Source organism: Mytilus trossulus, chromosome 4, assembly GCF_036588685.1.
Source record: "Mytilus trossulus isolate FHL-02 chromosome 4, PNRI_Mtr1.1.1.hap1, whole genome shotgun sequence".
Classification (NCBI taxonomy): domain Eukaryota; kingdom Metazoa; phylum Mollusca; class Bivalvia; order Mytilida; family Mytilidae; genus Mytilus; species Mytilus trossulus.
In genome coordinates, this window is record NC_086376.1 from 19721428 (window position 1) to 19782375 (window position 60948).

Genomic DNA, 60948 nt, shown 5'->3' on the forward strand with positions numbered 1-60948 from the left:
AGAGACACAGTTTAAATTCGGAATCTTTTATTTTGTTTCCTTGCTTGGTTTCTAAAGGAATAGATCCTGATGGTTGACTGCACTGACAGAACCTAATTACTTCTTGATAGGACACAGCATTAGATCACATCCATCAGTCTGCCTAATGACTCGTGCATTGGAAAGTTGGACACTGACCACAATAGAAATTGAACGGAAGGATGTTATTACGTAAAATTACTTAATCATGTATTGAATTCTTCCTTAGGATAAGTTCAATACACGCAAAATGTAAACAATCATGTAAGCCAAGACTCATACCGTTTGTCAAATAGTCAGAAGAAAATCTGACGAGGCAAGATAATGCCCTGGTCTTCTTAACATTTAATTATTTAATAGAAAAACATGTATATAATAGATTTGATGCATGCTATAATAAGGGTTATATAGGTATTAAGGGGTAACATTTATTAAGGTTGGAACAATAAACACTACACACAAGCGATTAACAATTCATTACTCCATTTAAAGTAAAATATTTACATGAACACAATGCTGAAAATATTCATAACCAAGATAAAATTTGAAAGCCAGATACCTTGATTTTTCAATTTGACCGGCTTTGTACGGGTATTCAAAGCTCAAAATTAATTATAAACAAGATAGTGATATTTCTTAAATTAAGGGGAATAGTAAAGCTTATCATAGCAGTAGTTTTGTTGAAATGTTGGATAAAGAAGTCAAATCAATCGTTTTATATATAAAATAGTTGAAGTAATAATTTCAAGCTTTGTGTAACAATATAAAGAAGATTTGGCATTTAGCCCTAATCAATAAAGGCGACTTTGCTCGATGATACGGGGCGCCGAATGGGACTCTTGTGGTTTTGTACAAAATTCAATTCTGTCATAACAAAATCATTTTTGTCTTACAAAACTATGTGCTACAGACTTGTTTTGTGAGAACTTCAATTTTGTGATGACAAATTCATTTGTGTAGACAAAATTCATTTTTGTCATGACAAAATTCATTTTTGTCATGACAAAATTCATTTTTGTAGACAAAATTCATATTTGTCATGACAAAAGTCAATTTTGTCTGAAAGGTATGCAAATATAAACATATTTGCATACAAAATTGACTTTTGTTACCTGATATGGAAATTAATAAATCACAAAAGTCAATTGTGTACGGTAAGATTCAATTTTGTGAGACAAAATTGACTTTTGTGAAACAAAATTAACTTTTGTGAGACAAAATTGACTTTTGTGAGACAAAATTGACTTTTGTGAGACAAAATTGACTTTTGTGAGACAAAATTGACTTTTGTGAGACAAAATTGACTTTTGTGAGACAAAATTCAATTTTGTCATTTTTGTTGAGACAAAATTCAATTTTGTCATTTTTGTTGAGACAAAATTCAATTTTGTCATTTTTGTTGAGACAAAAGTCAATTTTGTTAATTTTGTTGAGACAAAAGTAAATTTTGTAAATTTTGTTGAGACAAAAGTCAATTTCGTCAATTTTGTTGAGACAAAAGTCAATTTTGTCAATTTTGTTGAGACAAAAGTCAATTTTGTGACGACAAAATTCATTTTTGTGATGACAAAATTCAATTTTGTAACAACAAAATTGACTTTTATGAGACAAAATTGACTTTCGTGAGACAAAAATCAATTTTGTTGAGACAAAATTAAATTTTGTTAATTTTGTTGAGACAAAATTCAATTTTGTTAATTTTGTTGAGACAAAATTCAATTTTGTCAATTTTGTTGAGACAAAATTCAATTTTGTCAATTTTGTTGAGACGAAATTCAATTTTGTTAATTTTGTTGAGACAAAATTCAATTTTGTCAATTTTGTTCTATTTTGTTGAGACAAAAGTCAATTTTGTCAATTTGGTCTCACAAAAGTCAATTTTGTGTAACAAAAGTCAATTTTGTGTAACAAAAGTCAATTTTGTGTAACAAAAGTCAATTTTGTGTAACAAAAGTCATTTTTGTGTAACAAAAGTCAATTTTGTCATTTTTGTTGAGACAAAATTCAATTTTGTCATTTTTGTTGAGACAAAATTCAATTTTGTCATTTTTGTTGAGACAAAAGTCAATTTTGTTAATTTTGTTGAGACAAAAGTAAATTTTGTAAATTTTGTTGAGACAAAAGTCAATTTCGTCAATTTTGTTGAGACAAAAGTCAATTTTGTCAATTTTGTTGAGACAAAAGTCAATTTTGTGACGACAAAATTCATTTTTGTGATGACAAAATTCAATTTTGTAACAACAAAATTGACTTTTATGAGACAAAATTGACTTTCGTGAGACAAAAATCAATTTTGTTGAGACAAAATTAAATTTTGTTAATTTTGTTGAGACAAAATTCAATTTTGTTAATTTTGTTGAGACAAAATTCAATTTTGTCAATTTTGTTGAGACAAAATTCAATTTTGTCAATTTTGTTGAGACGAAATTCAATTTTGTTAATTTTGTTGAGACAAAATTCAATTTTGTCAATTTTGTTCTATTTTGTTGAGACAAAAGTCAATTTTGTCAATTTGGTCTCACAAAAGTCAATTTTGTGTAACAAAAGTCAATTTTGTGTAACAAAAGTCAATTTTGTGTAACAAAAGTCATTTTTGTGTAACAAAAGTCAATTTTGTGTAACAAAAGTCGATTTTGTATGCAAATTAGTTCACAGAAACCAAACTAAACTAATTTAAATACAAAATTGACTTTTGTCGCTCAATTTTCAAATTAGGTAACAAAAGTCAAGTCTTTGTAACAAAAATGAATTTTGTCATGACAATTTCAAATTTGTAGTATGATACAAATTTTGTTAAACTGAACTCATTTTTGTTGAACAAAAGTCACTTTTGTCCGTACAAAATTGAATTTTGAGTACAAAACCACAAGAGTCCCATTCGGCGCCCCGTAGATGAAGTAACGAAAAAAAGATTTGTTGAGATGATTACGTACTTGTAAAAAAAACAAAAAAAAAACACCCAGTTTTTTTTTAAAATAAATGTTTTATTCATTAATTTGATGTTAGCATCAACTTATTTCAGAAGATAGACTTCCACTCTCTCCATGAAAAATAATAACTATGACCTTATCACTGTGACAGTAATTTAATATCCTGTTTGTTTGAATAGAAACTAATCTTCATCTGTCCATCAATATAGTATGGGTTTTGCAAAGAACACACTAAATTGAATGTATATTGATAAGTTAAACATTTTGAATAAGAATGTGTCAGTGTCAGAGTGACAACAACCCGACTAACGACAGAAATAGCCAAAGACATCAGTGGGTCATGAAGGCATCGAAAAAAGATCGCACCTGATGTTGGGCTACTTCTATCCCCTAAAGTGAATTAGAAAAAAGGCTAAAATAATTTCCAAAAGTGAAAACTATATCTGAATCAGACAGACATAAGTTTTAGTTAAACGTGGCATCGGTAGCCGAGTGGTCAAAATAGTTTTCGACAGTGATCAATAACATGTGAACTCTGAGGCTGTGAGTTTGAACCCCTCTCATAGCGATGTATGTTTCACCGCAAAGGGTTCTCGGTTTTTTCGCTAAAGGTCGGTATTCAGGCTTTTTCTACGCCATAATAAAGTAAAAAGGTCAACACAAGTGACATTAAACAGAAAAAGCAAAACAACTATCAAATAAGCAAAATATTTGAGTTGAAATACAAAAACAAAAATAATACAAAAGTATAAGCATATCTATGAATCATATTCAAATAGTTGTATTAAAAGTAATTGTACTTGACAACACATCTCAAAATTACATGTCACTGCTCAGTTTATACGATTTCAAGGAAGTAATAGAAGTTCAGTTAAATGGTACTGTAAGGCAATTAAAATGCACTAAGTTAATCTTGCATGAATGTAAATAGATATATCGTCACATTCCGCTGGGATAACCTTTAAAGATTTCTCACGTATCTCCGCATTTTGTTGTACGGCTTGTATCTTACCAACAAGGGAGAACAAGTACATACTATATTATACATATATATTAACTTATAAACTACAATATTTGACAAGACTATTGATAAGTGAGGTAAATACGGAACCCAAAGGAATGGATAAAAATAAAATACTTCTATTAAGCTTCACCACCTATCTTCACATAATCTATTTTCCATATACTTGTAAATTATTTTTGACGCCGTGGAAACATTGTTTTGTGTTGTATTAATCGCATTATTACCCATCAATTCAAACCACTAGCTCACGAGATCAACATCATGCTAAAAATTTTAAAATAACAAATGGAAATACAGTCTTTTATATAATTAGTTGTTTCAACACAAAATTTGTATGGCTTCCAATATTAGTTGATATATTTATAATACAATTTATATACTTTCTTAACAGAATATATTAACAAAGCTAAGATGAATAATTAAATAGGTTGCGTTTATATCGTTTTCCCTTTAATTATTATAAATTGTTTCTGCTAAAACAATATTCTACAAATTGCCAAGCTTCCTGGTAGATGACCAATGATATCTCCCCTACTAACAAATATGTATTGATACTTTTGTTTGATTATTGTATCTTTCTATTATCATTCTGTCCAGACAACTGTAATTCTAGGCAGGAATTTATTGTAGGTTATTTATTAAACCTCATTATTTGACGGACATTTCAGAAAGGAAGCAGACAAATATAGTTTGGTTAATGGCAAAGTATATCCTTCCGTCTGATATTGCTCCAATTCAGACGCTGACTGACTTGTTTTTGTCTCTTGCTTATGAATTAAGACACTTATTTTGGTTCCTTTTATGTCTATTGGTGGGTTAGGGTCGTGTCCATTGTTTTCATTGCGTTTTTATTCTTGTATCTGTAAATTATGTAGAAAGCATTTGTTAACTAAGTTACATTTATGACAATGTTTTCCATTTAGATATAATCATAATAATATAAACACTGGAATATATAAATGCATATTTATAAAGAAACTAGGCAATTGATCAATTTAAGTCACGTTAATACAAGGTAGTTGAATAATTCTATGCAAAAAGATAACAGGCAAAAAGAACAAAATAGCAATGCAGGCTTTCAAATAATGATATCCCTTTCATCCAGGCCAAGATAAAAATAAATTTTGCATTCAGTGATAAACATTATAAATGAAATTTAAGGCCCTTAATGCTCTCCAACTTCGTTCATTTATTTGATCTTTTCAAATGATTAGATTCCGCTGTTACTGATGAGTCTTTTGTTGACGAAACGCGCAATTAGCATACACTATAAAAATCCTTCAAGTGGTGTCTATATGTATTTTTTTGTGCATACTAGAAAAAAATATGCATTTTGAACTTAATGAAAAATCTAACGCGTGAATAGTGCCAAGGATATTAGATCAGATATGCCTATACTGTGTTTAATTTGAAATGACAATTTTTTTTCCATATATATAATGAACATAACGTGATCATTTTAATTCTAAACTTGAAATCGGAATAAAAATAATACTACTGAATACTGAACATGGCATTAAATTATATTTGTAAAGCGAAACATAACAAAGAATAAATAAATGTTTGTATTGGTTTAACCTGAAAATAAGATCAGGAGAAATTGTATTTAGAAAATAAAAATGATTTTACATACTAAACTTGACGTCTAATCGGACTTGATTATATCGGATAGGATATTAAATATGATTAGTAAACAGTTTCAATGCATATTAAACTTAACCAGAAGTTTGATTGTCTGAAGAAATAAAAGATAACTTAATTTAAAATCAAGTTGGATGTTAGCTTTCTCCGGCGAATAACAAATCAAAATTCGTGTATGTTGAGCAACCAAAAAGTTACAATTTGAAGGCATTGGGGGTACTTAACTGATGAAACATCGAATTTTAGTCAATGTGAAGGCATGATTTAATAGTTATGATACATACCTTTTAATTAGTAAGATTTTGAACACAAATATATACCCTGTGACTAGGTAAATGAGTTGTGTTAACTAGATTGTCATGGAGCCAATTTGTGTATATTGAACAAGATGAATTCAAGAATGCATACAGAATTTAAATAGAAATCTGATGTACTTAAAATCGGATTGTAAATACTGCACTTGACTGAAAATTTGATGTGTATGTACTTTTGACATCACATTTAATAAGAGCTGAAGCCCGCCTTCATGTGGAAGGTGTTATCGCTATGTTGAAGACACATAGTTGGTCTTCGGTTGTTTTATGCTCTTTGATCGGGTTATTGTCTCTTTGTCACACTCCCCATTTCCATTCTCAATTTTTTTTTACATGTCTTTTGACCGGTCTTAAGCTTGGGTCACACACTCACGATTTTTACTACCGTCCTCGACAGGACCATTCCCGATTAAAATTTATCAAAAGTCTGATCAAGATCCTGTGAATCGTGGATGGAAATTCAAACTTAAATCAAAATTTGTAAAAACAAATAATTTGATCACGACAACATTCAGATAGTGTTCGGGAAGCGACGGTATTCAACCGTTTCTAAGCGAATTAGTACCGATAATCCCGTTCTGAAGCCGCTTCTTACCCGATTTGTATTTTTCGCCAGGTAAAATTGGACCAAGTATGTCACGACCTCGTCCCGACTCTACCGAACGTAATCCGACAGAGATCAGACAGTGACCAGACAGTGAACAGACGCTGATTGAAGATATCCGTTAGAAAACTGTTGGCATATTCGGGATGATCAGGTACTGACGGAACGTAATCCTATCACGGTCCGCTCTATCGCATTGCAAACGTCTTTGTCTGGTCTCAGTCGTATTGTATTCTGTAATTATCGGGACTCTGACGTGGGTATCATTGATTAATTTCGTATTAATAACGGGACTGTTTAGGAACGGTTTCGGCAAAAAACGGTTCGCAATCGACAAGATCTGGATGCAATCTGGACTCAATCGGCAGAAAAACAACTATGAAAAATTACTCCAGATCATTCTCGTTCCACAAGACACCGTCCAGAATACACAAGACATTGTTCGGAATTCGATCCGATACAGCAGAATCTGTCACGACATAGCCATGGTTGTAATCCGACTAGACAAAATCGGCTGAGTTGTCCCGAATGTTACGGGACGCACCTAACTGTCGGGGTGCTTTGCCGAACTATTCGGACCCTTCCCGACCCGTAAGAATCTGTTACGAACTTAAACGACTATGTTCAGACAATGATAGGACATTCCAGATAATTGAGGATACTCTACCGACTTTTTCACTTTTTGTGTCGTATTGCTGTCTGATCTTAAACGGGGGCAATAATCGGCAATGTGTGAACCCCGCATTAGACAATATGCGTATGATATACTAGATATGGAATAAAATTGAGAATGGACATGGGGAATGTGTCAAAGAGCAGACAACAGCCAAATGCCACCAATAGGTCTCGAACGCAGCGAGCAACTGCCGCACCGGAAGTATAATTTTAGCATTCTAGACCAGACATTAAACTTAAATTTGTACAAAAGCCTTAAAAGGACATTCAAGACTCGAATTATGATGGCTTGTAATACGAGATTCGAAATTCAACATCTAAAGTTGAAAATCCAACAGAAGAATGCTAGCAAGTTATGTTTTTACTACGGCCAATGAAATATATTTTATCTAATAAAAAACTGAAAAGAAATGATGAAAGAATGTACTGAAATATCAAAGACTGCATTCGAATCGAGCAGACGCGCAACCAACCAAGAAAGATGTATAGATGCAAAAGAAACTTATTAAGAGAATCTGAAATAAATTAAATTTAACGGTTATAGATCTTCTATATTTGTCTTTCCTTAATAAATGAAATGCTATTTATATATTCATACAAAAAAAAAATGTGAAGATTTACAGGAGTTCCATCAATAATAGTAAATAAGGATAGCGAATTGTATTTTGTAATTTACCTCTTGTTTTCACATGTCAATGTGACAGAGTGTTTTTAAAATAAAGCATATTGTATTGAATAAACGTTTGTTCTTTGCTTAGACAGTTTCTGAAAGAGTCTTTAATCTCAGGTTTAAAGTTGAAATATGTTACGTAAATGCAACTTATATTTGCTTAATATTAAGTGTAGTGTTACATTGTATCGAAATATACGAACCTTGCATGAGAGATTTAACGGACATCAGTTATGAACTATTATGCATTCAAATCCTTGACAATACAGCAAGGCAGATATCATTCGATTTTCAAACGGACAAGGTTTCTGTTTCAAATGAGACAATAAAAAGGCTATGAACGACGAAAGTATCAAAAATCTACATTACAGTTATGTTGGAGAAGAAATTCGACTTCAACACTAGCATAGCCTGTTTTAAAAATATAACCATCAAACTTGTAACTTTGAACCTAAATTTTGTTTTATAAGAATTCCACTCCCGGGCTTTCGTAGATTTGACCATACAAATTTAAGATTAAATTAGAAATACACATACTGGAACTCATCAAACAATTATTATGAAATTGCATATATGCTTACTTCTTTCTTTTATACACGAAAAAGCAGTAGGATTGATTGTCAAGTTTTAAACAGTTGGTTTACCATTTGTTTATGCTAAATTGTCGCTATTTATGTTTCCAGTGTCATTCCGATTTGTAGGAATTGTTTTTCCATCTTTATGTTCAAAGTGTCATGACGAACAAGTAAATACAAGTAGAAATGTTAATGGTTTGTTCAACTTACCAAAAAGATGCAATCAGCCTACACAGATAGGAGACCTGTTGAACGTTGTGAAACAGATAAGGATAATAAAAGGTTTGAATTTACTGAGCTATTAAATTGGTAGCACCTACATAATTCTAAAAACAAAATCTATAGATAAGTATTTATATTGATAAGAAAGTGTTCTTCTTCAAACTTATCAATTAAGACTAGATAAATAATAGTGGGATGTTAGAGTTATATAAATGTCAAAAATACCATTTAACGAACCTGAAATCAAATTTTCATGAAGCAATTTTATTTTATGCATGTATACGCAGCATTACAGTTGCATTCCTGATTTGAGTTTGAATGTTAAAATCCTATTTCCTCTTTTTTAATAAATTTAATACGATTCGTTTTCTTCGAATGGGTATTGGTTATTTCTAAACGTATATAGTTTTCTGATTGTCAATTACATAAAACGGAACATAGTAAAATTAGAGCAATTACTTTGTTAAGAGTGAATAGTTTAAATGAGAAAATTTTATGAAGATATTAACGGTCTTACATCTTAAGTAGACTTGGAATTGCCCATAAAAATGGTAATTGTATTGTAATCTGTTCTTATGCAAATATTTTGAGGATAGAGAAAGAGACAAAACCGAATGTCTAATGTGATAAATATAACAATGAACTTGTTTTTTTACATAAGATGACATGATCAGAAGATATTGCTGACAACTCTCGTGCTATAAGAAGATTCAAATAAACGAGATAGTAGTTGCTATGTCGAATATGTACTGATAATAAAATCTGAAGAGTTCATATAAAGAAACTGAAATCTCAATTGCTTTTTGTTTAATTAATTAAAACAAAACTGTATTTGCATTGCATAGTAATTGCACTGTTGAATTAGTAGAAGATGCAGTATAATGAAGAGTACCCACGAGACTGAAGAAAGCCAGCATACCAGTTATATGAAATTGAGCAAATTATAATGAAAGAAAACTAAGCAATTTGAGTGCGTTTCTAAATTAAATACTGAAACAATTGTTTGAGGCATTGAATACAAAAATTATATATTGAAGAATAATAATTATAGAGATAATTGTATAACCTAACCTTAAATATAGATGTTCATGAAATATTTACATCTGGATAAGAGTGCCATTGTTCAAGAGTATCCAAGAACTATTCCTTTTTATTTAAACTGTAAAATTGTGAATTTCAAATAGCCGCATTAATCTTCCGAAAATCAATAAAAATCTGCCAAATGTTGAGCATGCTATGCATGTACTGCCATAAATTAAGATGTAGGTTTATACTTTAATTATGAGATTTTAAACACTTATACTCATACATTTTGTCGATACGTAATATTTTAGACTTCACATTAAATCTGTTGGATTTGTACAGATAACTATTTAAGTCTTGAAAACATAATTCAATTGTGTGTTGAAATTGGATTTGATTTAGCTGTCAGTTATTGCAATTATTCTCAGATCGGTACTGGTCTTTTTTGTCTGTTTTGTTATGCATCGTTGCAATCTAATGAATCAAGCCCTTTCAACCCGATTTGTTTACAGTCTGATCCATACCCAGAAATAAGTAGTGGTTTTGCTAATTAATATTCATAATATGTAAATGAGAATTGTACCACGTGATAGTAGTTTGAACTGGACTGGCTTGATATCATTAAAATCATTAAAATCTTTAAACACGGATATTATAAGTTGCCCGTCACAGAGTCCTTATTTACAATCACTTTGATATTTCCGTAAAGTTGTCAGGCGGTCAAAATCAAAACAATGAACGCGAAATTAGTGAATTTTTCGTGCTTTCGTGAGTTTATTCTTCTTGAAATAGTGACATTATAACTTTACGTGGGAAACTAGAGTTCAACGACTACACATACAAGGTTTTGACTTGCGTATTCTTCGGAAATTAAAGTTTCAAATTTCACCCCGGCAACCTGTTTTTGTAATGACCTTAGTAGCAAATTTTCAACACGAAGTTTGCAAATTTGACGTTTCAGCCATTTTAGCCTGTATTTTACACTGCAATGTTAAAAGCCTCTCGCTTCGATTTTTAAAATAGGTCAGGAACCTGGGGCCTGTTTATCGAAACTATCCTAAATTCCGTCCTAAGAATTTCTTAGGACAGCATTTAGGATAAAGTTAGGACCGACTTACGACACGTCTCAGCATGCACATGGAAGCTATCTTAGGAATATCTCAGCTAGGACGTCCTAACCGATGTCCTAAGTATTGGCGGAAAAGAAAATACAAATAAGATATCAAAAAATAAAATATGATATCATATTTTATCTATAATATTGTTTTTTTTTAAAATATAGTTATTTAGAAACGTGAATGTTACTTTGAAGATAATAAAAGATTATTGTATAATATATGTACATTTGAACTGTATAAAACTAAACATTAGACAAAAATAATAACTACGTACATATAAAAAATTAAAAAACTAATTGTAAACAAGATAAATAATCGGTAAAAATCATCACATGTTTTTAAGTGAGTTGAATTCGAAGTGTCAATATTTCAATATTTAACAGTTCAAAGGCAAATCTCGTGCATTTACAAATAAATACGATGAATTTCAACTATTTTACTACTGCCAAAAACAATAATACGTGTGAAAACGAATAAAAGACGAAATTTAATATATCCTAAAGTTAGGACCATGCTAATACCATCTTAAGACACCTAAATTGGTATCCTAAAGTTATGACAATTCCTAGGATTTTCCTAACATGACACATGTTTGATAAACCCACTTACGACTAAGATGTGTCCTAAGTTGGTCTTAGGACACGTCCTAATCCTAAGAGAGCTTCGATAAACAGGCCCCTGTAATTTTGCAACAGTCATTATGTTTCGTTTAAATGGTTTATATTGTTGTGTATATTCATTTGCTGCCCCGGCAACCTGTCTATCACTTAAATTAAAATTAAAACAGACATTTTTTCAAAATTCCCTATCATTTTAATGTAATTTCCGTGACCCGTATCCGATTTCTTTAGTATATATATATATTATATATATAATTTTCAAATAAGCAAAGTGGCGTTGATTTCTGGATATGCTTAATTTTTGCTGTTAGAGTGCTGTTAATTTCTTCCAAATATTTGAAAAAAGGTTTTTAAAGGTTTTATGACCAATATTCTAACATACGAAAAATGTGAAGATTCATTTATAAATTGAAATTTTTACGATAATAGTGTGATTGTGATACATAGTTGTAACCATTTTGTAATCGGTAGATGCTTTGATTCAGTCGCAGTTCATCAAAATGTACGGTTGGATAAAATGAAATCTAATAGTCTTCCAAGTGTAAAGACTTATATAGTTTAAAAAAAATACATTTAAAGTATAATAAAATGTTGCTTCAATGAATACTGTACATAATCGTGAAACAGAGGTGACAAATGCAATACAGTATTTGTCCCGTCGTGTCTTGTCGTGTGAAAAAGTTTGATAAACAACTGTGCCTAAAACACGTGTGTTCAAATCATTGTCACAGACTTCTTTGTTTTCTGACATAAACTTGAATTAGAGAACACATTTTTCACTTAAAGAAATAAAAAAAATAAAAAATGATGGCAATAAAAACAATTATATAGCTTGATAAGAGTTTTTGCACTTTGTATTTTCTCACGTTTCCACAGGTTATGTATGTGGCTGTCAAATATTTTGTTTTTGATATTTAGTAATTTTCATAATATATTTTCTTTCGTGATTAAAGTAACTTGTATATAATCTAAAACATCTCATAATAGACTTACACAAGATGTTTTATCTGAGCTAGTTTATCTTTAAAAAAACCCACCTTATATAATGCGATTTTAAGGATCGTTTATAAGGATCGTTGTTTTCCTCTTATAGTTGATGCGTTTACCTTAGTTTAATTTGTAACCCGTATTTGTTTTCTCTCAATCGATTTATGACTTTCGAACAGCGGTATTCTACTGTTGCCTTTATTTAAGAATTAAAGCTTATACTACATACATCTGAAATGATAATGTAAAATTTCAGAATTTTCCAAACACCATTATTTTCTATTATGATTAGATTCTGTTTATACATTTACACAGAGGGTTTTTCAGTGTGTTGTTTCATTGTCAGATTTTAGTTTAATGAAAACAGCCGAGGGCTTACAATTATTAACAACATCTTTAACTGAGACATATCTGTCTTTTTCACAAACAAGTTGTTCATTACTCCATACTAGATGGTGCTGTATAATTCTTGAATATGTTATTCTTTGTATCAATAATTTAATTATTTCAATCTTTTCTTTGCTGAAAAATCTTGGCTAACAAAGTTATTATCATAAAAAAATAACCATGAACTAAATAAGCCGTAACATAAACTATTTACATTAAAGACGACGACGGTCCTAATAATGATTACGGAAAGTCATTTAAGGATACAATAACATCATGTAAATGTGAATGGACGCTCTGCACATCAGTGTGAATATAAATCACAGGGAACAGGCAATAACTCAGATTTGATAAAACTCACTATTGATTGTCAGAACGGTCAGAAACATTACATCCTTTGACATTGCATCAAATTATTCGTTTCAGATGAAGTTTTTTGTCTTTGTATCTGATAAATCAAACGAATCCTGTCACTTTTGATTAAGAGTAGGAACTTTTCTTAGGAAATTGCTGTACAGAGATATTATACAACGAGTATGTTTAAGTGAAGACTTCTTGGTAATAAGGAAGTTGGAGATGGAAAAACAAATCAATTATAGTTATGTTGTTTGTGTTGTTTCTGTATTGTGTTTATGCAATGCAATCCAATTTGTAGTACTAAAGACTATTTCTGTTTAAATTATATAACTTTTAGATGAAAACGGTCGAATGAATAAACGACTACTCACGAATACATAATTCTGTTAAGATAGAGAGTTTTACAATAGTCCGTCTATTGCAAGCAAACAAATTTAATAATAATAACAACATGTTTCATATAAAATTCATATACCATCACGAATATGACAGCTATTTCCAAATGATTGCATCTATTGATAAGTTACAGTTTTCCCGATGAGTAAGCAATTATTTGTCTTTCATGATGCTATTGAAATAGAATGATCTTTATATTTCATTAAAAAAAAGCTTATCTAAATTTTTATTATTTTATAATTAAATATATTCTCATCTGTAGATACAGCTATCAACAAAATCGTTCGCTCACTTGGATTGGAATTACATGTACGTAAATAATATATAATGTTACATTGCACTCTACTGATAACATAGGAAGAATATTTTTTCCAAAAATTCTTATATAATTCGACTGAGGACATTGAACAGAATACCATGAATCAAAACATCCCGAAATAACGAAATAAAACGAAGCGAGTACAAAAATTGCATTCAACAGCAATACATGTTTATAGTTACGGAAAAAAGTAAAATCACAAAAATACTGAACTCAGAGGAAAATAAATTTGGAAAGTCCATAATCACATGGCAAAATCAAAAAACAAAACGCATCAAAAACGAATGGACAAGAACTGTCATATTCCTGACTTGGTACAGGCATTTTCAAATGTAGAAAATGGTGGATTAAACCTGGTTCTATAGCGCTAATCCTCTCACTTTAATAACAGTCTCATCAAATTCCGCTACATTTACATAATGCGTTAAATAAACAGTCACAATTAATAAAATAGTCAAAATATGGGTACATCAGTCATCATCGTATAACAATTTTAAAAGGAACAATTTAACAGGACACAAAAACATCTACTATCTACGAACACATGGATTGATTTGAGTGTCTGACTTCAGAAAAAATATATATGTCACATAAATTTGTCGTTCAATGTGCATACAATAGTTATCAAAAGTACCAGGATTATAAACAATTTTAAAATTTACATAGGCAATGAACGCATGCAGGGTTAAAAAATCAAAAGTATGTAAGAAATTCTTATATAATTCGACTGAGGACATTGAGCAGAATACCGTGAATCAAAACATCCCGAAATAACGCAATAAAACGAAGCGAGTACAAAAATTGCATTCAACAGCAATACATGTGGAGATCTTTAAAATTATATTGATATATGGCAAATTCTTTAAACATAAAATCAAAGCAGAGGTGGTATTTTTATGACTAAGACACAATTCACCAAGAGAAAAGTGTAGAAAAGCATAAAAAAAACATCGGTGCACCAATACTAACAAGAATTTACCACCAGTCAAGGAACACAGGCCAAATTAAAGAGGACTGGTAAAATGCATTCGTACAGATGATTAATCAAAGTTTTGTTCGTTCAAAACCATTTAAATACAAGCCAGTACTATTAACCTCAGCGGCATCAAAGTACTAGAACACATCATATTATCACAAATTATGGAAAAAATTTTGGACGACAAATATATCCTCAATGAAAATCAACATGTTTTAGAGCATAAAAGGTCACGAACATCAGATGACAAACGACGGCATCACTAAATGGATGAACAACGATATCTTAATCGACATACCAATGCTAGACTTTGCAAAAAGTGTCAACAAAGTTGCTTACAAAAGCTATAAGAGAAGTTACAATATAATGGCATTGGAAGAACAGAACAACCAGAAAATGGATTTACACATTCCTCAATAACAGGATCCAAAAAGTAGTTATTGGAAAATTCCATGTGTTTCTTTGTAAGGGTTGCCAATGGAACTATACTTTGACCCACATAATTCCATGTGTTTAGAAATGGCATCGCAGACAATCTTCAATCCACGAACAATCATCAAACTAAACCAAATACCACCACCTTTGATAGCCGTCACTGAACTGGACGCATTTAAGGTGGTAGTCAATATAATATACTGAATTTCCACACTACTGTACAGTGTAAATACGTTTATTTTGTTTTTAGGCTCTGCTATGTGCGTTTTTATACAGTACTTAGTGATACGTCTGCTTGTAGATGTTACTAAGTAACCAAATTGAATTTGAAGCTGAAGAACAAAAGACGAAGATCTAGATAACTAAACTTGTTCAGCGTTTAGTAGTTAGCAAATAAAGGCAAAAGTTGTATACTGCTGTTCACAAGTCATAAATCGATTGAGAGAAAACAAATCTATGGTACAAAATAAAACCGAGGAAACACATTAAAGCATATACCATAAGCTATAAATGGACAAGAATTGTAGATTCAGAAAGAGAAATATCTCATTGGCAAACACATTACATCTCCAAGAACATTAAAATTTTGAAAATGCGAGTAAATCAAATACATTGAACATCGATCATATCTGTGTCTACTTTTATTGAACATTTAATGACATAAATCTTTGTCTTGAAAGAGTTTTCACAGGACACTACATTGTAAGAAACGTAATGAAATAATTAATCTGTAGTGCTAGTTTTACGACATTTGAAAGTTCCCCTTAAAAGTATCAAACCTTTGATAACTTGTCATCGTGTAATAATAGACACTGAATTTTGTCCTTGAAATTTCTTTCCGATGAAAAACACCGTCATAAAATGTTTCATAACATTTTTAATTGATAGCCCATCTATTATTACTTTATTCAAAAAATCATTCCATAATACGTTATGTTACCGAAATTAATTATTAGGATAACGAACTGTCTGAAAGAAGTTTTTACCCAGTTCCAAGAATTTGCTTTTAAACATTAGAAATGGGGATATATTATAATCAAACAAATTTGAGTACACCAAATCAAGTGATTATTATTTTCAAATTTGGTATCATTTTATATTTTTCCTTGAAGTATATTTATTCCAGATATTTCACCTCACAGAGCACAAAATTTATTTGATACATTCGAGGCTAAATCATACGATAACATGACACAACGACGATTGTAACCAGAATCAATTAGGCATATAATGGTCTCCGAAATATCAGAAACCTTTGTATCACTTTACATCATTACAACACCAGTGTATCTAAACAATTGCTATGACGACTTTACCGTTCCCACGACAGCAATGTCTCGTTTCTCCTTTCTTGTAGACATCATACTTCATTTAAATTTTTGTACATGCCTATTTTTAGTTCTTTTACTCGAATTTTGAAACATCTAGAAAACCAATGCTAAATAAAACGATTTATATACATAACATAATTTTGGAAGTCTACTTACGTTGGCATCACTTTTAACATGCTTGTCTGTTTCTATGGACATTAAAGTGAAAAAAAATCATTACTTTTTCGGGCGTTCTGAAGGTGAATTCCCAAATCTACACAGTTTACAAAAATGGACTGCAAATTCGAATAAAAACTACTAATATATTTGGCATCAATGGAATAAAGCTTAGCGTTGTCTTATATATTTGATCAATTCATTGATTAATATATAGTGTTTTCCTTTGAATAACCGAAATATAGTTTTTGATTCATTGATCACTAATGTTCTTCCTAATGCAAAAGTCAGTTCAATTTGCTTCCACATTTTTGTGTCTATTATGTTTGACAAATGGTTACACCTATGTTGAGTTTATCCCAATAATGAGGGGGTTTCATTGTAATCATATGGCCAAACGACTTTTACCATCATCATAATCAATCTTCAGAAGACGTACAAGGCCAACTCGACTGCTAATGATCTTATTAAGGTTAATGAAGTTGACAAGACCCTATATTGAATACTGATGTTCATATCAAGCTTGGTATAAAATAATAATCAGACGAAATGAGACATTGTGATGCCATCACAACTTGTTAAACTCTTGTAAAATTATTGATCTTAGTCTTTGATTAATGCAAAGATTGTTGCATGTTATAATATTATTAATGGACTGGTTGCATGAGTACTTTAAACAAGGCATAGGTCAATTTTCCATCTTCGACATGTCCATTATTACCTTTGCAAAACCTAACTTTACAATTAATAGAGTTGTCTTGCTCACATAGTGGTAAAGTATATAACATATAAACATGCAAAGACGGCACTAAATTTAGACGAATTTTGCTTTATTGTAGAGGAAGGATATTAACTTCAAGCTAGAACAGTTGTTTGTAAAGCAAAAATCATTAAAGGTAAGTACGATATTTAAGTCGATTATGTAAATGTCTATTACATATTTTTCTATTTATGAGCTCACTGAATAAATTAATTTGACCGACTTTTATTTGTTATGGAATGTGATCTTCCATAATTTATCAGCTTTTGAATATCTTTTAAAGATCTTTTTTTGTTTTAGAAGGTCTTCTTCGTTTTAAAAAGCTTTAAACTTCCAATCCTGATATTGTGGCCTCAATTACTTTTATTGTCGAAATGCCCATCTTGTGTAAAAAATTGGTACCATTAATGTAATCATAAGATAATACATACAGTTTGATGAAGACATACTCTTTCAATCGGTTTAATTGAGCTGGTATGTCAGTAACTGCTAGAAGCCCTTTGATAATGTTATGCACCAATGTCGTTTTGCATAGTTTTTCTGTGACCTATTCTGATCGGACTTAAACTTCTCTTAAACTTAGTTTTAATGTGAGTATTGCTGTGTGATTGTTTATTCTACATTGAATTCATGGTCCTGGATACTCTTCAAATTTATACCTGTTTGGCTTTCTAAATATTTTAATCTGAGCGTCACTGATGAGTCTTATGAAGACGAAACGCGCATCTGACGTATCAAATTACACCACTGGGTCGATGTTGTGTCAATGCCATTACTAAGGGTAATACCAGCCCCGTAGTGAGCGCATTGTTGTGGCATGAATATAAGGACATCTTTTATAAATTACTGTTTGCCAAAGTATGAATTAATATAAAATTCTAAGGAATTGCTTTTTACAGACATCGATTATCTTAGCCCTTTTTAGCAAAACTTTATATATGTTTGGCTTTCTAAATATTTTGATCTGAGCGTCACATATGAGCCTTATGGTAGACGAAACGCTCGCCTGGCGTATCAAATTATAAGCTTGGTACCTTTCAACTATTTACCCCGCTGCATGTTTCCGCCTGCCCCTTAGGGAGGAGTCTCTGCCCTTTGTTAGACTATGTTTTTTTTTTTTATATAAGTTCTTTTATATATTTCGGAGTTAAGTGTTACTTTAATTTTCACTGATAATTTTTAATTAGGGGCAAGTTAAAGTCCGCCTTCTGGTGCTGGGCTTTCTTGCTGTGTTTAAGACCCGTTGGTGACATAGGACTGATTTTTGTTCTTTTTTGTCTTTTGTTTTTACAAATTTTTCATTCCCATTCATAATGTTATCTAGAATGTTTTTTTACAGTTTAAAAAAACCTTAACATCATTACGGAGTACATGGCAAACTTTAAAAAGATTCATTTAAAATAACGAAATGTTGCCCCTAATTTCCACATATTAAAACATGAAGCACTGAAATAATACCTTGTATGAAAAGAGGATATTAGTGAAGATTTAAAATTTTGGCTTTGAAAGTTAAATGGACGATTGTTGACCTTTGACCTTCACAAGTGAATCAAAGACAGGAACGGTAAAACATCGACAAGAACTAAATTATAGTTAATTCTAAAAGTAACCGTAGATGTATCTGTTATTGTTACATGTTTAACAAAAACTTACAAGTACGGATGATTTCATTTCAATATTTTCCTTAAACTCAAAGACTGCACTATAGAACTACTCGCATATTTTGTAAAAAAACATTTTCTACGTTACTTTATTTTGGTACAAATGCCCGAACTTCTAAAGGTTAGGCATTGAAAAATCTAAATTCAAATCGACTCACTTATATACCTAATACGAATCTAAATATTACTAAAACAAAATATCTTAGATTTACAACCCTAAACAAATATTACACTGATATATATTTTCTTAATGTATTTCAATGTTAAATTTCCAAATATGTGGTTGTTAAATGTTTTTTTCTTTCAATTATGAAAAGAGTGAAACAATAATACCTTTTTGAAAGCTATTTAATCGATCAGCTGTTATATTTAAAATAACCGAAGTCTTCGTTTCCGATTGAACTCTCGTGTTTCTGTTGATTCATTTTAATTTGTGGGTATCATGTTTCCTTAAGATGTTCTTGTATCGATTACACAAGAATTTAAATGTACAATGAATTTGTAATGTCCTACAGATTTCTCAGAAAATTTGTTAAAACCACGGTATAAGATATCTACAAATTAACAAGGCTTTTAAATTCAATTTTTTTTTACCCATGTGTAACAATGAATTTACGAAAGATTTTGGAAGCGTATTTGTGAATTTTAATATAATGGAAGCCATAGAATTGCATTCAAATAATGTACCGGTCAAGAATGATGTCTTTATTCTCCTTATTGACAAGTCAACTGAAGTTCAAGAAACAATCAATAGAATTAAAAGTGAATAGGCCCAACAACTCCAAAAGTGTTGTTTAATGTCGGTGGGTAGTTGCATACACTAACATAAAAAATGATTTGGATTATACAATAAAACAAGCCACATTATTTGTATACCTTCCAAAATCGACTATATATATCTTCATCAGGTAACGACAACGAAGATTAATGTAAGTAATCGTTATAAATAGAAATATGATCAGAAAGTATATGAATATTTCAAGTGAAACATCTTGTACTCGCGACAATTATTTTCTTGTTTTGTTCGCAGAGCTTTTTTAATTAAATTAAATTTTAAATTTAAATCGATTCGAAAGAAACGAAAGCTTTCTAGTTATTTATCTGTTTAAATGACGAGCTTCTAGCTTCCTTTGTGAAATCAGGAAATGAAACAACTTTATTTCAGCCTAAGGTTTCATTTAAAAATGTTTTGCGTCTATTGATAAGGACGGTAAATGTCTACAATTTCTTTTAATTATGACCTTGAATATTCTTCAATAACATATCAGTTGCTTTATATTTTAATTCTGTATTTGGCGAAAATACAGCTATATTTTAGTTTTCCAGCTGGCGGTCAGATGAGGTTTTCTAAATGATTTGGATACATTTTGTATCCAGAACACAGAATTCTAAATTAAATGCAGCTGGTTATTTATAAAAATTATCTGCATCAATGTGAATTGAAGGGGATCGCTCTGAACACCTCAATAAGCGGTACTATATGTAGCAAATATATCAACCATTGCCTTCAACTACATTCTCGTTTGAATTTGAATGTGAATTTGTAATGTTATACCTGAATGATTTTACCTTTGATACAATCCCTCCATTCCACAGATAAACCATGAATCCCACAATATGTGTCGAGAATTATCATTATACAGGTTATTTATGGAATTCAGAATTTTCGTCGACGACGGAAGATACAATTAACTCATTATAGATACCAGGATTAAATTTTGTATTTACGCCAGACGCGTTTTTTGTTTACAAAAGACTCATCAATGACGCTCGAATCCAAAAAAGGTAAAAAGGCCAAATAAAGTACTAAGTTGAAGAGCATGAGGACCAAAATTCCTAAAAAAATTGCAAAATACAGCTATTAAGGTATTCTATTCATGAATCTGATGTACATTAGTTGTCGTTTGTTTATGTAATATATACGTGTTTCTCGTTTCTCGTTTTGTTTATATAGATTAGACCGTTGGTTTTCCCGTTTGAAGGGTTTTACACTAGTAATTTTGGGGCTCTTTATAGCTTGTTGTTCGATGTGAGCCAAGGCTCCGTGTTGAAGGCCGTACTTTAACCTATAATGGTTTACTTTTTAAATTGTTATTTGGATGGAGAGTTGTCTCATTGGCACTCACACCACATCTTCCTATATCTATTCTATTCATGAGGAAGAAAGGCCTTAGTATTTCAAGAAAATCAAAGGTTTTGTAAACAGTTAATTTATGAATGTGAACTTATCAATGATAATTCTGACTACTGGGCTGGTGATACCCTCGGGGAATAAAAACTCCACCAGCAGTGGCATCAACCCATTGGTTGTAAATACACACATTATAGATACCAGGATTAAAATTTGTATTTACGCCAGACGCGCGTTTCGGCTATAAAAGACTCATCAGTGACGTTTGACAAATCGAAAAATAAATCAGGAATGTGTCAAAGAGACAACAACCCGACCGTGCAGAAAACATACCGTTTGTGTTATCACCAAATTCGTGTCGAAAACATTTTTTTTTCATGATTCGTATTGTATAAAAGGATTTATGCGAATTGAACATCGGTAAACTACTGTTGCATTTTATTTTTAGCGGAAATGAAGGAAGGATATCAAGAGTAAACTTATTCAAGAATACCATAAACCTATTTCTTGTTCAATTGAAATTCAAAAGACTATTCTGATTAATATTAAAAGACCTTCGTATCATATTACGCCTTTTTACTGTTTTGATTTGAACACAATTAATGATTTTTTAGACTTTAGCGCACGTCTAGCTAACAATATTATAAGCCCGGTATATTTCTTTACAACCATTTGGACTAAAGCTGCTGTTCTCTTAGAAGCCAAGAGGAGTACCTACCTCGTTGTTGGAATATTATTTGTGTTGGAATGAAATATAATTAATACGTTCGTTTTCTCTAAATTAACTGTTTATCTATATTTTTATGAGTTTAAATATATAAATGTGCGGAACAAGCGTCTGTTCGTACTACAAATATTGACACCCTTCTTCTAAATGTTTAAAAGGAGAAAAATGGGTTATTTATATTGGTTAAATCTATTGGCGTCATCATCTATGATGCATGCTATTCTTTCAATATTTTTCAATCGTCAATTTCTTAAAACTTTTATTATTCGATGGTTGGTGAACAAAAGTTTGTTTCTATTGAAAATTAGTCACAAATATTTAGTAACAAATCGTCTTTATATATTTGAAAATTATGGATTCTACTGAAGGAAAAAAAATGTCCTTCACAACAGTTGAATGACCGTTGCATATTAGAATTGTCGTGAATTAAAAAAGAAATATGTATAAAGTACTGGGTATATTATTAAAATATTCGTGATTAACAGACATCGTAGAGACGTGTTACGTCTTAGTAAATAGAAGACAAGGCAGCAGACATTTTTCAAGGACTCTGCTAGTTATCTATTAATTCAATCGTTACTGTATTTGAGACGACAACGCATATGGTACATGTCGGTGTCGTTTTTAGCCATATATGTAGACAGCTATTGTAAATGTCTATTAGTAAATGCTTGGCACGTTTCTTGAAGGATGCTATATATTCACAAGAAAAACTATCTATTCAATGACGAAAAAAATAAAAAGAAGTTATATACTGACTGCCTTGTTAATGTTATAATCTCCTTCCGTGTGTGAAGAGAAGGTTATATGTAAGTCTTGTCACACTCTTCTATAAAATCAGATAAAAAATTCTAAAAGGCAAACCAAGTTTATAGTACCACCCTATTTTTTTTTTAAATTGATTTTGACTGACTGTCTTTATCTTTTGCCGTATTTGAAAGAAGCCACAACAGAAAATAATAATAATAAGTAAACTTACTTAAATAGAATGATGTGCAGAAATGTTTTTCTAAAGTCCTTAAAGTTTACGAAAATAGATTGTTTTGAAGAAAACTAGTTTTTGTTTCGATAATTTTTGTTTTGTTAGAAACCTTAATCTACAGTTTACTTTCCAAATCGGGTCTATTTCAGTTACTTCAATCATGATTTTGCCCTTACATGACTATAGTGTTTTGGCGTTGTAAATAAAGTATAATGATGTTGTCAGTTTATTTTCGATCTATGAGTTTGAATGTCCCTCTGTCACCTTTCATACCTCCTTTTGGTAAGTTCAATTGTACCAAAACTAACTGTGCAACATTTATAGTTATCAGAGAAACAAACGATACAAAAACAAATAATAAAAAAAATAACATCATTACAAGAAACAACAGTTTTAATATCAGATCAATGTCAATACAACATGACAAGGTCTGTCACAAGTTTAACCGAAACTTCTTCAACACCTGATTACCCAAAGGAAAATATAAACAGTTTGATACAACTTATTCAATTACAGATACCAACTAGTATAACTATAAATTTACTAGCAAGACTAATAACAATAATAAAAAAAGATATGGAGGGAAAGTTCTTCACATTAACAAATTAAATAAACGGATTATGATATCAATATTACAGAATGTATTCGAGACGTTGCATACTGAAGACCAAAATGTCAATGGATAAATGAAGGCAACAGTAGTATACCTCTGTTCGAAATTTCTAAATCGATTGAGGGAAAAAAATCCGGGTTACCAACTAGAAATGTTATCAAATATAGAAAGAGAACTGCGACACAACAGAAACACAACACTAAAATGTAACACACACAGAAACGAACTATCATATAAAAATTGCCATTTTTCTGACTTGATACAAGACATTTAAAGAAAAAAATGATGCGTTGATTCTGGTTTTGTGTCGAGCCAAACTTCTCGCTTTGATGGAAATGTTAAATATAACATTAAAATGACAACTTACATGACATGACTACAATTCAATTAAAATAAACAAGTGAGTGACTGATTGATTGATATTTTTGCTTCACGCCGACAGAAGGTTATATAGCGGCTATCAACGGATCACCTTAGACGAATTTTGGAATTGTCTTTAGATTCCTTTTGATTATATAGCATTCAAGTTTCTACGCACTTACACATCTTTTGCTTTCAAAGGTTGAAGTTGGATAATTCCTGTTGTAGATAATTCCAGGAATAAAAAAGATACCAGAGGGGCAGTCAAACTCATTAATCGAAAATAAACTGACATCACCTGGCTAAAATGAAAGAAGACAAACAGACAAACAATAGAACACATGACATAACATAGAAAACTACAGAATAAGCAACACATTAACTAGATTTTTTTTTAACTTAATCTGTTTTCGTCATTTGCTTCTTATTACGTTGAAGTATATAAACCTGTGAGTAAAACATCAAGCTTGTCAATTATTGATGACATATTTGTAACAGATATCAAAAAAAATGCTGGCGTCAAAATATCAATACAAAAAAAATATTTACCAAACTAAATCCTGTAAACAACATAAATGATATAAACATAATATTCGGTACCTATATTGGTTATAATTCAGAGATAAGATATTAAATTCAATATTTAATTTGAGAACAAAAATTGACAGATACCTTTTTAAAGATTAAAATAAGGGCTTTTATTTTACCGTGTGACACGTGTGCTCCGTTGCAGAGGAATTTACCTAGAGAAGAAGAAGATTGAATTAAGTGTTTGGTAAACAATCATGATCATCAACGAGTTTTAATAAATAAGCCTTCCATGCTATCAATGAAAGTTCGTTTATACCATGAAAACTCATGATAATAATGGATACTTTAATTTATAAATGCAACATTGTCTTTACCTTGACGTTATTGATAAATCGGAAGCACCTTAACTTAAAAGTAATTATTCTTTGCAAAAGTTTTGTTGTGCAATCAATTTATTACACGACGTTTAATCACTTTTTGTCGTTAATTGTTCTTTTCCGGAAGTCCATTACCGGCCATTTGCAAAGGGGCAAAGCCAAAAGATTGGAATACTTTAAAGTTGGCTCCATTATAGTTGTTTATTAATTAGTGGAGCGTGATAAAGGCCAATTTTCCGTTGAGTATGGAAAGTATAAATGAAGAAATCTATAATGAAAATGCTGACAATAACTTGTGTCAAAAAAAGAAAAAAAATATGACATGTAAAATAGGTAGTGGGTGGTAAATTGAAATCTGACGACAAAAAATAGAAATTAAAGTGATTAATTTGAAAAAAGTATTAATTATGTGTGGAAAATCTGTTTAACCATTATATTTGACTATACAAGAGTGTTAACCATCGATATAAAAGTAAATATATATAGAGAAATCATTAATAAAGAGTGACACACGTTTGTTTTTGTATTACTACCATACTTGAGTGTCATGTCATGTATTTATTTAATTTTTGACTAAAAGTTTTACTTATGAAAAAATAAGTCACTGTCTTTTTTGAACCCCTATTTTTGAAAGTTTTATCTTGCATGTCTGTTTGTTTTGTTCATGTATCGTTGTCAATAAAATAAAATTTGATGCGACTGTCATAAAAGTGAGAGTTTTAGCTAGCTATAAAACCATGTTCAATCCACTTATTTCTACATGAGAAAATGTCTGCATCAAGTCCGGAATATGGCAGTTGTTATTCATTCGTTTGATGTGTTTGAGCTTTTGATTTTGTCATTTGACTAGGGTATTTCCTTTTTGAATTTTGATCGGAGTTCAGTAATTTTTGTGATTTTACTTTTTACCCTCAAAAATTTTTCAAGAAGTCACTCAATTCTTGAATATTGAAAACGGAAATTGTGATATAAGAAATTTCAATCAAACAAGGACATCTAATGTTATAGCCAAAATTAAAATCACAAAAATACTGAACTTAGAGGAATATCAATTCGGAAAGTCCATAATCACATGGCAAAATCAAATAACAAGGAATGGACAAGAACTGTCATATTCCTGACTTGGTACAGGCATTTTCAAGTGTAGAAAATGGTGGATTAAACCTGGTTTTATAGCAAAAGAAATTAAGTATAATATATTGTCCATTAAACACATTAAACTGTTATAAGTCAACATAAACACACTACCAACCTGACATAAGAAGGTTGCGAGTGAGAGTGAACAGTTTATAGCTCGACATACGACACTCCACCGTTTATTCATTGACTTTAGCAATCAAGTAGTAACCCCAGAATAAGAACCGACCCGTGCGAAACAATTATCTGTAATCAATGTCGTTTAACAATCCATTCTAGTAGTATAAATGAGATAAAAGGAGGGGGATTGTAAGACAAGAAACGAAACTCATTCAGTGGGCAGTCCATGGCACAGCGTTTCATTAGTGTCAACATAACATGTTATATAAGAATGCAACCCCTTATCATTTTCTCGGTTATAACATAACAGACTTTTTACTTATCATGTGTAGCAAGGTGTCCGTTTTTATGTTTTCTCATAGTTCGGTATTTTTCTAATATCACCTTTTCGCTAGTGAAGCATGAACAGCATAATGGCATAGAGCACATGATTTCACGCACCCCCGCATTTAAGATGGCCTCATGATGCTCATAGTTTCGTATTCTTTTTAGTGTTTTGTGAATTTAAATTTATTACAATGTCCTGTACCAAGTCAGGAATATGACAGTTGTTATCAAAAAGTCCGTTTTAATGCATGTTGGCATTTGTTTTTGAAGCAGTTGTTCCGTTAATTTTGTTTTATGGTGTTTTTCTTCAGATTTGGTTTGTGACCCTGATTTGTTTCAATTAAATCGATTTGTAACTTTTAAACTTCTTTTGCCTTCTTTTCCCAACTACTGTTATGTCGTCTTAGCTTATATGTGCTTTAACAACGGATATAACTACATGTTAGTTTTTTATGCCTTTGTCTTGTTTTTTTTTAATTTGATTTTTTTTTCATCACAGAAAGATGCTGTTTACTCATTTCATTCAATCATAACACATCCTTCTGCCTTTATTATTATATGCAAGTTTTAATTTTATAGATCCTTCTGCTTGTCTAAATCAAAATAATACATGGCGCTTTTTTGTTATTCGCTGTTTTATTTGTAGCCTTGTATCTTCTTGTACAAGTGCCCTGCTTTTGACAGTCTTAATCAACACCAGTTGCTATGAGGACACCGGAAAAATCTTTATTTCCGTTAATTTCTCCATAGAAATTTCTCCTGAAACAATTTAATTATTTAGAATTCAAAATTAGACAGTCTTTCAAATCTCAGAGTATTAGCTTTAAGACATTTATGGAAATTTACAATTGAGGATACGATTATAAAATCCGATTCATTTCTCAGTGATTTTAATGTTTTGTTTTCAAATTGTACAGGAAACATATCAATTCTCAAGGTTTACAAAAAGTCATTTCAAAAAGTCACATATCAAAGTTTCTTTATCGACGACTTTTGTCATGGCCAAATTAAAAAAATACGAGCTAAGAAGCTTAGACAACATCAGTGTAAACAAAGATTATAAATGACTTCTTCTTAAAAACTGTATTCATTCAGAATTTATTGCAGTTGAATAAATGAATTAAGAGAAAGAAAATTCCAGTAAAATTGAATTTACTGCTACGTAAATGACGCTTTATCTTCCAGAGCGACGTTAAGACAAAATTACTTTAAATTACATCAAATTGTAACAATAAGGAATTAAATCCTCGAATGATTGACAGTCCGACTTCAGATGATGTATTATTATGTAAAGTAGAATTTTATTGCTTTTGAAAGTTTTATGGTGCGTTGGAGACTGGAATCCTATTTACTACACAGTACGTTCATTGAGTAGGAGTAAGTGTACAGTCATGGTCCAAATATATATTGTAGACTGGGTTTATTCTCCATTTCCCCCCGTCTCTACATCTAAACTAAAACCAAAGGGAGGTTAAAACTTGTTTATCCTGAAGTCATCTAACTATTGTACTACAAATATCAGGTACTCAAATACTTTTATGTATAAATAAAGTCTCCTGTACCCGCTTCCATGTTGAGGAAGCAGTTATATAGTTATTTTTTTCGGGATAACAGTTCATTTTGGGGTCCTCTTCGATGTACGCGTTTCACAGCTGTCTCAACTATGCCGATTTCTTTGAAAAAATCAGAGGCAATGATTTTAATTTAAACAACTAACGTTCAAGTACAGGGCTTCAATTATAGAATGAAAACATTATTTGTACATTGTCGGAAATGTAAAATGATTTTGTTCTTGATACAAAACACGTCGGAAATGTAAAATGTTTTGTACTTGGCACGAAACATGTCGGAAATGTAAATGTATACTTCCACGCCAAAATCAAAACACCTACTAAACCGCTATCACAATATTAAAAGATGGTTTTGGAATTCGTCCAACCTGGCTGAAATGCATACACAAGGCATGAGATCAACAGTATTCCTTGAACTTTAATACACTTAACCAGCGTAATTATATCTTCCTAATGCCGATATCATCTATAATGTACAGTGGACTAATTGGTGTCAGTCATTCTTTTTCCAACGAGCTTTTTAATCTATTGGGGATTATCATGTATGTTGTCTTTTATCAAGTGACCGGTGTTTGACACAACTCCTACTCATTGAATCTTACAATATCATTTATTTTCAAATGTAATTTGCCGTATACCACAGAAGACTTACAATTATCCAAATGCAAACAAGAATTGACACTATATACATGCAGTGTTTCCAAATTAAATCATTCCGTATAGAAGAAAAACAAGGATATGGGGTGTGACACAAAATCATAACACATGCACAGCCAAAAAAAAACCCAACACATAAAAAGCAAAGGAACAGAGCTTATATTGCTGTTTATCGTCTTAAAGTCACAGGGAGGCTTTTATCATGCAGCATAACAAAAACTACAAGGTCGAGACGGACCCTACTACCGACTTGAGGGGAAAGCTTTGCAACGACCATTTGGATATATTTTGAAAGATGTAACACCACCAAACCGGGATCGGTCAAAAAGAGTTTTTTTCTGTTAGAAGTCATACATTTACATTAGTTTCAAATATGTAACGGCGAAAGCACATACATACAAACAGACAAATTAGAGCTGCCTATATCATCATTTTATCCCTTCTGTATTTCTTTTGACCTTGACTCTACTGTTAATCTATAATACTAAAATTACGAGGTCCAATTTGTCAGCCGTCATCACGTAAAAACGACGAATCACAGAATTCAACTTTATATATAACTAATATAGTACAAAGGTGTAGATTAAAAAGTGTATCTTATAATCGGCATGACTTTATCAGATGACAATACTAAAACTAAAATAAGGCTTGCGCATAGTTATATACTTTAATTCAGTCACGGACCCGTGAGATCACGGGTGTGTTCTAGTATAGATTAAATATGTAACCTCTAGACGTTAAACGAAATTGCCATATTTGCACTACAAAGACTGAACGACGATTGCCAACAAAACAAATGATAGCTGAATCGTACTTGAATTGAAGCGTATTTGTTTAAAGTGCTTGTTTAACCTACATGTCAAGACTGGAATTTAGAATTTTTCTCTTGTCTTTTTAATTATTTACATTACGGAAACAAATACGACATAATTAAATGAACATTTCATCTTTTCTTGTCTTCACGACTGTAATTCCTGACAAATTGTTCTTGTACAATTATGTAACAGTCTACATCGTTATTAAATTCAGTAACGTCTAAAATACATGGAATATTGATGCTGAACATTCAGCCAATATTTTTTCAAAGTTCAGAATCTGTCAAGAAATTGACTCCTGGTCTTCATTTTCTGCGACAATTAACAAATAAAACAAGCAATATTTTGCATAAAGTTGTATTTTCCTGTTGTTTTACAGAACACATACTTATATGTTTATAATATCAGCTGTACTAGTGGCCATTTCCCCAGTGAAGGTATTTCATGTACATTAAGGATGAGAACACATAAACAATTAGTTCAGCACTTATTTTTGTAATGTTCTAAATAAAAGGAAACACTTTATCTATAGTAAGGAACATTGGAAATGTAACGTATGTTGTAATTTTCAACAGAATAATAAATGAGTGTTTGCAGCAGTGATCACTTGCCCGTATCAAAGGTCTAAAAAACAAAGAATAAGATAAAAATTGTACGAAAAAAATAAATTATTATCGAATCTTATAAAGAGCATGATTAATCACAATCATCTTTCTGATACAGCACAATTTTTTTTAGAAACATATTTTTGTTTGAATTTATTAAAATGTATTATATCTCAACATCTATCTTGTTGGAGTTTAGTGCGACTTCCACTTTCACTGAACTGGTACACAATTTTACTTAAGGGTGCAGGAATTTCGCGCTGCGTTGAAGACCCATTGATGGCCTTCGGTTGTTTTCTGCTTTTTGGTCGGGTTGTTGTCTCTCTAATATATTCCCCATTTTATCTAGGTAACCATTTTGCAGCGAAGACCAACTACTTAAATTGAGCAAACAATTCTTAAAGGAGCAGTTTATTATGCATGGCCTCAATAATATGTATCAGCATGTCGTATGTACTTTGGTCTAGACACCATCCAACAAACACATCGAGGTTAGGTGACATCCGAAGACCATCGAAAGTCATATTACCCGATATAAAATTATTTATAGATATATAGATATATAGAGAATAATATATGGCAAAATCTGTATCATATATCGTATCATCCCGAGACATTAATATCAGCCCAAGGGCCTTTAGGCCCGAGGGATGACATTGGTCGAGGGTGATACAGCATGTGATTTGGATTTTGCCATGTATAATACGCTTTATCATTTATTTCAACAGAAGAGTATTTTATTAAATGAACTGTTTTCTGATCCATAGCACTGGGTTACCTTCAGTTTTACTTTTGTCTTGTTTCAAAGGCCTTAAAATAATTGCTCAATTACTAATCCGAAGCACCTGGGTTACCTTACAATTTGCGTGCTGTTGTTTTAAAAATATTTTGTTTATCATTGTATTTATTTATGTGTTTTGTATTTTTTATAGTTGCATTTAGTGTGCCAAAAAATATGAAAACTTGACGTTTGTGACGTCAAACAGTAGGGGTGTGATAAAGGGTATGCGATAAAGGGTGCACATCAAAGTCGCGCGATATTGATTAAACAGCAGGCTATTTATCAAATATGCAAAACTACTGTATTTACTTCTAAACATATGATAAAACAAAATATCAAACACGTGCAATTGATTTTTTCTAGGTCTGTTTGAATTCATAGAGTAGGTTAACAAAGTCGTTTTTCATCGATGGAACACAAATTTTATATTAATATATCATTTAAAGTATCTCATAGTATATGCCCCTTTAAACCAGTAATGGATGAAGTAGTTTTAATGTTTGTCTTTAAGTCTATGATGGGGTTCAGTTACGTTGAGACAGTAAGTTCAAGATCGGTAATGTGTCATTTTGTAGAAGTAGAATATCATTGGTCGTTTAACTCTCGAGTCTTTTGTAGAAGAAACGCGCGTCTGGATTACAATTTTGTCCCTGGTACCTATGATAAGCTTATTTCATATAATATATTCTGACAATCAAAATAATGATTGTCATTTTGAACATGTGTTCTTTAGATGTACAGGTTCAATAAACCTCCAGAAATCGTCTTACACAATAATTTATACTTTAATGAATTTGTTCCGGGCAAATAAGAAAGTATATAGACATATAGGGATATACTTATCCATCAAATTAGGACTCTTGATAAATCATTCGTACCATCATTAAAATAAAAACACTGCATATACCTTTTATATCGGTACAGTTACGTCTCAAGAGCTGTGATGTAAGTAAATTACGTAAAAACAACACTTTAATACTGGTCTTCAAAGGAATGATCAAACTGTTTACAACACCAATAAGGCACCACTTCCGTGAGGTAAATACCTTCATGACTTACACTAATATCCTTTTACATGAAGATGTCGAGTCTTCAATAAAACCACAACTGATTATTACAATGAATGATGTAGAAAATTAAAGACATCAGTAGACGATCTTCGATTAACCAAGTGTCATAACAATATACATGTATTAAATTTAGGTTGACATTTTGAGCCTACGCTAGTTATCTCCCTTGAAACAAACGGGTATCTGTGTCCCTCTTGGTGGCAGAGCCAAATCATGAGATAAAGGACAGAGAACCAGTCTACATAAGCGCCCACATTTCAAAATATAACAGACACCTCATCGGTCCTAAATAATAATTTAAAAAAAATGTCAAACAAGAACGATAATCGCCGTTGTATGTATCTCCTAGGAGTATTTACCTTGATATGTGTAAATGCACTCTGTAACCTTGAGGTGTCGCCTTTTTTCTATTCTTTAGTTTAAAGTTGGAAAAAAATGTGTCTGAGATTGATAAAAAAAGAGGGATTGATGTTTGACGATACATACATGTATATAATAAATGAAAATAACATAAATAGCATTTGACTTTGACCTGATATAATTGCTTACTTTTACACATTGTGACTTGGATGGAGAGTTGTCTCATTGACACTTTAACCAATCTTATTACTATTTGAAGCGTTATACTGTATTTACACCCACAAATACACGCTGACCGACAAAACTTTAAAAGCAAAGCATGTATAAATGATGGTGAGCGTCCGCAGCTACTTTCGGAATAACAATTTATAGATAGTTATTTCTATTCCACTTAAGTACAAAAAGGTTAAGGGCGGGGTGGCGTCCGCAGTTTCTTTAGGTTAACAAGTTATAGATAGTTATAACTATTCCACTTAAGTACAAAAAGGTTGGGGGATGGTAAGTGTCCATAGTTACATCCGGAATAACAATTTATAGATAGTTATTTCTATTCCACTTAAGAACAAAAAGGTTGGGGATGGTGGGCGTCAATAGTTATAATTAGAATAACAAGTTATAAATAGTTACATCTATTCCACTTAAGTACAAAAAGGTTGGGGATGGTGAGTGTCAGCAGTTACTTTAAGTATAACAAGTTATAGATAGTTAAATTATGAGAACAAAAATAAACACTTTAATTGTTGATATTTTAACGTTCCTTTAAAAAGTATAAAAGAAATTTAGAATGCATTTTTTTCTCGAAAAGAAACAAACAAAGATATCAAATAACGATTAATAGAATTAACAACACCGAATTAATATATTATAGCTTTCAATAAGCATTTTCTCATTAAAATATCAATACTAGTACACGTTTACAGTTTCCCCGTTTCCTTCGGGTGGACAATGGCTTTATTGTGTTAATTGTTTAAAGTTCACCTACGTTTGCCCGCTTCCGTCAATGAACACCAAAAATAAATCTACGTTTTGATTCGCCAAAACTAAAACAGCGTGATGGAAATTACGTCGAAAGCCTACACACACACATATATATACAATGATAGTTTTGATACAATACTAAACGTTCACTGATATCCATCGATATTTTGATATTTTCCACAGAGTTTAAGATGTTCTATGACAGTATAGTGCCTGTAGACGATTCTACTCCGTAAATCTAAGGAAACAATTACATCATTTTCAAACAATTAAAGAAGACAAAGACATATGCAGCGTAGTAACTCGTGACCGACCAACGACTTGTGTTGCTCAGTAATAATTCATCAAGCTAATAACATTTAGCAATAACAAGTTAAATGATGACCAAATGACTCTACAAGTCAAATCAGGACTTCTTAAATATTGACAATCTGATTAACTTGGATCAATTATAATATAGCAATTATTACATAGGATTACCGTTGCTTCTGAATAGAAGGTTTGTGACAATGATAACTGTAAGAATCGTCAATATTACATATTATATGTAATTTAGGGTTTATATTTTCTACAAGTGTTGACAGTTTCGCTGATCGATTCCTGTCAGAGAATTATTGATACGAAATATAATTGTATTCTTCACATACCATGCTTGTTCATTATGTTGATAATTGGCTGCTGGTTTCTGATTGGGTGTTTCCTATGAAGTAATTCACGCTGTCAATCTCCTTTATAATTCCAACTTAAATTATTTGTTACAGAACGTCGGACGCATCTGAGGTCCAATTTCAGGAGCACCTATATCGATATGATACCACACTGATCATTGTCAACAAATAAAGGTAAATAACTTTGCTCATTTATTCTTAGTTTTTAATTTGTAAAAGACATTGTGCTAGTTTGAAATGACTGTGAGAACTCTTGTGATGTTTCATGGCATGTTTTATTATTCTTGATCACGCTAACTCAATCATCTTTTTTTTCTCTGGAGAAAACTAATATTAGTTCATCTTACAAATAATGCTTCATACATTTTCCAAGCATTTCTTGTCCTGGTCGCTTTATTTTGTTCTGTTCTTCGACAAGAATATGTACCATACATTTTAGTACGAGTTCTACATTTTAAACGTTAACAATTGGAACTAAAATCATACACCAGAGGCTCTTGTCAAACAAAGTCTTAAACAAGATTTCTCGAAATGTTTAGATTTTAACAGTATATTTGTTTAATAAATATTTTTTGAAAACAAAAACAGTGTTATAAAAGTATTATTAAAAATTTGTTTACCCTTACAAGAAAACAAAAGTTTGAATTCAACCATTCTTGAAACATAAATTATGCATTAAAATCCGAGAATTTACCTATACAGTTTGAATTTGTGGTGGCTTATGAAAAAGTTTACCAACCATCATAATTCTAACAATGTGTTCATGTATTATTTCTTTCATCCAAATAATAATTTGGGTAATATGTAAGACGAATCATCTCCTCTAATGTTAGCTTTATTGAGCATTCTAAAGAAAAATGGACAGTGATGTAAATTATGGAACAAAATACAAATACTGTTTTTTTTCTTCTGCCCTTCAGCACTCAAAGTATTCTAGATCTACATTGTAATGAAGGCTGAAGTCATTTGTATGGTTCTAGTACACCTCTTCTTCCCTTAACCAACTTGAATTTCTCAGTTGTTTTCTGTTGTTGTTGTACCATTTTTCTTATTTATTGTAGCTCACAATGTACTTTTGTTGTTAAATTAAACCACCTTTTGGATTTTTTTTTTAGGATTGTATCTACTGTGGGTCTGTGTCATGACATTTTAATGATAAAATGAATCCCCCTTTATATCCCCAATGAAATCAAACGGTTGTTCGCTAAGAGATATGTAATACAAATGTAAGTGTTAGATGCGCTAATGCAGTGCATTATATAGAGACACTGATTATCTTTTTATTACTCAATTTTGCTATTTTATATTAACAATTAAACCACTAATCTACTTCTAATTGTGCAACTTGATGAAATTTTGATGCAAATGTAGAAAAACAATATTCATAATGCAAGTGTCTGATTGAAATATGATAGCTTTTAAACGTTCAGCTTTGAGTGACATTATATGATCTTTTTTCATTTGTAATATGGGGATTCCATTTACAAGGTTTTCTCTTTTCCATAATTTGTGTTAAATTGTTGCTCGCTTTAATATCTATTGGTTTCATGTTTCGTTTTATCTGTACAGAAGTAAAATAAATGAACTTTTTTTTAAAATCACTTCGTATGTATTACTTTATGTATCTGTCTTCTCTCAAAACTTTGGGACTCAGGTCTTAGGACTAACAGATGAATGTTTATATTCCGGAGCACCTGAGATCATCCCTAGTTATTGGTGGGTTCGTGTTGTTTATTCTTTAGTTTTCTATGTGGTGTCATGTGTACTATTGTTTGTCTTTTTCATTTTTAGTCATGGCGTTGTCAGTTTGTTTTAGATTTATCAGTTTGACTGTCCCTTTGGTGTCTTTCGTCCGTCTTTTATGCCGAAACACGAGTTGTGCATATTGGACTCTTCAGCATGCGTTTGACTTCCTTTTCCTATAATTTTAAATCTTTTTTTTAAACCAATGGGTCAGCAGGAATACAATGTGGCCACAGCAATTCATACGATATCAGTTCTTAATGCCATTCAACGTTTTCGTAAGTTAAAGAAGCAGCTGGTGAAATAAGACAAAAGGAATCTATGGGTTTAAAAGCTTTTGATAACTTGGGAGTTCCATTTTGTTTGAACTTCAGCCCTTGGACTTGTTTCTTCCGTTCTAGTGCCCTTTTAAATTTCTTTGAATTCGATTCTTTATATTCTTAAAAAGTCGCGGATAAACAGTGTTCCTTTGAATACTTCAGCCCTTGGACTGAGAAAGATTTGTTTCTTCCGTTCTAGTGCCCTTTTAAATTTCTTTGAATTCGAGCGTCACTGATGAGTCTTTTGAAAACGAAACACGCGTCTGGCGTATATACAAAATTTAGTCCTGGTATCTATGATGAGTTTATCTACACAGAGTGTATTCGTTATCGGATATTATACTGTATTACTTACAAAGGATTTGCAAGTTCGGAAACTAAAAGACTTTCAGCAATTTCATTACGTAACCAACATAATGAAAATAACGTAATGTGATTTGTCGATTTCCAATTGTTTAGGAGGATATGAATCAATGTCAAAGCTTTAGTGTATGCGTTTGAAATATAACACCTATTGCATTAGATTCTGAAAAGGTAAACTTGCAACACACCGAACAATCTATGTTGATTATGGAAATCGAGAGAACAAGATATCAAACAGTAAAATTGTGAAAAATGTATGGACCCCCACCCCTCAAATAAAAAAGAATTGTTTTTAATTACGCACATTCTAAATGGTTATATTCTTAAAAAGTCACGGATAAACAGTGTTCCTTTGAAAAATATTTGTTATTATTTTTTTTTATTTACTCCAATACTTTGTTACATAATCTTACAGATCCGAAATAGTCCTTTTTCAGAAATTCTATTTCTTTATCGCGGATCTGTTTTGCTACTTTTATAAATACCAATTATAAATTATTATTATATGTATAGCTTATTTACATACGAAACACAACTGGACAGATGTTTTCTGAATTACCTGTAGATATATAGATGAAAACATTATTAATAATTAATATTTCATTTTTCTTTTATTGTTGTTATGCTCGTGCCTTTGATTATTGCGATGTATATTTGTCGATATAATAGAAGATAGTGTTCTTAATTACTCTACTTAAACATCTTTTATTATTCAACTACCTACTAAGAATAGAGGGAAAATATAAGATTAAGAATCAGGCTTTTCACCGGATCAAAATCTGTTCTCTTCCGGACCACATGTTATTGTGTGTTTTTGTTGCTCAATCTTTAGTATTCGATGTTGTATGTTTGGTTGTTCGGGATTTGCAAGTAGACAACTACTTCGGGCCAGAACTGGGAAGTTAAATCCAATGCCTCGTGAAGTGAGTGCGACGCTTTGTAAACGTAATATCAAGTGTATCAACTTTAATAAGAGTCTGTTTGTGAATCAGACTTTTCCTTCCGGTGCACACGATTTCACCTCGATTTAAGTGGTTTTTGTTGTTGGTGCTCAATCTTTCGTTTTCTATATCGTCGGTTTGGCTGAGCGGGATGTACAAGTACGCAGGCACTTCCGGCCAGAATGGGGAAGTTAAATCTCATGCCTTATGTAGAAATAGTGTCACGCACTGTGCACATTAATATCATTTGTAACAACTCTTTGAGGAGTCTGTATTTTAACCTAAACAAGTCAAATGTTCTGTCCCTATCCAATTTATTCTCATTTTCCGTTGCAGTTTAACTTTTCATTGAAACTGTAGTTTTATATTGTATTGTATTTCGGTTGGAGGATTGCAGTTTATTTGACGCTTTATTCACACCACTTCTCCTTTTGTTCATATGACTAGCATTAAAGAGATAATTCTGTGTGTAATTTCAGTAGTTACAAACTATATTGTCTAAGTTCTATAAGCGTTGTCTTCTTCTTATTGTAGTTGTTATATTCAAATAGTGAAGTATGGTATGTTTGATGAGACAAGTTTTCGCCAGTTGTGCCTTCATTACTTTTCAACTTAAGTAAAAAGTTGAAAACTTTGTGTTTTTTCCTAAATGGTGACATTGCATTTCGGATCTTAAATATTGACAGATAGAGATTAAACGAGTTGCTTATTTGTTCAAATATGTAATTATGAGCCTTCTATGACTAGGTTTGAATCCACACCCTTATCCATTTATTTTTCAAACGTTGGGTTAGAAAAGGTAGCAACGGATGAATGTAAATTATTGCAAATTTTAATTCATTTTCCTTGCTAAATGTTCTTTTTTCAGTTTTAGTATTAAATCATCAATGTTATTCTTGAAGCAGCAATACACTAAACGGGGTTCTGCAATGAGGGCTTCCTAATTACTAATAAACGAGCGTCACCGATAAGTCTTTTGTAAACGAAACGCGCGCCTGGCGTAAATAATTTTTTTTTCCTGGTATCTATGATGAGTTTATTTACAACCACTGGGTCGATGCCACTGCTGGTGTACATTTATTTCCACGAGGTTGTTCCCAGCCCAGTAGCCAGCACTTCTGTGTTGACTTGAGTTATCATATAATAAATTAACTGTTAACAAAACTTGAAAAGTTTAGATATACTGCCATACAACAGCAACCCAAACGTCTTGATTAAGGTTGAATAGCTGCATGTTCATCATAATTGATAGTTTTTATATCACACAACCAAAATTAAGCTATTCTCTTGAGGTATTTCTCTGTATTCGTCTTTTGTTACAACGTCTGAATGCTCAGTAGTATTTCGTCATATAAAAACTAGAGGCAAAAAGTAACCGGAACCCTAAATTGGGGATTACAACCATCTTGACATTACAGGGGTTGTGATTGTTTTTGCTACATTGTTAAATCCTCAATGTCACCTTGATATGCATATTAGCAATAACAGGACTGTTTCTTTGCTTGTGTTTTTTTTCCTAAACAATCTTTTTCATTACACACTTCATTTGATTTTAACGGTATGTAATTGATTTGATTCTGAAATTTTCTGCCTTTTTAGGTATAAGGTATTGAATATATTCAACTTCATAACTTTTGAACATGTCTATATTTGTGTTTATGCTTTATAAAGCAGTCTTAATTTGAGGACATTTACTTTTTTTATTAACATAATTTATAATAACAAGGTTCAAACTTTAGACCGATTTCCATTCTCAATTTAATTTAAATCATAATCGCATTGCTATTTTCTATACTGTTAAGTTCTTACATGAATCGCCCTTCTTCAATACCTTGAAATTAAAACAGTCATAATATATAAACACAAAAACACACTTTCAATCAGTGAAGCAAGTAACAAAATGTTCATCAACATTCTGCATAAATTATTGTCTCAGTTTTAACAGTTGATTTCAATTTTAAATGTTTTGAACGGGGACATAGAACTACTAATTGTAATAGTATGTGCAGTATAGTCGTGTTAGAACTTTTATAATTGCACAATAATTTAATTTTGGATGTAACGCGTCTTCTGATTGGCAGACGTTATTTTGTTATCAGCCCATAGACATAATTCAGTCATGTGACCTTGACGTCATCATCGTTTTTTCATGGTTTTCTACGGTTTGAAATGGAATTTACTATTATATTATAAGAAATGACTGTAATAATTTTTCTGTCTATTCGAAATAACATAAAAAAATTGGTGCACACTGTTAAATAACCCGCTACGCGCGTTATTCAGTGAGCACCACATTTTTTATTTTATTTCTTCATAGACAGAAAAAATATTACAGTCATTCCTTAATTAAACATGAATTCCTGATGTAGACTTTTTATTTTAAACAAATCATCAAATATACCATTAGATTAGGTAAACCGTTATGTTATCGCCAGCAGCCGACAATTGTAAATATTGTTCTATCCTTTGGTGCTAGTCCAATGCATATAATATCGAACATCTTGTTTATCTTAGATGATTTTTTCCATGCTCATTTTCTCATTGTTTTGATATATTGTTACATCAAGTTTTGTGTAAATGTATATTTTATTCATAAATATAAAGTGTCAAATGTAACGCCATAACATCATCGTATACAGTTAAAGCAAGAATAAATATATATAACGAAAAATAAAAAAAATTAGCCAAGATGTTGATGTAACTGTAGAAACATTCGTGATCTTGCATATAAATACAATTAATGTCATGCTTTAATCAACATAACACTTAAATAACAGAAAATCACAACTATTTGCCACATTACTTTGTTTGATTGTAACGTTTCTTCACGCTCTGAAAGAATTTAAATTAATTATGCATGCAAGTTATATCAATTTGATCTTAACAGTATGGGAATTTGAAATACCCGTCAGGTATCTAATTTCAATGAAAGATAAGACAATGCGACAAGGATAGTATATAGAATGTATAAATGTCCCACGCAACAAGGGTAAACAATTAGAAGGAATCAAAGAGAACGTTTCATAACAGTAATTATTATGTTTATTATCTTTTTTCTTTAATGTCTAATGGAAGTACAGCAATTAAATGTTACTGCTATCAGAGAAATAGATTATGAATAGGTATAGCATTATTAAGGCTTGGTCTATTATGGTTCAGGCTTGTTCGAGTATGGTTCAAACTTGTTCTAGTATCGTTCAGACTTCGGTCGAGTATGGTTCTTACTCTTTAAAATGGTTAATAACTTGTCGAGTGCATGTTCAGACTGTTTAGTATTGTTCAATTTAAAATCGAGTAATATCTAGTAAAATTCAAACCAAATATATTAAAATAATAAACTAGGTGAATACAGAAAGTGCCCATTACTGATTTGTTGTGTATACAATAAGATGATAAAAAGGTGTAGTCCAAATAACAAGAAATAAGAGTTTGAAATAGATAGGACTATAACAATTTACTGAAAGCACAAAAATAATATTCTTTACTTAAAAAATAAGCTGTGGTGTGATTGTAAATGAGACAACTCTTCACAAGAGATCAAATGACACAAAAATGAACAAAACGGGTCATCTAACGGCTTTCAACAATGAACAACGAACATACCGCATAGTCAGCTTTAAATTGCCCCGAAATGACAAATGTAAAACAATTCAAACGAGAAACCTAACGGCAAATTTCATAAACCAAAAGACAAAGTGGACGTGGCCGGGTACTTGTACATCCCAACATCAAAAATACAAAGAATGAACATGAACGAGTCCGGTGTTTTTTTTATTTAACTTTTGCGTTTTAGCGTTTTTTGTTTCCCTCTTAATACCTTCATCATTTTTAAAACGAAACCTTTATCCTTTCTTGTCACGATATGTAACTGTAAACTATGATAAAAGACAGGCAGCTAGGTCATCTATTAAAGTTTTCCCATCACTTTTTGTCTGATTCAATTATTAACGGTATATTGGTAAACTTACAGATTTACATCCAACGAGAGTGTTGTCCTAAGATAGTAATTTAATTTGACCGAATAATTCAATTTTCCGTCATCACGCTTACACTCTAAGAAAAAAGACTTTTGCAAATCAACTAAAAAATATCTTGTGATTGTCAAGTCGTCCATGAAAAGTCTTTAATCGCTCACTCAGATATATCTACAAGAGCCTGTCAATCAATAAAGCAATATAAGTTATTTACTACTCTTGATAGATATGAATAATAAGCTAGTAAGTGAACCACAGAAAAGATTATTTTGTTTTTATAACTTTTTGGTTTTTAAACGTAGAATTTAATGATGTGTGATGATTGAAACTTATGTGAAGTCTTACTTTATTCAAAACACCTAACCTTCATATGTAAAACACCAACAGAGTGGCACGATAGCCTACTAAAATAATGCTTTTCCTATTAAAAAATAAAAATTCAACAACACAAAATAATACATTTATAAAGCAACTTATCATTTACCAGTAGCCAGTTGACTATTCAATACGCCAACTCTAAATCAAATAAAATTATGAATGGAGTTAGAATGTGTCGAAGGGAAAACCAAAGAGCAGAAAACAGCCCAAAGTAATGAATGGGTCTACAACACAGCGAGAGAATTCGTCAGCAGTCAACATTGTGCCATAATCTATATAAAAAAAAACCAAACAATCAATCATGTCAACAAGGACACGGAAAAAAGCATACAAACACAGCTCAATAGCAAAACCGAAAGACAAAATACAAAAATTCACCACAGCCCAACAACGGGATGCATAAATACCGAGCCACGTCAGATGGACATTACTAAATAAATGATTAAACTGTAAAAGTTTTATTCATAAAGTCAAAGAAAATAATATTAAGTGTAAGACGATTGTTTATTATTTGTGAAGTTTTTATGAGATATTTATTAACGTAGGTCTTGGTCTCTTTTGATGAACTTTTTAAAAATCACTCGAAAAATACATCTTTCCCCCAATATGTCACATTGTTCCCATATTTTGACTATTTTATTTATTGTGTCTGTTTAGTTAACGCATCATTGTAAATAAAACGGAATTTGATGAGACTGTCATCAAAGTAAGAGGGTTAGCGCTATAGAACCAGGTTTAATCCACCATTTTTTACATTTGAAAATGTCTGTTCCAAGTCAAGACATATGACAGTTCTTGTCCATTCGTTTTTGATGCGTTTTGTTATTTTAATTTTGCCATGTCATTATGGACTTTCCGAATTGATTTTCCTCTAAGTTGAGTATTTTTGTGATTTTACTTTTTGACGTCACGAAAAGTAGTATTTCACGGAAAAAATGACAATTCCCATGTAACTGCATCTTTGCCTTTATATTAAGAATGCATTGTGAGGCACACTATATGATACGAATTGATCTTTTAAACTATATTCATGTTGGAAAAATGCAATTCGTAGAAAGAAGTAAGACCAAAAACAACACAATGCATGTGTCTCAACTGATTTTTTGTTTGATTTATAACACCTTCTATATACTCTCTTTGAAGAAGATTTGAAGCAGTTATCAGTAATTTTGTCAACACTGTAGGCCTATAAACGCTTTATACAAGTTGTGAAGTAAATTTCTAGGTACCAACTGTTTTATCATCTTCATCACGTTTCAAAGTGTGTTTTTTTATAGTTAAAAATTATGACTTTTACTGTTAATACTATTTTTGGTAATATCCATTTGACGTGCGTCAGTACTTATACACCCCACCATTATGTTACTTACAGCACACTACAAATTTATCATTTAAACCAGTGGCTTCTTTCAGTTTTTTTTTATATGAACATTGAAATTAAATTTTTAAATGTGTTGCGTTTTATGCTCTTTTCTAAGTTAAACTTATCTAAGAACGCCCAAAAACATGAAATTGTGGTCAAAGATATATATAGAAGCTTTATGACAAAATGGAGCCTATAAAGATAAACAAAACCCTTTGTCTTACAGAGTTTAAACCCAATTTTCCTAATTATTTCTTTATTGAATAATGAAATGTTTAATTATATGGTATGTTTAGGTCATGTCGGTATCGATGCACTACATGAAATATCTTACCGACTTTTTTTCCTCATAAAAGAGTTATCTTAAATAATTAATGAAGCATTATCTTTAAACAGAACAAGCCTTTATATACAAAATGTCCTGTTATAAATTAACTACAATTTCTGTGACAATTTTGCTCGAACTTCCTACACTAAACTAGAAATCGACAATGACATTTCTCTAATAAAATTGAGAATGGAAATGGGGAATGTGTCAAAGAGACAACAACCCGACCAAAATAAAAAAATACAACAGCAGAAGGTCACCAACAGGTCTTCAATGTAGCGAGAAATTCCCGCACCCGGAGGCGTCCTTCAGCTGGCCTATCAGTATTAATTACTAGTACCCGAAAAAAATGCAAATTTTAAGGAGCGCCTCGTTATTGAGTATACAGAAAAAAATGGCATTTCATGGGTTTTGTTTCTTTACATTTTCTTGATAGAGTTCGATGCTGAAAAAAAAGTATCGAACCAAAGATTCATAGTGAGCAAGTTAAAACAATATCCTCGAAAGCTGTACCATCATTATTACGTTGACAATCCTGGAATACCTGTTGTATCATTATTATAACGTATATAAGGATGACAGTTATGGAATATCTGTCACAAAGGACCACGAATATTTTCCACTTGTAGACGTGGTCCTGTCATCTTTTCTTAGATGCCAACTTTGACTTATCACCGTTTCCTTTCATGCTGTGACCATAATGACAGGTTCCTATACATGTAATGGTAAAAAATGAACTACTTTCCCCTTCGAAGTAACGGTGTTTACTCTTGTTTGTTTTAAAGGTGTTGCATTTGCTTTAGATTCAGCGTTATATTTGTGTTAATTTATTTTTCTATGTTTGTGTTGTTTCTGACGGTTACAGTTTTGATTATCCTTTGCTTTTTAAAAAGTATCTTAAGTATGACCAGTCCTGCACATGCGGTCATATATATGTGTTCAGTTATTTACATTATACTCGGTGCTGTTGTCTATTATTTAACATATACTATTAAGTTTGAGCTGCATAATTTTTGTTATTTGTTGTTATTGGATTTGAATATTGCTGTCAGGAACTATGAATACTCCCGGTTGTTAATTTCTGTGTCATTTGGTCTCTTTTGAAGAGTATTCTCATTGGCAATCATACTAAATCTTCTTTTTTTTTTATATTTTAGACAGTCTACATTTTCTAATGAAAAAGCGTTTCTTCTTTGCCTTACGAATTAGGAGATGTGGTATGATTGCCAATGAGACAACTATCAGCAGAGGTCAAGTGACATGGATATTAGCAATTACTCACTCAAGTTATATCAGTTTCTTGTTCTTAGTCTTAGATCAGAGAAAATCATTCTGTCTTAGCGAGTACAATATGTTCTATCACCAAAGTGGAAATCACAGATTTTTCTCGATTCTAGCTAAGACGGTATAACAATTTATCTCTCAGCCTATTCGTTCTTGTACTCATTTGTGGCAGAATTTATGCATATACTTTGAAAGGCAAGACAAAATTTAAAGAGAGAAAAGCCATTTTTTTTCTTCCTATATATATCTTGATGATGAAATTGACGCTAATGATCCCGTTATACCCAGGATTAATAACAAAAGAGGATTATTTTTCTAATTGTTCATTTCTCATTCCTAAGTGGGTATATACAATTTTGACTTTTTGCTGATATAAATTACCGAGTATTACCATATCATTGCAATTACCATTGCAAAGATGTACGGAGCTATGCTCATAGCAATGGAAGTACTACCTATGAATGATATGACTTATCCCTTCACAATTTAATCCTTAATGAAGCAAGATATTGTATTTTTAGTTTTATCATAGCATAGACGAAATATTTGTCTCAATTTAGAAACTTATACCTGAAATCATGCTCGATTTTAGATGTGTTGTGTTAGTCAGACTTATGATTTCTATGGTGTTGTTTGTTTTAAGTTGTTTTTTTGCCATGTCATTGCCATTTTATTTTCGACTAATAAGTTTGAATATCCCAATTGTATGTTTTGGCTCTCTTCTATCAGACATATGAACTCTAAACGGTATGGAGTTAGCTTAATGTCGAAGGCCGTTCATTGTACTGTTCTTGTAAACTTTTATGTCATTTGATCTCTGATGGTGACTTGTCTTATTGGAAATCATACCACAGCTTCTCATTTTTATATCTGACATTATATATCTCTTGAGTATATTATTGTCCATGAAATGAAAACCGGTTTTGTTCAGTACATGACATTGACAATTGTTTCTGGATAGGAATAACTGTTAACTAGTATGACGGCTTATGAATTAAAAGAAGAATGTGTGCATACTTACGGAGCTCTACGTTTTACTCTCTTTGAGGTTTATCTGGTTTCGTATGGTATTAAAAGTACCGGTACTCATGATGTTCCAACAGCAAACCATGCTATATAATGTATTACAGCCCTTTTTTGTAGTCAGCACTTTTTTTGTGCTGACTTGAATTATCATTGATATGGATATATTTATAAATTAACTGTTAACAAAATTGAAAAAAAATAAAATTAAATACTAGACTTTTCTACCTCAGGCATAGATTACCATCGCTGTATTTGGCATAACTTTTAGGAAATTTGGTCCTCAATGCTATTCAATTTCGTACTATATTTTGCCTTTTAAACTTTTTTTTATTCGAGCGTCACTGATGAGTCTTTTGTAGACGAAACGCGCGTCTGGCGTATATAAATCCAAATTTACTCGGGAATTCATTACTTGTATTTGATCATTTTTTAAATAACTGTTAATGTCTGCGGAGTTTAACTGTGACACATTCAATACGAACCACGATAGCATGCTTTTTTAGTGCAAAAAATAACATCAATTCTATACTTCTGTCAATTTCAAACAAAAACAAATTTAGAAGCTCCTACCTTTAAATCTATCATAATGTACCAAACTTTTTTTAAATTTTTTAAATTTTTGAGTCTTTGGCTTGTTTACCTATTTTGATAGGTTAATGAGACAAATTGAGATATGCAATTTTTTTTTATAAAACCGTGTGACAAAATCTTAACCAATAATACCGCACTATTTTCTAAGAAAGACATACATTATTTAGTCATTTTAATATCTTTAAGTTTTTGAATGTTTTATGACAATTTAAAGAAGTTTTGATAATTTAATATTCTTTCTAGCTTTTAATACAGCCGAGTACAATATGATTTGAATAAATAATGGTAGAAGTGACTGTCTTCATAAAGCTTTTAAGCTTTTACAAATCAATCATTTGGTTTTATGCTTCTTGATTTAATTTGTTTTATATTTCACAGTAAAATGAACACAAATGCCGTCTTATCAATATTTCTGGTATGCGTATTGCTTATTCTACAAACTACTAACTAGATTATCTAAGATAATACATTTTGTTCTGAAAGAAATAGTAAATTGATCAAATTTGTCAGAAAAGGTAGCATTTAAACTGACAGTTTTAGTAAAAAATTCACGTGGAAGAAACTCCATTTGCAAAATATTTTATTTTAATCTTTTACGATTATAGCCTTGATGAGATGCTTTACTTTGAAGTACATAAGACTTAATGCTGTTTGAAAACACATTTGTATTTATTATTTACCACTCAGTGTTGCAATTCCTGGTTCGTATGAGTTGATTGATTGCCTTCATTTTTGGTAATGATTTCACTTTAATTTGTTCATCACCATAAAACTGATTCCAGACTGATGGTTTCTCAAGACAAGGACATAGCTCTACAATTTTGTAACATCGATGTGTTCTACATTGTAATAACTGACATTTCTTAAAGTTCAAATTTAATTTTTCATTACTAGGAACAAATCTGAAGATGATATTCCTTCTTTTTAACGACATCAACTGTTACCAAACATAATGTCAAGAAGTTTTCCTTTCTGTTTGCACTTGAATAGAATTGGCTATGTCCCATTAATGATCTTAAGTGTGTTATATACTTTGCATATTATGGTATTTATTCGGTTTTTATTGTCTCACAAATAAAATGTGGTATGAGTGCCAATGAAACAACTCTCCATCCAAGTCACAATGCATTGAAAGGTAACAATTACAGATCTAAGTACGGCCTTCAACATGAACATTGACTATCACCAAACATTAAGCTTTACAAGGCTCCAAAATGACTAGTCTAAAACCATTCAAAAATGAACAACCAACGGTTTGATCTATATAAAAAGCGGGAAACAAGAAACACATATGAACCTCGCCAACAAACAACTGACCTACGACGGGTGCATATAAATGTAGCGGATTTAAACGTTTTAGATTATCAATTTTATCACTTTATCTCACCTGAAATCTGCCTCTGTTCACTGAAAAAATTATCTCCCTTTTCCCCGTCTATGTAATAAATCTCTCCGCAAACGATGTCAATTATTTAAAGAGAAAGTTTTGAGATTGACTAAATTAATCAACTCACAAGGTTAACAAGAAAGATTTATTTTAGACTATCGATTGCTCGTGTGAACATACATTGTAAACCATTAATCATGTATCACCATACCAGTGAGAAATGGAGCCTAATATGCCAGTGAAAAATTAAAATCATTAAAATATCCGGTTTATAAAATCGTGTTATAATTATGAAACAAAATGTGCAACTCCCTCGGGCAATTTTATTCATAGATAATTTTAGTTTGTATGGTTAGCAAGCCTTTTGTTTTTCACAACCTGTAACGTTTTATTATTTCGTTAGGTTTTTTTAACACTGTTTGTCTCAATCTTAGCTTATGATATTCAACCCTGAATCAAAAGTTGAGCACACGAAAATGCCACCATGCAGTTTTGTTTTATCGTTTATCTCTTTCAAACGTTTTCCTTGTTCTAATATTTGGTTTTGATAATATTGTATGAAAATGGATACAGTTCAGCAAGTTACTGTTATCCTTCAAATTTGATGGTAATCAAAAAGACTAAAAATATGAAAATTCAGAGAAAAAATTCACACCGTTAATAGAAAGATTAAGACAGTACATTATTAAGAAAGAAATGTCAAGCGTGACTTGTTATCTCAATACTACCAGAAAAAAACATAGTGGTATCAAGAAACTGAAAAGAAAACCAATGTATTCACATCAAGAAGCTAAACAACAGTACAATAATCAATACTTTTTCATTAGCAATGCATGATTACTATATTAATAACAGATAGATGATAAAGGACACGGTTCATTTATGACACAAAATGGCCGAAATATGAAGGCAGTGAAACAAGATTATAATTTAATACGCCAGACGCGTGTTTCGTCTATATAAGACTCATCAGTTATAAAACCAAACAAGTACAAAGTTGAAGAGCATTGAGGACCAAAATTTCAAAAAGGTTGCGCCAAAAACGGCTAAGGGAATGCATTCCTGGGATACGAAAATCCTTATTCTAAGTATTCTTTAAGGCCAAATTAGTTATTTAGCTTTACTGTATAAATTCTAATTTCCCAACCTTTAAGATTTTCAATGTCCTATTCATACAATTCTATGTTTTGTCACGTGCTGCCTTGATTTATTGCGTCAATTATTGTCATTTCCGGCACATTGATCTATATCTATCTAAATTCCTTTATGCAACAACAACTATATTGATATGAAATAGCAATTACATTTAATTTGTCTGTTTTCATTCTAGTTTCACTGCGAGTTTTTATTTCTTTTAGAAAAATAAAAAAAAAAACATCATTGTTAACAGAAATACATTTGTACATAAAAATGTGGAAGAACACATATATATTTGAATTATTCGCGATTTAGATTTTCGAGTTTACATATTTGTTTGAACTTTTGAATATAGCTAAGTTGTCTGTAAATACAGAGACAATTAAGCATTATTTTTATAGTATGAACTTTTCATATGTATTTCAATGACAGCTTAAAATATCTTATAAATAGATTGTTACATTTTTGTTTGTATTTTACGAGTGAAATATATTTCATCAAAGAAACTTGAATTTTGCTGTAATCATTCGGCCTTCCTTTTGAATGACATTGTATTTATTGTTTACCCTATCCAATTCTCTGACCGTATTCTACACACATAAAATCTCCAATTCCATGGTCAACGTTATTTATTATAGCGGTTACTTAACTTGATAATCCGAACGCATAGTTTGTTGGAAATTGACATCACGCTGGATACAGAAATCAATTGACCTTAAACCAGTTGACAATTGACTGATTCTCTGATTTGTGTCAGCCATGCATGCTATAATATGGCATATTTAAGATAATAATTATTGATTTATATCAGTGCTATGCTGCTTTCAATCTGATAACTGTCAAAAATAACAATCATTCAATCTTCGTACTTAAAGGAAACAGGAAATTAATGTCGCTTTTTAATTAGCCCATTAAATTTAATTGAAGGAGTTTATTGAGGAGATAGGTGGTAACATTCTGTTTTATTGTCTTTATTCTCTTTAATATGATTGTCAATAACATTTGTACGACAAGAGTATCGACACGACTTGGATCGGCAAACCTCGCCATTACTTACATTTATGACTATGACAAGAATCGTTTTACCATATTTGGCCTTTTATTTTTTCTTTATTCGAGCACCAATGATAAAGGTTTTTTATACAGGAGATAGGTGGTTTTTGGTTTTGTTGTGTATTTTTTTAAAAAAGGTGTGTTATCATTTAAGGTGGACAAGCAGCAATAAGACAAAGTTCACAGACCCTTAAAGCGAGCATCAAATTGATGGAAATAATTAAGTTTGGTAATGACTGATATAGTTAGATTTTGTTAGGACAATTAGATGTAAATTTGAAGGGAAAATCAAGGGAAAACCAGATTAAAATAATTTAAGGAAAAAATAATCGAATCAATTGAGTAATAAGGTTTTTCAATACTTTTTTTCTTAGAATATTCACCAATTATAACAGCTGGTAATCAAACAAGGTCTTTCAATTTACCTAAAAAAGGAGGGACTCATGTGACGATTTAGTTTCACATCATAAATGTACTTGATGTTATAGAAGTATTCTAAACCAATACTGGTGTATTCTACTGCTGTTTTTTCCTTATTAAATTGTGTCATTGTTTGGCTGCGGAATCCGGAATTAAATTTTAAAGCAAACAAGCACGGCTTTAGCCAAAATAAGTCAGATCTGATACAGTGGTTTTGGGTAAGTATCAATTTAAAATGAAAATTTTTTAAATGTGATTGTTTAGACTGATTTAGCGCTATAAAACCAGGTTCATTCCACAATTTTCTACATTTGAAACTGTCTGTACCAAGTCAGGAATATGACAGTTGTTGTCCATTCGGTTGATTGGTTTTATTAATTGATTTTGCCATTTGATAGGGACTTTCCGTTTTGAACTTTTCTCGGGAGTTCAGTATTTTTATGATTTTACTTTTTACCGTGATAAAACAAATTACGATGGAAGGAAATGATTCAAGTCGTGTTTTCTTGTGATATACTGGATGGATTTATAAATAAATGTCACGAACACCAGATGTTGTTTATCATTGACGAAAAATGACATATGGTTTGATTTCCAGAGAGACAAATATTCATAAAGACAGAAAGCAGAGACAATTTGAGGTTATCGTTACCTCTAAGTGTTATATTTACAACGTCAACTGAGGCATTAGCGTAAAGTTATTCGGTAAAGTGAAAGAATGAGTTTATTTTGATCATTTCATATTCCTTTTTGAGAAATGGCAGTTGTTTTCCTATAGTTCGTTTCTGTGTTTGTTGCATTATCGTTTGTTTTTTGTTGCACTTCAGTGTTTCCTTTGTTTCGTTGTTTTCCTTTTATAGTTGACGTGTTGCCCTCGAGTTTAGTTTGTAACCAGGATTGTTTTCTCTCAATCGATTTATGACGTTCGGACAGCGGTATAGTACTGTTACCTTTATATAATGTTTTTGCTCTTTTGCTTTCGGCATAATATGTGTTTAATGGTTTCTATTGTATATTCATTTAGTAGAAATATGTGCTTTGAACAAGTGTTCTTTTACCCTTGTGAATTTTAACGATCTGATAAGCTATGCCACTTCAAAATGACTGTACAGTATTTTAATATAAGTGTTCCCAAATCAAAGGTAAAGTGTTCTGTTAATCTAGAGTAGGGGTCTGAGGTTTGGATGCCCCAACGATTTTTTTGTCTCCATCTAAACATCGACGTTAAATATTCCCTGAACCTCTAATTTGAATGTCGAACCACATACATCATCCTCTATATACTTTCTTGATTGGGGTCTGGAAGTATAACTTGACTCCATATTTTTTGCAAATGTACGTAATGAAATCAACAAAACTTATCTGAATAGACCAAGTCTTTGGTTATCTAAAGCGTTAATACAAGCAATACACGTCATGGATTTTTTCTTAAAGTAATTTTGTTCTTGATGTTGTTTCACTTTTATTAAGCTTGTATGGTTACAGCATGATAAAATTGATCTCCTTTATCAATTAAAACGAAAATCCCTTAAAAAATTGAAGTAATAAGATTGTTTTTAATCTTTGTTCATGTTTTGTTTTGTAATACTATATAACTGCGTAATGATTTTCGTGTAGTTAAAAGAATCTAAACCCCATTGACTTGAACTTAATATAACACAATCTCTGTATTCCGCCATGTTAGGCTAGTGGTAATTTATTGTAATAGAGGTAACATGCAGCTTTATACGCAGTTTTATTTCCTTTGACCTGGTCGATTATAAGAAAAGAAAACAATGATTAGTGTAGACATTAATCATTCTTGATGGATGGAATCCTCGCTCAATTGGTTTTTGCTTTAATTTGGAACATAGACCTAAGGAAGGTGTTTGGAAGATTATTTTCTTAAGTCTTGTTTAACCGTTAAACTTTAAAGGGATTACATTGACTCTCATTAGGGGTGATCTTTATGTATAATAGAATGGAAAATATCAATAAGATGAAAAACAGCTCTCACTGAATCAAACGTAATAATAGAAATAAATGATGGATGAACACTGACCTTTAAAAAGTAAACTAACCATATATTTCTTCATTGTTTTTATTTTGATCTTGGCGTTAACATTCATCTCCTGATTTTTGCAGATATTATGGAATCAAACGTATGATTACAAATAAAAATCGAGAAACACTGCCATAAGAAGGTAAAACTAACCTGATATTTCTTCTTTGTTTTTATTTTGTTCTTGGCTTTAACGTTCATTTCCCGATTGTTTAGCAATTAAAAAACAATTACTGTAGTAATCGTCGAGAAAAAATTGAATTTCAAGAAGTAATTTATTACGTTCGAACGATTTTTCATTCAATCTATGCGGCATGTGTTTGCCTATTTTACCTCTTCCTGTATAGTGACTCAAACAGAGTCTTGAGAAAAAAGCTAATGTCGTATGAAGTGCAAAATAAATACAATAACGTAAAATATAACATGAAGTTAATACAAAACACTTCAATCTAAACCTGTCAAAACAATTGTGTCTACAAATAAGAAGCATAACAGTAGATAAAACTCTTCAAGTATAATTACATTGAAATATTGAACTTAGAAAATGACAGTGCAAATGAGGGAATCCGTGTACTCGGGACACATTCTTAATTTTGCCTTTTCAATGAAAGATTTATCTAGTCACTTAAAGTATTATATAAAATGTGTAATGCATACTGGTTCCAGCTCAGTATTGTTATGCCAGAAGTCAATGCATACTTAATTGGTCTTAGTGATGGGAGGAAGTTATTAGACTCTGTTGTGGATATAGATATGAATAACTGTCATACATTTTACAAATATAAGAAATAATGTCCTATTTAAAGTTGAGTTTATCTTAATAACTTAATAATTCAATGAATGAAAAAAAAACATTGACACTCGTTATTATGTATTTTTACACTTCATTGTTTTGACATATTTCAAATATTTGATGAAAGATATAATAATTAAAAGAATTTTGGTACTAGTTCATTTGGAGGCCAAAAACTACAATTCTCGAACTGTAAAAATGACAACACATACAGAAGTGGAAAAATTAGACACCAACCAATGGCGTTATCAAGAGAAAAGAACAATACAATTTTGTTATCCATTCGTTTGATGTGTTTGAGCTTTTAATTTCACCGTTTGACTACGTACTTTCCGTTTTGTATTTTCCTAAAAATTCGGTATTTTTGTAAATTTACTTGATTTAAATGTCAAAACCTAAACCTAGACCAACTACAAGACACGACATAAGTGCTACATTGTAAGTACCTCAATCAAATTAGTCGGAATGTAGTATACACGGAAGAATACAAGACTAGACTAACAAAGTGCATGTATAAAAAAAGACAGAAATAATATCACAATTAAAGTATATTCAAACGTAAATGCGACATAATTCAGGAAATATATTTTATACATAAAACAGATAGTGTACACATAGGAATATTCAAATTAAATTCCTTTAAAACGAATCAGTAGAAAACATCTGTACTTTACAGTTATTGCAAAAGACTCAATAAATCCAAAGTTAGTAGAGTACAAAAACTAAAAACAGTAGAATATTAAAAAACAAGACAAAATCGTTACTGAGAAAGTAATTGACGAATGCTGATCATTTTTAAGTCTAGACAATTGTACAAACAAAAGAAAAAGAAAACAAAATGACATTCAGATTATTAGACAAACCAGTACTTCTTATAAACAGAAGACAAACACTATACACCAACAAAACTGAATAGAAATTTGCAACTTACGAAATCGTGAACATAAACTGCAACAGTAAAAAACACACACAAAAAAACACTACTTAAAGACCTACTAAATATTTTACTGTTGTTTATTTGCTGTCATACTGTGTTACAAGAATGTTACCTGTTTCATTCATATGAATAAATGCTCAAACACAAGATGATATGAATTATCATGAACTAACCAATTACTCTAAGGACATTCTAAAGCCTGGAGAATAACAATATATCTAACGAATATCATCATCAAAATTGATAAGTGCAAGAAACGTTAAACATCCAAATACCAGATTCATAGACAAAGGTAAATAATGTTATGTTGGATTAAACATGTCTTGGCTAAAAGTGTTTTGTCTATCAACTCATATAGATAATTTTGTCATGTGTCATCGCCGATTTCTTATTAAAAGTGAAATTCAGAATTATATAATAAGGAATGATTGTAATATTTTTTCTGTATATTCAAAATAGCCCTTAAAAATTTGGTTCAAACTTTTAATAACACGCCGTACGGGTCATTCAGTGGGCACTTCATTTTTATATTATACAGAAAAAAAAATCATAGTCATTCCCTAAATAAAGCATATTATTTGATACTGGATAAATGAAAAATAATACGTCTGCAAAATATTTACTTTGTTTGAAAAACAAATATAGCCTATTCCTTTCACACCTGTTGACTCCAACAATATTGTTCAAGCTAAATGTGTTTTAATTAGACGTTTTCACAAAATAACTTTTTTCTGTTTATTTTGCAAATATATTTTTCTTTTGACTATTACTGTCAAGTTGACGTTTAATACAAAAGAACGTATAATATTCGAGATCAAGAATGTAATATTGATCAAATAATGCATAAAAAATGTTTTCTTTACACAACTTCCTAACCTAAACGCCTACAGGAAATTAAGTCACAAAATTGTATTATATCTCATGGTTGGAGGCAAAGCTCAAATTACCCCCATTAAAATTATTCGGTATCAGTTTCTTGGAAATTATTTCCCCCTATTTCCGAGTTATTACTTGCCGTGTAATTTATAGGATTTCACTTCGGTTTTTTCTTCCAAAACATGATTTAAGAGAAAAAGCATGGTCTATAATTGGTTAAAGTCAGACAGATGATTTAGAGGGAAACAACTGTTTCCGTTTAACGATCCTTGTACTATTACAATAATGATAAGACAATACCCTAAAACCGTAAAGTAATCAAACTGAATTAAACCAGTCTAACGTCTGGATTTCACTTTAATACGTATCGAAGTTAAATATGATGTTATAATTTAAGAAAAGTTCTAAGGCTATGAAACTTTCTAATGAACTGCATTAAACATTTATTATTGAGGAAGTATGATAGTTATTCAAGTGCGAATTATACGGGTTTCTTCAAAACTCCTCTGAAGGTCTCCGTCGAAACCACATATGTTGATTGTTTTTTTAACAGCACCAGGTCGATACCTCTTATAAGCCTTTTACCTTTAATTACTACTTACACCTCTGGCCATGGGTCGATGCCAATGCTGGTGGACGTTTCGTCCCGAGGGTATCACCAGCTCAGAAGTCAGCACTTCGGTATTAACATGAATATCAAGTATATTTTCATTTTTATAAATTTGCTGTTTGCAAATTAATAAATTATATTTTTCTTAAAATGTCCTGTAACAAGTCTGTAAATGACAGTTGTTATCTTATAGTTCTTTTCTGTGTGTGTCGCATTGTTTTATTGTTGCACTTCAGTGTTTCTGTTGTTTCGTTGTTTTCCTCTTATAGTCTATGTGTTTCCCTCTGTTTTGATTTGTTACCCGGATTTGTTTTCTCTCAATCTATTTATGTATTTCGAACAGTGGTATACTTCTGTTGCATTTATTTAGAAAAGCCAAAACAAAAACAAACAAAAAAATCAAAAAAAATCCACGGATATATTAAGACCCAAAACATTTGAATAGCTATATGACAAAAAACAATAACAGTCAAATTCGTATCGGTCTCCTTGTCCTGCGGGAGATAATTTCCTAGCTTCAAATTTCATAAGGTCATCAGAGCCATGGAGTAAATGTTATGTTAAGTGTATATTATTTAAATAATAATCAGATTTTTTGATGAGGCAAGTTATTATTTTGCATCAGTGACTGAAGTCTTAAGATAAGTGTGTTATAAAGAATAAAAGGCATTGGTTTGATGTAAAACAAACGTTCATTGTTTTTATTTTCCGATTTATACTATTTAATTGTAATCTTTTGTTTTAATGAAAATAAATGATTTAAATGTTTATTTTATATTACAGAGATAACTTACATCCGATGGTTAAATAGCATCTCTCCACGGTACAAAAATGTCAAAGACGTATACATATTTCGGAGGAGTTCCTCCAAACTTAACAGACATATTTATTGAATCAATGCCATCTACGGAACCGCCTATTCAATCGGCATCCACATCATTACCATCCTCTTTAGAAGTTTTCAGAGTTCAATATGCGGCTATGCACGGATATGTCAGCGCTTTTGTTTGTGTCTTTGGGATCGTAGCTAATCTTGCTAATATTGTGGTTTTAACGAGAAAGAATATGCTAACGTCGACAAACTTGATTCTTACATGGCTGGCTGTTACAGATTCATTAAAGATGGCTGATTATCTAATGTTTGCAATAGAATTTTACATATTGAAAGATTCAAATCTTCCATATTTAGCAGTAAAGAATATCCATTCTGTCCGATTTCTATTATTCCATGCAAGTTTTGCATTGGTTTGTCACAATATTGCAATATGGCTTACAATATCTTTGGCAACCTTCCGGTTTTTGTATATATGGTTTCCGAACAGGGGAATGGTGTGGTGTTCAATAGAACGAACTAAAATAATGGTTGCGGTTGTGTACATTATTGTTATAATAATCTGCATACCAAATTATATGATTAATTTTATTGGACCTCTTCCTACTCCGGCCAATTTCACGGGAAATGCAACAGAAGAGATTTGGACTGTTTTTATGGTCAAGGAAGGGAATGCCTTACACACAATTAATTTCTATATTCAGGCAATAATGATCAAGCTAGTGCCATGTATAATGCTGTCAATTTTGACTTTCCTTCTTATTTATGCTATGCACAAAGCATACAAAAAACGACTTGCCCTTATGAACCAGGGCAAGAAAGAAGAATCAGATCGACACCATGAACATAATCGAACAACAGGAATGCTGTTGGCAATAGTAGTTTTGTTTTTAATTACGGAGCTTCCCCAAGGAGTTTTGAGTTTACTGATTATATTTATACCAGAGTTACAAAACACTGTTTACAACAACATCGGAGATGTCCTTGACATTGTTGCTTTGTGTAATAATGCAATCAATTTCGTATTATACTGCAGTATGAGCAAACAATTCCGAGATACATTCGTCCGAATATTTTGTAAATGCTGTCCAATCGGAAAACCAAATCTGTCTCGACTTAAACTGATCACTAACAATAAAAATGGGCATACGAACTACGAAACGAATTCAAAAGCAACTTATGTATAGAAATTCATTATAAACTTAGAGAAGAATGCCAAAAACGTAATAGTCTGTGATATGTATTAATATAGGATTAGATGTGTTCATTCTGTGTTTCCATGACTTTTTGCGACTGTTATCAGATGTTGTAATGCTACATCAAAGAAGTGAATATATTATTTATTCCAACATTAGCAACATTATTCAAAAAAATAATCATTAGTGTTAAACATAGCAATACATATGAATTTAAAGGAATGCGAACCATATTTGAATTGTCTTTAACAAAAAATGTCGAATACCCTGCAATAGAAGTACAGCAATAAATTCCATTCCTGTTTACCAGGGAATGTTCCGAAATATTGATACAGTTTTTACAATTTATGGAAGAAAGATAAAAACTAACTGATATGATTCTTTCATTGTTAATTAATATTAAAATTTCAATTATAATTTTCCAGTTTACAACAAAACTTTATGCTAATTATATCACATGAAGCTATCGTTATTTAAAGATAACACAGATTATGGGAAACAAACATTCTCTCTGAGATTTTCATATGCATCACGATGACGGCAAAATATTCTACAAAACTAATTGAGTAGTAAAATGTCTAACAATTCGCTTACTTCTTTCGATTTTAATGAAAGAGAAAACACCACAAAAGTCTGACTGGAAACTTAATTACAGAGGATTGCGCCTTCAAGAATGTTTTTCACAACAAACAACAAACACATTTTATGAAAAAAAAGTAAATGAAATTTCAAGATTGAACACAATCAGTTACACAAGTTTTTCGTTTACTGTACTTTAATTCAATTTACCTTTATAGTACTATATAAGGAAATTTTCAAAACTGAATCAAATTCAAAACAAAGTAAATTCCGTGTCTGATACACAGTAACAGTCTAATTTTAATAGGACAGAAACATATAGTACTTGGTTTTAAAATATACCAATTTAAATGAAACTGAACCAGGAAACGCTATATGATTTCAACTTGGCTTGCTAATTTTAAGTTTTGCATTGTTAAAATCTTCATGTGTTAATTAAAAGCTAAAATATACTGAAGACCAATTAGTGGCCATCGGTTGTTTTCTGCACTTTGGTCGGGTTGTTGTCTCTTTGACAGATTCACGATTTCCATTCTCAAGTATAACTTAGTCTGTGATTGGCTTTTTGATTAACAACAATGACTTTGAAAGAGGGACGAAAGATACCAGAGGGACAGTCAAACTCATAAATCGAAAATAAACTGAAAACGCCATGGCTAAAATAAAAAAGACAAACAGACAAACAATAGTACACATGACACAACAACGAAAACTAAAGGTATGTTACTTACTAACGTGCATTTCAATACCTAATTCACCACATTTGAAGGGAAATCTTGTAATAAATAACATGAACTATATGTAAAAGAGGGACGAAAGATACCAAAGGGACAGTCAAAGTCATAAATCTGAAACAAATTGACAACGCCATGGCTAAAAATGAAAAAGACAAACAGACAAACAATAGTACACATGACACAACATAGAAAACCAAAGAATAAACAACATGTAAAATAAATACAGTGTCATCGTCTTAGAAATAGATATTGTTAATTATATAAAGAAAGAACATTTCGAAAACTAAAATAGAAATTTCCTGGAAAGTTCGCATCACGGTCTTACGTTTAGATACAAATTTTGCATAACGATTGATACAATTACAATTTGAACCTTGGAATGAAGCACATACCCCTGGGAAATATGTCTTATCAATTTACAGTAGTTATAACGAAATCTGCTACTTAGCAATATATGTATTTATTCAGATCATAGTTCATTCTACATGTATGTACGAATATCTTTTATCAATAAATCGTTTGATCTCATCTGTTTGGTTATAAGTGCACAGAGAGCAGAACAGAATTATCAAGCTTATGGAAAATTTACAGAGATCAAACTAATGTTCTTTATAATTGTGACTTATTTGCAAATTATTACACCACAAGAAGACGTTGTGTTGTCTAACGATCGATGTGTTGTTTTAAAAAACGTTAGAAAATATAGTGATGACCATACGTCAAGCTGGAAAACATGTACAAGGGATATAAAACATATTCACATTCAAAATCAAAAGCAATTGGTATATAGAGCATAACGTAAAACAATTGACACTAAAACCAAAATGTATTGTTTTTGTAGTAACATTCAGTACATTCAACTTCAAAACGGTACAGTGTTATGTTTTAGAGAACACTTACAGGTACACAATATATTCAAGTCTTACAATTTGCTTCGTCAGATAAGTTTTTCGTCTATACAAGACTAATCAGTGGCATCGAAATCAAAACAGCTAGGCTGGCTTCATACGGGATATGAAGGAAGAAACGATGTTAGCAATATCCTATATCTTTTCTTTCCGCTATTTAAAGGATGTTCTCTCATCTAATTCTATATTAAAAAATAAAATTGTGTGAATATGTGGAACGCATTTATCCTATCGAACAAAAAAAAGGTATACAACAGATACTGTTTAGTCTGCCTCATATCTTGATTTACATCTAGAAATTGACAATGAAGGTAGTTTTAAAACGACTTTTACATCATAAGAGATGAATCAGCTTCCCAATTGTAAACTTTCCATTTCTATATAGCAACATTCCTACGGCACCTTCATACGGAGTATATATCTTCCAATTGATAAGATATTCCCTGCCTTGTTCTTTCTATCATTGCCTTGATAGAGGGTTGCTGCTGACAAGGAAGCTATTAAACCAAGAGTTCCAAATGGTGGATTTGAAATCATCTCTTCGTAAATTTTACAGACGCCATCACGAGTTGGTTGACCGTATGGAATATCCGTTTCACAGTTGATAACGAATATAATCCTTATGTCGTAACAACAATCCTTTCCCTCTTCACGAATGTTTAAAACTACCAAGTTATACTATTAACCGGGTTACACGACGGGTGTCTTATGTAGACCAGGATCTGCTTACCCTTCTGGAGTACATGAGATCACCTACAGTTTTTCCGACATATTTTATTGGTCAACCAATTTTTATGATGGTGATCGTTACACTTATGAATAGTCGATTTTAATTGTTTGTCAGAGTAGTGTGTTGTGATCTCATTCCTTTCAATGAAGTTCATACAGCTTGAAAATGCATAAGCGTCACGTATTCACTGAGTTATATAAACGTCATAAGTTTGAGTAGATGGTATAACGAAAAATCACAAAACTACTGAACACCGAGGAAAATTCAATACGGAAAGACCCTAATCAAATGTCAAATGTCAAATCAAAAGATCAAACACATGAATATTAAATAAAAGAACTTTACCTGCACAATAGTTCAAACAAAACAAAATATTGCCGTAGTTAATTTAT

At 31.3% G+C, this 60948-nt stretch overlaps 1 protein-coding gene across 2 annotated transcripts; it reads left to right on the forward strand.

The window, feature by feature from the left end:
* The first annotated feature begins 17610 nt into the window (after window positions 1-17610).
* LOC134714837 (G-protein coupled receptor dmsr-1-like) lies at window positions 17611-59377 on the forward strand. Of its 2 annotated transcripts, XM_063576468.1 has the most exons (4): window positions 17611-17674; window positions 34103-34183; window positions 52442-52500; window positions 56358-59377. In XM_063576468.1, exon 4 carries the CDS (start codon window positions 56406-56408, stop codon window positions 57591-57593), a length of 1188 nt encoding a protein of 395 aa, XP_063432538.1. In that variant the 5' UTR covers window positions 17611-17674; window positions 34103-34183; window positions 52442-52500; window positions 56358-56405; the 3' UTR covers window positions 57594-59377. The 2 variants fall into 2 exon arrangements, with proteins under 2 accessions (XP_063432538.1, XP_063432536.1); XM_063576466.1 differs by lacking the exon at window positions 52442-52500.
* The last annotated feature ends 1571 nt before the right edge of the window (window positions 59378-60948 follow it).

Coding starts and splice junctions, on each gene's coding strand:
- LOC134714837 (XM_063576468.1), top strand. CDS start 56,406: ATGTCAAAGACGTATACATATTTCGGAGGAGTTCCTCCAAACTTAACA.